At 42.3% G+C, this 71,216-nt stretch overlaps 6 protein-coding genes across 6 annotated transcripts; 4 read left to right on the top strand and 2 right to left on the bottom strand.

Moving 5' to 3' along the window:
- Positions 1–23,772: 23,772 nt before the first annotated feature.
- Positions 23,773–25,621, top strand: LOC122021800 (premnaspirodiene oxygenase-like). The gene is made up of 2 exons (XM_042579956.1): positions 23,773–24,702; positions 24,805–25,621. The coding sequence occupies exons 1-2, from the start codon at positions 23,818–23,820 to the stop codon at positions 25,426–25,428; spliced, it is 1,509 nt and encodes a 502-aa protein (XP_042435890.1). The 5' UTR covers positions 23,773–23,817; the 3' UTR covers positions 25,429–25,621.
- Positions 25,622–31,667: 6,046 nt separating this feature from the next.
- Positions 31,668–37,174, top strand: LOC122019665 (protein DWARF 53-like). Its single transcript, XM_042577120.1, has 3 exons — positions 31,668–33,107; positions 34,469–34,715; positions 34,939–37,174. Exons 1-3 carry the CDS (start codon positions 31,798–31,800, stop codon positions 36,934–36,936), a joined length of 3,555 nt encoding a protein of 1,184 aa, XP_042433054.1. The 5' UTR covers positions 31,668–31,797; the 3' UTR covers positions 36,937–37,174.
- A 21-nt stretch (positions 37,175–37,195) lies between these two features.
- Positions 37,196–39,254, top strand: LOC122019667 (transcription factor bHLH51-like). Its single transcript, XM_042577122.1, has 4 exons — positions 37,196–37,355; positions 37,476–37,556; positions 37,903–38,380; positions 38,689–39,254. The coding sequence occupies exons 3-4, from the start codon at positions 38,147–38,149 to the stop codon at positions 39,133–39,135; spliced, it is 681 nt and encodes a 226-aa protein (XP_042433056.1). The 5' UTR covers positions 37,196–37,355; positions 37,476–37,556; positions 37,903–38,146; the 3' UTR covers positions 39,136–39,254.
- Positions 39,236–40,043, bottom strand: LOC122019668 (UPF0098 protein CPn_0877/CP_0992/CPj0877/CpB0906-like). The gene is made up of 2 exons (XM_042577124.1): positions 39,529–40,043; positions 39,236–39,453 (listed from the first exon to the last, which is right to left on the bottom strand). The coding sequence occupies exons 1-2, from the start codon at positions 39,955–39,957 to the stop codon at positions 39,379–39,381; spliced, it is 504 nt and encodes a 167-aa protein (XP_042433058.1). The 5' UTR covers positions 39,958–40,043; the 3' UTR covers positions 39,236–39,378.
- A 329-nt stretch (positions 40,044–40,372) lies between these two features.
- LOC122019666 (ferritin-3, chloroplastic-like) lies at positions 40,373–42,192 on the bottom strand. Its single transcript, XM_042577121.1, has 8 exons — positions 41,848–42,192; positions 41,443–41,526; positions 41,287–41,347; positions 41,104–41,191; positions 40,957–41,018; positions 40,821–40,886; positions 40,673–40,736; positions 40,373–40,576 (listed from the first exon to the last, which is right to left on the bottom strand). Exons 1-8 carry the CDS (start codon positions 42,153–42,155, stop codon positions 40,527–40,529), a joined length of 783 nt encoding a protein of 260 aa, XP_042433055.1. The 5' UTR covers positions 42,156–42,192; the 3' UTR covers positions 40,373–40,526.
- Positions 42,193–45,227: 3,035 nt separating this feature from the next.
- LOC122020472 (PRA1 family protein B3-like) lies at positions 45,228–46,233 on the top strand. Its single transcript, XM_042578417.1, has one exon. The coding sequence runs from the start codon at positions 45,352–45,354 to the stop codon at positions 45,985–45,987; it is 636 nt and encodes a 211-aa protein (XP_042434351.1). The 5' UTR covers positions 45,228–45,351; the 3' UTR covers positions 45,988–46,233.
- Positions 46,234–71,216: the final 24,983 nt, after the last annotated feature.

Raw genomic sequence — 71,216 nt, forward strand, 5'->3', positions numbered from 1 at the left:
TTCACTTGACCCGGATGTAGAAGCTTCTCCTTCTTCTTGATCCGGCGTCACCAAGAATTGCTCCCCCTCAATCCTAGAGGTGGAGGCTTCATCATTTTGAATGTGAAACAAGGAGTATGCTCCCTCCTTGTTCCCTTCGGTGCATTCCCTTGAGGATGAAGCTTCTTGGATTTCCTCTTCTTCGGAGGTTGAGTATCTCTCAACCTCGGGGTCCTCCTCTTGGTCTTGCTCCAAAGAGTCACCCTCTTTGGATTCTTCATGATCTTGTACAGTGGAGGGGATCTCTTCATGAAGCTTGGCCAATTTGCTCCAAAGCTCCTTGGCATCTTCGAACTCTCCAACTCGAGCCAAGATGTGGCTAGGCAATAAGTTGACCAGAAGCTTGGTCACTTTGTCATTTGCCTCGCCCCTTTGAATTTGCTCTGAGCTCCATCTGCTTTTCTTTAGAAGCTTGCCCTTGGAGTTTGTTGGAGCCTTGAAGCCTTCCATTAGAGCAAACCATTGCTCTATCTCCATCATAAGAAAATTTTCGATTCTTGATTTCCAAGAATCGAAACTCGTAGAAGTGTATGGTGGAGCCACCCTTGTGTCAAATCCAAGCCCATCTTGGAATTGCATCTTGAAGTTGAGCTTGATAAAGTCTTGAACTTGAAGAATTTGCTTCAACTTCTTCACCCTCTAGCTTTTCTTGTTATGCTTGACCCTTCCGGCGATGATTCCGGTGAAGAGCGGCCTCGCTCTAATACCACTTGTTAGGACCAAAAGTAGCTAGAGGGGGGGGGTGAATAGCTCGTCGCGTGCTCGTTGCTCGGTGTTGCTTGTTTCTTCAAGAATGCACAGCGGAAAATACATAAACAAACACAAACACGCTAACACTAGGAGTTTACTTGGTATCCACCTCCAACGGAGATGACTAATCCAAGGATCCACACCACGCACGCACCCTCCACTATGAAAACACTCCTTTTCGGTAACTACCGAGGGCGGAGAAGCCCTACAAGACTCTCAGTACAAGAAGAAGAAAGGGTAGTAAAGAATAAGCAAAAGCTTACAAGAAATGTAGTAAAAACCCTAGCTTCTTCTTCTCGTTGCAACTCGCCTCTTGACTTGGATGAACCTCCAAGAACCTTCAAGAACTGGCGGTGAGGAGCTTAGAGAGTCTTGAGGAGCCGTGTTGAATCTGGAATGAATCGGTGAAGATCTGCCGCAGCACGCCAGCGGCTATAAGCAGCGCCAGCGGTCGGATCCCGATCGATTCGAATGTTCCCAATCGATCGGGAGGCTTTAGATCGATCCACGGATCGATCCGGCCTGCGTGCGAAATGCGCTGGATCGATCCACGGATCGATCCGGCGCTTATCGCGCGAAATTCAGCGTCGATCAGAGATCCGATCGATCCACGGATCGATCCGTGGATCGATCATTGGAATGGTGCGGATCGATCCAGCGATCGATCCGAGTCGATTCCTCGATCCAGCTCAGGTTTTGTCCAAAACCAAGTCCCAAATATCCCAAACCAACATCCGGTCAACCTTGACCTGTTGGTATGTCATGCCTAGCATCTAGTCACTCCCTTGACCTGCTAGGACTCCCTTACCAAGTGTCCGGTCAATCCCTTTGATCCACTTGGACTTTTCTCTGTGCCAAGTATCCAGTCAATCCCTTTGACCTACTTGGACTTTTCTTTCATGCTAAGTATCCAGTCAATCCTTTGACCTACTTGGACTTCCCAGCACCAGATGTCCAATCATCCTTGATCCATCTGGATTTTCCCTTGCCTGGCTTCACTCACCAGGACTTTCACCTAGCTTCACTCACTAGGGTTTTCCATCTGCCTAGCTTCACTCACTAGGACTTTCTTTCTGCCTAGCTTCACTCACTAGGACTTTCACCTAGCTTCACTCACCAGGATTTTCCTTCTGCCTGGCTTCACTCACCAGGACTTTCTTCTGCCTGGCTTCACTCACCAGGACTTTCATTTTGCCTAACATCCCAGTTAGGACTTTCCAGTCAAGTATCCAGTCAACCTTGACCTACTTGACTCTTCTTCAATCAATATCTTATTGTCAGACATCTAAACCCAAACCAAGACTCAGCTTGGTTACCCAGGTCAACCTTGACCTGAGGGATATTGCACCAACAGGAGGAACAACAAAAGAAGAAGAAAGCTGTGATGAAGGGGGAGCATCGCAAGACGAGGTAAGTAAGGTACGTGCCCTAAACCTCAAACAGTCCTTTCGTTTTATTAAAGCTCTGTCTAAAGAATTAGATAAAGTAGAAAAGGAAAATGAATATTTTAAATCAGAAAATGAACTGTTAAAATTAGAAATTAAAAAATTAAAAATTGATGCATGTTTTAAAAATATTTTTCCACATTCAAAATTAAAGTTATATGGAAAATTAAATTGGTACATAAGGAAGCATCAGGGTCAACTTAAGAAAATACCAAGAAACTATGTACACCCTAAGTTTTTGACCAACCCTGTAGGTAGGAACCTTTATTGGGTTCCAAAATCTTTACTGGTTTAAATTTCTCTTTTAATTAAAAGCTTACAGTGAGAAAATTAAACATTGAGGTTCTTTATGAAAGCTTTGTCTAAGGAAGTGGTTGTTGTTCCAATAACCAAGAAGGCCTAGTGCCTCGTCACGACCTGGAAGCCGAAATATCGAAATAAAAATGTTTAATTAACTTTCTGATAAAAACATTAAAATTAGAATTAAATAATGCTTTGAAAAGTTTTTAAACATTTCCTTAGAACTTCTTTAAATTTTTTAATTCTCTAGAAAAAATGTTTCTTGAAATTTTTACTTAGAATTTTTTTTTAAATTCTCAAAATTCATTTTAACTAAGAAACTTTTTCAAAACTTAGAAAGTTTTATATTAAACCAACTCAGTTTTTATTAATTAATCTTTGCTTGCACCCCATTTTTGTTGTGATCAAAGGGGGAGAATAAGTATAAGTTCAATTAAGGAAGAGTAAAGGGGGAGTTAAGGGAATTTAGATTTACATATTTCATGTTGCAATTTCTTTTGATGTTGCAATTTCTTTTGATTGCAAATTTATGCTTGAATTGTTAGTTTAGTAATTTCTTTAAATTACTATCTGTTGGTTGTTTCCCTAACCTGAACTTGGGTTGATGCACATCAAAAAGGGAGAGATTGTTGAACCCCGTGGTAGTTTTGATGTGATCAACCAAGTTTAGGTTAGGTCTTGTTTGTCTGATCCCTGTGTCTAAGTGTACAGGAACTTAGGAGCGCAGGAAGTCGAGCGGAAGACGCAGCTGGCGAGAAGGAAGGCACGGGAAGGGAGCTGACGGGCTCGGTGCGTCTGAAGGACGGAAGAGTTGCGGAAGAGTACTCCGATGGAGCGAGAAGAACGTGCGTGACGTTCGAGGGACGAGAAGCCGAACGGAAGCCTGCTCGAGGAGAAGACCGGGAATTGGGTTCGGGTGAGCCCTATTCCAGTAGGCTGCAATCACCCATGGAGCCGAACCGAAGCAAGTCAACAGGAAGTTGACTTATCAACGGTTCGGTCGACCAAACTCCTTGATCGGTCGACCGAACCCCTCTTTATCAGAAACCAACCTCAGCAGACACGTCAGATGCCACGTCAGAGGCTGAACGTTGGTAGAGCTTATCGGTCGACTGAACATGCTGATCGGTCGACTGAACCCAAGTTTATCCAGAGACCAAGTCGAGCAGTTTGATCGGGCCAACTCAGCTGGAGACCGTTGGTCGATCGGTCGACCGAACAAAAGGATCGGTCGACTGAACCTAAGCTCGATCCACAGAGGTTGTACCTGGACGGAAGAATTGGCAGATACAACAGGTTCGGTCGACTGAACTGGGGATCGGTCGACCGATCCCTCTCGAGTCAAACCTGATCCCGAAGGATCAGGTGATCTGATAAGCTCGAGAACCCCTATATAAAGAAGGTCTCGGGCAGCTTTAGAAACGATGAAAAAGTGAACAAAATTCAACTCTTATACTCTCTAGTTAAGCAATAGTTCTGTGCTCTTCAAAGTGTAAAAGGCTTCTCCGCCTTTAGAGAAGGAGTTTCTTACTGCGCCTTTCATCGCCCTGGATTAACAACCTTCTTGGTTGTAACCAGGTTAAAATAGCTGAGTCTTCCTTTTCTGTTCATACTTTAGTTATATTTAATCTTGTAGTTATTGCATCTATTTGAGTTTAAATTGGTTGAGGAGGGTTTAGTTTTTACTTGCAGGCAATTCACCCATCTCTTGTCGGTCCCCGCTACACCAACAAGATTCACTTGAGATCCATTAGTCATGGGTCTCGAAAAGACTCTTTGAGATCCCCTAGAGCTTTTAATCTTAGTCACCTCCCTAAGTGACTCATCCACTATAGCTAGGTTATTTCGGTGGACCTCGGGTGATACTTGACCTACTAACCTTACCTTCTTAACCTTAGACACTTTGTCCTTAGTTAATTTTTGTTTATCCTTAAATGACTTTCCTTTGTTATTTTTTACCTCTCCTTATTATAATCATATGTCACTTTAGCATATTTCTTTTCATAGGTTTGGGATGGCACTCCCTTGTCCTTGGTCACTCCTCCCCTAGCAATGTCATGTGCCATCATAGCATTTGAACCTCCTTGTAGCCTTGGAAGAACCTAATTTAATATTTTTGAGTATTTGACCACCCAAACACATATCAAGTCTTCTAGGTCTAATAATGAACCTACTTAGGGTTTTTTCTAACTTCTTAAGCCTTGACTTCAAGGCTTGATTTTCCAACTCTAGGTTTCTCATCTTAGAGTCAACCTGTTCACCTTAGACATTGATAATCATGGTTTTGCTATATTATTTTGATTCATAAGGCATATCTTTAATGGTCTTTTCATAGCCTAATCTCACATTTTACATTGTATTTCATAATTGCATGTGAACTTGGACTTAATTATAAATTAGTCAATTATCATGGTATTTGATGCTCATCTTTGATTATTATTTTGTAGGTATCAAAAGGGTCATGGACCCGATCAAATCAGACTGCATTTGGTCTCAAATTAAGGGCTTAACGAGGCAATCAAACCTTGGAGCATTATGGACCGTCCATTGAAGATCAGAGAGATCTGAGCCATCCGTCAAGGATCTGGTTTATCCGACCTAATGAGGAGCAGATATGGACCATAGATGAAGATCAGTACTGTTGGATTGGATTTTAGACTGTTTTCCACCGTTGATCAAGCTCCGAGAAATCTCAGCCGTCCGATCAGAGAGGGGAGGATTTAAAACCCGCGTGAGAAGCTACAGTGCTCGGGCTCGGCTTCGCGATTTTGTGCTGCACTAGCTTCGTCTTCTTCTTCTCCGCGGCCGAGTTCCCATTCTCCAATCCAGATCCAGAAGTTAGTGTTCTTCATCGGCGGCGATCTATGAGTTGACGGCGATCATCGTCCGAGGGCACAGAAGCGACAGAGGGCGTTCCCCAGTCTGCGAAGTTGTGTTTCTGTCCATTTTCGCAATCCAGATGCAGGGGCGTTCTCCGATCCGCGATTTCCATCACACCAGAGCTAGAAGGGCGTTCTTTGAGGCTCCGATCACACTTCCGTTTCCCCATCCCATCAGCGACTCTGACATTGATCTGATCAATCAATTGGTGTCCATAAATTTCCAGATTCCAGCTCTATTTCTTCGTACGATGTGGATTCCACTCGGGTGTGAGTTGTATGGGTGTTCTCTGAAGCTTTGATCATCCGGTGGATTAGTTGATAGCTCAAGATTCAAGCCGATTATCAGAAGGGCGTTCTCTGCGGTGGTTCTGTAGTGATAGCAGGGTGAAGAACCTGCCGTAAGGATTTGGTTTGTGGAATGCTAGGGTTTAGTTTTATTTATCTTTGTCTTTGATTTGTTCTTGAATTTGCTCAGATCTGATAGTGTAGATTGCATTTTAATCTTTGTTTAGCAGTTCATACTTAAGTTTGTGTTGAGTTTACTTATGCAATTCAGTTTCTGAATTTCTCACTTGCTATTCTGAATTTGTTGAACTTCTGTAATCTGAATTTTGTTTAGCTTTTGAATTTTTACAATCTGATTTAGGTTTGAATGTTTATATTCTTGTTGCATTTAATTCTTTCCTATATCAAAACTCCTTTAGCTCAACATTAGATCATGCAACTGAGGTCGTGCTAGTGTAATGAATGCTCAACTTGAGATTAAATTGGTACTGTGAATGTGAGTGTTGAATGCTTGAATTCTTGTTACTGTAAATTTGAATGTAAAGTGTACTAATTCGCTCATTTGATTGAATGATACAAAGGAATCCGAGTTTAATTGTTTTTAACTTGATGAGGTGAAGTTTAACCAGATTTAGATGAGAATGAACCTTCCTAGATCTTGATTTTGATTGTTATAGTGCACTTATGGGAATAGATGTATTCAATTTGAAATTAGATTTTGATTGGGACCGATTCTAGAATTCACACAACTCACTAGTTATCCTTGGAAAAATACGACTTGGGACTCCTGACTATACGTGTTTCATTTAGTTTATGTGAGTTCCAATCTTTATTAATTTGGAGTACCTCGTGACATGCAAAAAGTTGACACCAGACATCCCTAGACCTACCCACCTTCCTAGGCATATATCTCCTCTTCTTTAGATTAATGTACAGGTTTTCACCCACATTCCTTCCCTCAGGCAAAGTGGTTTGGGTTTTGTTTGATCTAATCTTTGAAAATAATTTCTAAGATTATCACCTACATTAGCTTTATTCCTATCATTATATCTAAATCATAATTATATATGGGTAAATAATCTATATTATTTCTAGCATGCATATCCATAAAACTTGAATTAATATCCGAATTAAAGTTCAAGTTAGGGTTTACCTTCCTACCTACCATTGGAACTCCTCCTTGACATGAGTATCCACATGCCTTCATCCTCCTCTATTGCTTCAATTGCTCCATCTTTATGAGCTCTCCCTTACTTGGACACTTTGTATGGTAGTGTCTCCACTCACCATATGTGAAGCATCTAATGTGCCTCTTCTCCTTGGCATCATCCCTACAACCCACGTTAGTCTTCAAAAGAACTTTACCGGGTTTAGAGTTTACCTCCTTTACCTTCTTGGGTGATGGACGCCTACTCTTATAGTATCCTATCTCCCCGCACTCAAAACACTAGATGTGGGCTTTAATGCTCTTCTTGGAAGAGGTTAAGGGTTGAATGTGATCTTCCAAGATCTCCTTACTCTTAGATTACTCTTCTTCTTCACTTGAAGATGTGGATGGTTCCACTTCTTCCTCCTTTTCGGATGTTGAGTTCATCTCCACATCCGATTGGTCTTTCTTCTCCTCTTGGAATAATGAGCCCTTCTCCTTGGGCTCCTCCACTTTTCATTCTTGTGTAGGGTTTTCATGAAGAGCAATCACTTTGCTCTATAGCTCATGAGCACACTTGTACTCCCCTACACATGACACAATATTAGAAGGTAATAAATTCAACATAATTTTAGTTACCTTCTTATCCGTCTACGATTGCTCCCTTTGCTCTTTGGTCCAATACCGAGGTCAGAGACGCTTTCCCTTCTTGTCCATTGGAACTTTGAAGGAAACTTCCAACACGGTCTAATGGTCCCAATCCATTTAGAACCAAGTCTCCAACCACTTCCTCCAATACTCAAAATCATCTCGATCGTATGAAGGTGGGATTTGGATATCCCATCCTAGTGGTTCTTCCGACTATATCTTCCTCCTCTAGCGTTTGTTCCTTTAGGTGATTAGTCCTTCAAAAGTGCTCCTCGCTCTGATACCAATCGTTGGGACTTTGATGCCCTGCTAGAGGGGGTGAATAGTCGATCACTCACGTCTTTTGCTTCTTACATTTATTAGCATAGAGGAAATATAAAACATGTATGAAAGCTAAAGACTATAAAGAAATACAAACAAACTGCTAACAAATTCATTTAAAAAGTTCAGAGGTTAGAGCTCCTACTCTATGATGGTAAAAGGCGACTACGCTCACTCCCAACGACCCTGCTAACCCATCGTAGGGCCAATACGGAGGAGGTAAATCACGGGTGACTACTAGTCTTTGAAATACTGACTAGCGCATGAGAGTGACATTTACCTCGACTATACCGAGATTCAAACACGAGACCTCATGGTGGTAGTATCTCATGCGTTAGCCACTAGACCGTCCTAAGGGAACTAGGGCTCCTGCTCTATGACTGTCCCTAAGGTGGACAATCATGATCCATCGATGGATGACCCCCCAGAAAATCTTGGCTAGCTCAAGTAGTTCCTTGTGGGTGGAGAAATCTCACCACAACCTTGCACAAGCATGCTTAATCACAGAGAACTTAGAAGACTCTAATAGACTTTAACTAAATCTATTTTGTCAACCTGAGCCACTCACCTGAGCTCTCTTAAATAGAGCTCAGGAGGAACAGCTTGTTGTTCCTACCGCTACTAGTTGACTGGTCACACCACCAGTCGACTGGTCCTCTGTGGAATTCGACCGTTATAATCCAATGGCTCGATATCGTCGACTGATGTCAGGACCAGTCAACTGGTCCACTCTGATTGAGATAACAGAAGTATTTTGTTCTCTCCCAGTTCAACTACAGTCGATTGGTACATACACCAGCGGACTGATAAACCCTAAACCTAAGGTTTTGCCTCGAGTACAATATCTCAACACTCGTTCTTACCTGCACAACCTTAACATTGTCTTCTAGCCTCCTCCATCAACCTTGCGCCCCTCGGATGCCTTCCTATCCTTCACGCCTTGTCTTCTAGAGTTTCCATCGGCCTTATCCATGTTGTCGAGTCTTCTATTGCCAAGAGACTCCTCACCTCTGGGACTTCAACCTTGTCAAGTTACACTTGGACTTACATTGTCAAAATTACATACTTAAACTTGCACCTCCAAGACTCTACTTGGACTTTTACCATTACTAAGATTCCATTTGGACTTTCCTGTACCTACACACTCAAAGGCACATCAAATATAATAATAAACTTAACTTAAACCTTTACCTAAACATCAAAATCAAGGGTACCTAGATTGCTCTAACAGTTCCGACCAAATATCATGGTTAAGCTATCACTCAACAAAGTCACAGACCTACCCACACTCTAGAGACCATCGATGAACGAGATGAAAGACTGAGATGCACATAAAGAGAGGGTTAGACTAGTTGGGGATGGATCTCAGAGCCACTCCGACCCCCAAATTAGGATTTTCTTGAGGTGGAGTATTCAAGAACGAAGTTGGAGATGAAGAGTAGAACCTAACAGAGTTGAAGAGAAATCAGAATCCCCTTGTCGTTACATTCATCAGTATCTATATAGTTGTCAGGAGAGCCTCTTCGTGTAGAACAAAACATCATCTTAGTAGGAGTAGGCAAGGGGACCAAATTTAACAACCATCAGTTGCCTCCCATTTATCCAACACCATGTATAAGTAGGGGGCATATAGGAGACCAGATCTAATAACCTCGTAATCGTTCATCCATTCTTAGAATGCTATGTGTCCTATAATATTCGTAGTCCTTGTCAGCGAGCCCGTGTAGGGCATAGGCTTGTCTTGAGGGTAAAAATAGGTGATGTCGATGTGGAGTGACCTTGAGAATAGACAAATCAGGATATGAGACTAAGACTGAGAGGATGATATCGGAACCTGGGGCTAAGTCAGAGATGATGTTGAGATCCAATGCTGAAAAAGAATATTAACAACGAGGGCCAAGCTAGAGATGATGTTAACTATTGATAGTTGAGAGAGGGTGTTGGCGAATGAGACTGAGATAAAGATGATGTCAATGATTGAGAGATTGTGTTGAGACTTGGGGATATGCAGAGATGATGTCAGGATCTAATGCTGAGAGAAGGTGTCGGCGACTAAGACCGAGACAAAGATATGTCAGTGATTGATAGATGGTGATAAGACTTGGGGCTATGCCAACGTCGATGTCGGGATCCAATGCTGAGAGAGAGTGTTTGTTAGGATCGATGATCGCGGCTAGAGAGGGGGGTGTGAATAGCCGACCCCAAATTCGCGTTTCTTCCTACGATTAGGGTTAGCACAGTGGAAATAAAACAATAGAAATGAAACAAAGATAATCAAACCTTAGACGCAGCGATGTAACGAGGTTCGGAGATGATACTCCTACTCCTCGGCGTGTCCGTAAGGTGGACGAAGCCTATCAATCCGTCGGTGGATGAGACCCCGGATAATCGGCTAAGATGAACTCCTTCTGGGTGGAGAAACCTCGCCACAATCTCTTTGCAACAGCAATAAGGAGTACAACAATAGAGAAAGCAAATAAGAAGAATATGAATGTACAAACACTACCAAGTTTTCTTGCCTTCTCGTTATCGACTGAAGTCCGTTGATGAAGCGACAACTTCACGGATTCAAGCACAGCAGCTAGACAACCAGCCGACGGAAGCTCACACGAAGCTTCAGCAATGGGGAGCTCAACAAAGCTCAGATCGTAGGAGCAAGAACCAGGAGAAGAAGAAGAGTAGAGACCCTCGACCTCGGTATATATCCTGCGAAGAAGAAGACACATAAACTAGCCGTTGTGTCGCAACGGCTAGGACCTGGACCGATCAGGCACACTCCTGATCGGTCCAGACCTTCTCTGATCGGTCTTGGGGACCGATCAGGACCTATGCTGATCGGTCCCCAGACCGATCAGCACACTTCACAGAGAGTTTGCGCAACTCTCTGTGCGTGCCCTGATCGGTCCCGGGGACCGATCAGGCTTCATGCTGATCGGTCCCCAGACCGATCAGTAAGCTCACAGGGGCACTGATCGCTTTCTGATCGGTCTTCAGACCGATCAAGAAACCACAGTATCACTGGATCGGTCACCAGACCGATCCAGGTCTTGGTTTTTGCCCAAACCAAGTCCAAACCGATATCCGATCAACCTTGACCTATTGGTACATCATGCTTAGCATCCGGTCACTCTCTTGACCTGCTAAGACTCCCCACCAAGTGTCCGGTCAATCCCTTTGACCCACTTGGACTTTTCTCTTCGTGTCAAGTATCCGGTCACTCCCTTGACCTACTTGACCTTCTCAACACCAAATGTCAGATCACCCTTGATCCATCTGGATTTTTCCTTGCCCGGCTTCACTCACCAGGACTTTCACCTAACTTCACTCACTAGGATTTTCACCTGGCTTCACTCACCAGGATTTCCAATCTGCCCGGCTTCACTCACCAGGACTTTTCCGTCTGCCTGGCTTCACTCACCAGGACTTTCGCCTGGCTTCACTCACCAGGACTTTCCCACTGCCTGGCTTCACTCACCAGGACTTTCCCACTGCCTGGCTTCACTCACCAGGACTTATCCGTCTGCCTGGCTTCACTCACCAGGACTTTCCACATCCGGTCCAGAAAACGAGCTACCGAGCCCTCTCTGACCACAGTTCGGAGAACGAGCTACCGAGCCCTCTCCGACTTCCATCCGGTCCAGAGAACGAGCTCCCGGTCCCTCTCTGAGCTAGTCCGGAGAACGAGCTACCGAGCTCTCTCCGACTTCCACTTGCCAAGTTCCCATACTTGGACTTTTCCCGTGTCAGGTCAACTCACCTCGGGTCAACCAGGTCAACCTAGACCTAAGGTTGCACCAACAATCTCCCATCAAAATACAACTCTTTCGTTCTTGTCAAACATCAAAATACAACTCGAGTCAGGTCAACTCGAGTCGGGTCAACCAGGTCAACCTTGACCTAAGGTTGCACCAACAATCTCCCCCTTTTTGATGATTGACAATACCTTTAAGTTAGGCTAATCCAATAGCCTCAACTTTCCTCATGCCACTAGGTAATGAAACATAAGTTACAACCTTACATTCTCCTTCTAAGAAGGCAACCTCCTTCTTAAATAATGAAGGCCTAACTTAAACCCTTCATTCTCCCCCTATTGGCACACATCAACAAACTCTCCCCCTGAAGAGTAAGTTATCGTTGTTCACAACTTCACTCGTCGTGATCAACAAACTCTCCCACTAACTCCAATGTTCTTCCTTGAACATTCTCTAGACATTCTTCCCCTTTTTGACACACATCAAAAGGAGTGAATCAAGGTCAAGAGTTTCTTCCTAATGAAAGTCTCATACCTTTCATTGAAACCCTTAATTTCCCCCTTGATACTAATGTCAATAGTCAATTTAGTGATAATCCCATATCACTCACGACAACTCCCCCTAAAGGTCAAATCCCCTTGACCAATAGGTAAAACTCCCCCTAAAGGTCAACTCCCCCTTGACCATTGCACCAACAATGTCTTGGAGAGTTTCAACCCTTTAGAAATCCAAAACTCCAACTTCATTGCTGAAATTTCAGAAATTTCAGACAGCACAGTCGAAACTGGCACGCCCTGATCGGTCACCAGACCGATCAGGTCTTCCCTGGATCGGTCACGGTGACTGATCCAGGCACCCCTGGACCGATCAGAATCCCCTCTGATCGGTCCACAACTCTGATTTCTGATTTCTGATTTCTTCTCCCGAAATTCAGAAACCTCTAGAAAATCACAGAAAATTTCAAAAATTGTAAAATTTTGAGGATACATTCCTCAAAACATATACTATCATGGAAAAATAATTTTCTATAAAAATAAGTTCCATTTTCAACTCTTGATACAAAGTTCAAAAGTCTTTGAAATAGCTCAAAGTTAACTTATCTTTGTATCAACTTGTTCAATGATGAATGCTATCACTAGAAAAGCTTCATCAAGGTTTTTCAAATCAATTTTGAAATGATTTTAAACCCTTTAATTTGGGACCACAATCTTAGGGCGAAATGTACATGACTCGTACACAAGCTTTCCCTATGATCCCCCAATTTCGAATTAGGCTCATCTAGGTACAAGAACTATGCACCTTGATCCTAACTCATAATCATAATATCTCACACACATCTAAGGTGTATCAAACACATCCAAGTCAATTTTGATGTGAGATATGGGTTTAGGTTAGCTTAGGATAAGTTCTCATGCATTTTCTAAAACAACAACTTGATCTCCATATCAAATTGTGTTGTTTATCCTTAGATCAATTTCATTGATTATAAATGCAAGAAATGATGACATGACATAAAATGATATCATAAATGAAAACATGTGCCAATGTCATGATGTCATGGCATAAAGTATGAAACTTAAATAAAGCATGACATATAACTAACCTAAGCATTATCATGACATTTCAAATGACCATAAAATAAATATGATGTCATGACATGACATATGGCAAACAATATATGGCAAATAACATGTAAAGGTATAGAAAATACCTAATTCTAGCCTTAGTTGCCATTTTTGATAATTTTTTATCATTTTGCCATAAAATTCTATATTCCTAAGTGTAATAGACCTAAAGTCATATACTAAGGATTTTTAGATCACTATGTGCCAATTAGATTGACCCTAGAAAACTCTTCAATTGTGATTGGCACATCCTAAACACCTTAGGAATGATTTTCCATTTCATTTCCAAGGCTTGATTACACCTTGAAAATTCCTAAAGTGCCACCTTTTGCCATGATTAGGTTAACTACCTATTCAAGTAAGGTTGGCACACTCTAACTCATCTAGCGTGATGAAATCACGCTCCTAGGAACCCAATACCTATTAGAGCTCATTGGGTTAACTAAATATTCACTAGGGATGACTTTCCTAGCAATCCTCCTAATGACCCTCCTAGGCTTTAAAGCCTTGGTCATTTGGGACTCATCAAGATCCACTCTAGGGGTGACTCCCCTTGTGACCTTGGTGATGGTCTTCCTAGCCCTAGATTTTGTTCCATAATCGAATGGAACATTATGATAAGTGGGCTTGACCACTTGGGACTTAGGTTTGTGACCCAAACCTTTCTTGTCCTTGGACTTGGGTTTTTGTCCCCTAGACCTTAGAGTCAAATCCTCAAGAGCCTTTTCTAGAGAGTCAAGTCTTGACCTCAAGACTTGATTTTCTTTCTCTAATACCTCAAGCTTTAATTTATCATTTTTCTTTGAGGTATTCCTAGGCATATGTCTAGAAGTTTTGGGATTTCTACCTAGGTTCTCCTTAGCCTTAGATGAGTTAATTCTAGGGTTAGCATTTCTAGAATTGTCCTTATCTAGGTTAACATGTTTGGCTCCTAAGCTCATGTATTGATTTCTAAGGTTAACATGTTTATCATTATTGGCAATTGCAATAAGGCTACTAGCATGTGTCTTATTATAATTGCAAAAATGAGCCTTAGAGGGTACCTTAGGGTTTGCCTTAGCTCCCCCTATTGATGTGCTCGATCTCTTGTCCTTGTGAGATTGCCTCCCCCTCGGACATTGGCTCATATAGTGTCCCTTTCGCTTGCATTGGAAGCACACCACGTGCTCCTTGCCCTTGCGTATCGGGACTCCGGCTTCCTTGACCTTTGGCGCCGGTGGAGTCTTCCTAATCCTCCTTGGACACTTACTCTTGTAGTGCCTAAATTCCCTACACTCAAAGCACATTATGTGTAATTTGCTAGAAATTAAAATGCTTGAGTTACCTAGGTTTGAGGATGGATGAACGCTCTCTTCTTCATCCCTTCCGGAGGTAGAAGCTTCTTCTTCTTGCTCCGAACTTGAAGAAGAACTCTCCTCCACTTCATCCTTAGATGTTGAGTGGCCCTCAACTTCTAATTCGACACTTCCATGATGTGAGCTACTTGGCTCACTTGACTCCTCTTCATGGTTTGATTTGGAGCTCTCCTCATGGAACTTCGCCAAGTTGTTCCACAACTCCTTGGCATTGTTGTAACCACCTATCTTACACAAGATATCGTTAGGTAATGAGAATTCAAATATTTTCATTACCTCGTCGTTGATTAGGGATTGGTGGACTTGTTCCTTGGTCCACTCCATCTTCTCTAGGGTTTCTCCTTTCTTGTCCATCGGAGGCTTGAAACCTAATTGAACACAACTCCAATTTTCAAGGTTAGTCATAAGAAAGTACTTCATTCTTACCTTCCAAAACGCGAAGTCATCGCGATCGTAGAAGGGTGGAATCGTGACATCTTCTCCAAATAGATCCATCTCTAGCTTGTGCTCCCTCGGGTGTTAATCCGGCGAAGAGCGACCTCGCTCTGATACCACTTGTTAGGATCGATGATCGCGGCTAGAGAGGGGGGTGTGAATAGTCGTCCCCAAATTCGCGTTTCTTCCTACGATTAGGGTTAGCACAGTGGAAATAAAACAATAGAAATGAAACAAAGATAATCAAACCTTAGACGCAGCGATGTAACGAGGTTCGGAGATGATACTCCTACTCCTCGGCGTGTCCGTAAGGTGGACGAAGCCTATCAATCCGTCGGTGGATGAGACCCCGGATAACCGGCTAAGATGAACTCCTTCTGGGTGGAAAAACCTCGCCACAATCTCTTTGCAACAGCAATAAGGAGTACAACAATAGAGAAAGCAAATAAGAAGAATATGAATGTACAAACACTACCAAGTTTTCTTGCCTTCTCGTTATCGACTGAAGTCCGTTGATGAAGCGACAACTTCACGGATTCAAGCACAGCAGCTAGACAACCAGCCGACAGAAGCTCACACGAAGCTTCAGCAATGGGGAGCTCAACAAAGCTCAGATCGTAGGAGCAAGAACCAGGAGAAGAAGAAGAGTAGAGACCCTCGACCTCGGTATATATCCTGCGAAGAAGAAGACACATAAACTAGCCGTTGTGTCGCAACGGCTAGGACCTGGACCGATCAAGCACACTCCTGATCGGTCCAGACCTTCTCTGATCGGTCTTGGGGACCGATCAGGACCTATGCTGATCGGTCCCCAGACCGATCAGCACACTTCACAGAGTCTGTAACCGATCAGACTGATCGGTCCGGGCGCGTCCAGGCTTACCTGATCGGTCCCCGCACCGATCGATTACACACAGAGGGTGGAGCGATCGGTCCGTCGACCGATCAGAATCTGATACTGATCGGTCACCAGACCGATCCAGGTCTTGGTTTTTGCCCAAACCAAGTCCAAACCGATATCCGGTCAACCTTGACCTATTGGTACATCATGCTTAGCATCCGGTCACTCCCTTGACCTGCTAAGACTCCCCACCAAGTGTCCGGTCAATCCCTTTGACCCACTTGGACTTTTCTCTTCGTGTCAAGTATCCGGTCACTCCCTTGACCTACTTGACCTTCTCAACACCAGATGTCAGATCACCCTTGATCCATCTGGATTTTTCCTTGCCCGGCTTCACTCACCAGGACTTTCACCTAACTTCACTCACTAGGATTTTCACCTGGCTTCACTCACCAGGATTTCCAATCTGCCCGGCTTCACTCACCAGGACTTTTCCGTCTGCTTGGCTTCACTCACCAGGACTTTCGCCTGGCTTCACTCACCAGGACTTTCCCACTGCCTGGCTTCACTCACCAGGACTTTCCCACTGCCTGGCTTCACTCACCAGGACTTATCCGTCTGCCTGGCTTCACTCACCAGGACTTTCCACATCCGGTCCAGAGAACGAGCTACCGAGCCCTCTCTGACCACAGTTCGGAGAACGAGCTACCGAGCCCTCTCCGACTTCCATCCGGTCCAGAGAACGAGCTCCCGATCCCTCTCTGAGCTAGTCCGGAGAACGAGCTACCGAGCCCTCTCCGACTTCCACTTGCCAAGTTCCCATACTTGGACTTTTCCCGTGTCAGGTCAACTCACCTCGGGTCAACCAGGTCAACCTAGACCTAAGGTTGCACCAACAATCTCCCATCAAAATACAACTCTTTCGTTCTTGTCAAACATCAAAATACAACTCGAGTCAGGTCAACTCGAGTTGGGTCAACAAGGTCAACCTTGACCTAAGGTTGCACCAACAGTGTTGACAACTGAGGTTGAGATAGAGATGATGTATGTGATTAAGAGATGTTGCTAGAACCTATGGGTATACTAGAGATGATGTCAGTGTCTGGATTGATCTGGTTAGACTTGAATCTCACCTGAACTATATTTGATCATCTGTTTGGATGGGGTGAGTGAAGGTTCATTAACGGAAGAGAAAGGGAGGGGAAGGGAGGGAAAGAAAGGGGAAGTAAAGTATTTATATTATCCTTGTTTGGGAGGGAGGGAAGGTTCATTAACGTAACATGTATTACCGTGCTTGGAAGGAAAGTGAGGGTAATGAAGGTTAAATATATAAAGTTACAAAATTACTCTCACTTTTGTTAAAAACTTACGCATTCAAAAATATAGTGCATCTTGCATACATTTATTAGTTAAGACTTACACATTTAAACATTTATAGTTCATTTTCTAAAGCCGGTGTCGGCGTCAACATCGAAGTCGGCATCGGCGTCAACATTGAAGTCGGCGTCAGCATTGGCGGAGTGCGAGTGTCGGGCGGTGTGACTCGTGTGGTGCAAGTGTTTTTCGTCGTGACACAAAAAATATCTAGAACAATGATTTTTAGAATTAGGGGGTGTTTGGTTTAAGTGTAGGAATGGGAATGGAAATGAGTTCAATATTAGACTGAAATGGGAATGAGTTTAGTCATTTTAATACTATTGTTTGGTGTATAAATTTTGATTTGGTATGATTACCAATACTGCTGTTTGGGTTGTCAAAGGTTTGAGAATACAAATATAATAAATATAATATTCACCCTTAAAATAAATCATAATATTCCTAGTAAGGTGATCATTAATGGTACAATGATAATTTATTTTTTTTGAAAAAAAATTAAATGTCATTGATTTAGTTGTAAAAATTATTAGAATGGAAAAGGATAATACAGTAATGTTAAATTTAAAATAAAATTTAAAAAATAAATAAATATCCATTATATAAATGAGATAATTTACAAGCAAAGAGTTCATGAGCACTTAATATTGGCTCAGTTTTTTTATATCTACCGAAGGCTTTGTTAGTGAGCAGTCAAGGACATCACCTATTTAGGATAAACAATATGCAACATGGAATGATAATTACAAAACACAAAAGCATACAAGGGAGCATGTTTCGGCATGAGATCTAGCTTTGCATTGACTTCTCTATGGTCGAAAGGAAACAAAGAAAACATAGAAACAGAATACTACATCAATTTAATCTAGGTGAGTGCTTCAAAATCATCATTGTTTTTTTTTTCATTTTCCTTATATTCTGCTAGCCTCTACTACATATGAATCCTAGCTAGTTCATTCTTCTCTTGATTTTTTCTTTTTATGCTAAGCAAAACAATTCAGAGAAGTAGTCTCAGAGTTTTGCTCTTAATGGCCTCTCCCCATATAGTGCAGTATCTTTAGCTATGATTGTCTTGAGGTGAAGTCATTGACTGTGTCAGCGATAGATCCATTCTATTTTTTGTCACTGCCAATGGCAATCTCAATCGGCTATACAAGGCATACAAAAAGGTAATTGTGATGTGAAGTGAACCCATCGAGCAGGGAACAATGCAGGGCGATCAAGAGCTTAAGCAGTCGGTATCTTCATTTACTACTTACTATCCATTCCGAGTTGTCTTTCTATTCCATGCCGCACTGGCAAGTAAATGAAGGGAAAAAATAATGTGAGAAATAAGTAATGAAATGAAATTATATTAACAACTAAATAAAAGAATGAGTAGAGCAATTATGTTTACAAATGTTATCACAGAATTTATGGAAGAATTCTATTATAGCTCACATATAAACTTTCCAATCTTGCTACTATAACTCACCCATATCAAGAAATAGAATAACTTTAACTGAACTATCAAGAAAAAGAATCGTCTTACAGTAGCATCCACTTGTTTAATCCCACACAATTTGATATTCATATATTTAGCAGGGAACAAAAATGATCAATGTCTCCAAAACAACAAAAAAAAAACATGTTTCCACAAAATCCAACAATGTTATCACAAAACTCAGCAATGTTATCACAAAAACTTAGCAATATTATCACAAAACTCAGCAATATTATCACAAAATTTAGCATAACAGTCATGGAACACAAGTAGTCTCCACAAAATTCAGCACCATTATCTACATATTTGAGGAGGGAATGAGCAGGCTAACCACATAGTTCCTTCGTAACTCTGAAGGAAGATTGAATAACACATCAATTTTGTCCTTATCTGCAGTGAATATATTAGCTACTTTGAATACATCACCACTAGGAAGACTAAGGTTCATTAGCTCAGCAATCACATCTTTCATTCTTTCTGAAGCCATTTTTTCTCGCAAATTTTCTTCTGCCATGACATTTGCAATGATTACAAAATTTGCATTAAAATCATCCACAAAAGTGTGAAATCCATTGTTCATGTCTTGTAGTTATGTCCCAATATCCAAGTGTGTTGTTAGTTTTTTTCTTTGCAACTTTATCTCGAGTTGTTAATGGTTGTTTTCGTTTTGTCGCTGACTTTGTCACATCAGTGTTTTGTGAAGTAGTGGGGGTTGATTCTGATTCAAAATACAGATTATTGTCTTCTTCATACTCATTTGAAGAAGGATAGAATGCACCCAGATTTTCACATCCACTTTCATCATTTTGATCAACTTCCAAATTGTAAATAGCATCTACATAGCCTTGAACAATAGCACCAATAGCTCTATCCCTTCCATAAACTAATTCAAGTTGATTCAAATATGGAAATTTGAAATCCCACATTCCTTTTGCCTCTTTGTGAGTCTACAAAATATAAAATATATATGATTGAAAAAAGTTTAAGGAAATATGAAATGAAAGATTTGAGAGAGTAAAAAATTTTGGACACTAATATATAAAATTACCTGACAGTAGCTATCAAACCATTGCTTTTCACATGTTATTTTTTTCTCCACATCATTCCATTGACATCCACTTTGCCTACACATGTCATTAATAATATGAAATCTTGTCTTTAACCACTTGATTTTGGATTCAAGATGAGGTGTAACTTGTTTTATAAAAGTAGGGATCTTGCTTAGCATTCTCTTATGCACCTCAGTCATGTAATTGCTTTTAAACCTACCATCCGTCTTCCATGAAGGATCATAAGTCATATCTTGAAGAGTTGCAATTAATACTTGGACCTCATTTTCTATCCAAAAATATTTATTTCTCCCACATCCTCGAACCATTTGATCTTGCTCCATCCTAACATATAATAATGTCACACCAAATTTGCAAGTCAAACCATTAAAAGTCATGAGTAAAAAAGACAATGGTTATAAGAAATTAAAACATGTGATACAAAATTTATCAGGAAACCAAATGTATTCGATCATAAATAATATATAAACTAAAATAAAATAATTACTGGATTAAATGAATAACATTTACATTCACAAAACAAACACCTCCTTAAACATGACAAACATGTTGAAACATCCATTAAAATGTAATAACAAAATCATTAACATATCCCCTTGCCCATAAATGGTCAAGGATACGATCTTTCACTCCAATGATTAAACATTTTAAGTGCCAATGTATTTCTAAAGTTGGTCCATTCTTCAGTTGGGGTGATACTTGTCACATATTCATCATCTTCGAAGTGTTCATCTTCCATGTCATCTTCTTCAAGTGGTTCTATCTCTTGTGGATCAAAACTTATGTACTTTCGAATCAGATTGTGTAAAAGGCAACATGCTGAAATAATGCACACTTGAGTTTCAATTGGAAAAAATGAGGGGGAAGCTAATATTTTTCATCGCCCTTTTAGTAACTCAAAGCATCTCTCAATCACATTTCTGGCCTTTGAATGTTTCATATTAAAATACTCTTCGATTGTTTGTGGTCGGTGACCGTAAAACTCATTTAGATGGTATTATTACCCTCGAAAAGGAGCTAAAAATTCCTCCGCACTACAATATCCAGAATCCACCAAATAATAACAACCTTAAAGAACACAAAAAAATATTTTGCATTAATTATGAGTTTGAATGAAGTTTTATATTGAAAAGCTAACTAGCTAGTACAAGACCAATTGTGTCTTGAGGAACTTTAAGACCGTTAGACCTAATCATAGCATCTCTAGGCACACGACTATCATGTGCAGAACCCTCCCATCTAGGTAAAACATATATAAATTGCATGTTTGGACAGCAAACACCCAATACATTTGAAGTTATATTTGCTTTTCTAGTGCAATATCAAGGTTTTTTTATCAGAAGGAGGTATGACTTTGATTAATGTACCATCCAAAGCACCTAAACAGTCCTGTCATTTAAATATTTTGAAAAAATAATAAATAAGATGGTTTTTTTTATTTCCAATAAGTTATAATTTTAATAAATACAAATGTAAAGTACCTTGAAACACCACTAACAATCGTCTTGACAATCTTTAGTAATAGGAATTGGTTTTTTAAGTAAAATGGAATGCAATTTCAAGATTGCTAGAAGGCAACTATTAAAATGATAATTGATAGTTTCTCCACTTCGTAAAAATAATAGACTCATTGTCCTTTTTTTTTTTGTGAGCTAAAACATACACAAAAATAGCAACTACTTCTTGTAGAGACATATTTTTGGTGTCTTTTAAATCTCCAATATCTTCTACCATATCACATAATATTCCAAAAGTTTGTCTATTCATTCGAAGCTCACTAATACAAGTAATATCAGAGTCTTGAGTGAATCTAAACACTCAATTCATTCTCTCAAGTGTTTTCTCTTTTTTGGTTTTAAGTGGAGGCCTCATAATATACAAATGTAGCAACAACAATCGGTACCACATAACATATACAATACTGAACATGTTCACCATTGATGCTATAATCCGAATATTTCGAATGATTTTACATCTTCTACTAGTAGTAGGAATACAGAGCATTATCTTCTACATAGCAATAGATAAAAATTAATAGTTACATACAAAATAAGAAAACTCACTTAATTCTATTTTCACTCATCTTGAGTAACGAATCATAGGTAATGAATCAAGAATTCAAAAAAAAAAATCCAAGAAGGACAATTTCTAAGAAGATTTAAGCCCTAAGAAAAGCATAAGCTTAAGTACACTTGATCTAGATCAATTTTGTGAAGACTATTTCAAATCAACAAAGGATCTAGAATCAGGAAGGAACATAGAAGACAGGATTTCTATAGTTTAAGAGTAACTAATACAAAAAGGCCTATATAGAAATATCATTGGAAATGCAGAACAAAATTGTAATTTGCCTAATGTGAAACCATCTTCTTTTCAGTATTTCTACCACAATGACTTAAGGATTCAAATGCTAGTATGATTGCCTTAATTAATTCATCTTGGTACAAAAATTCAGAAGTAACTTAGGATAAGAAATATAAACTACATGTAAGGAATGATTAGATTTGAGTTCTGTTGATAAATATGTATAAAGAATCAATAATTGAAAAAAAATAGGTAAACAAACAGCAAGCGATTCATCATAAGGTTTAGGGTTAAGGATTACCTGCTTGATGTGGAGTGCGGCGGCAAGGGAGGAAGATGAAGTTGGAGTCGAAGAGGAGGCGGCGACGGGCACACTCGAAGAGCCTATGATGAGTTACGCCGGAGAGGACGTTGTTGTCGCACGAAGTGTGGGGCGCGATTGTTGCGGGGTTCCGTTGTCGCATGAGGTCGAGGATGGTGTTGTCGCACGAAGTCAAGTTAAGGCAAACAAAATGAAAGAAAAAAAAACAAAAAATATTTTATTGGGAACAAAAGTCATCCAAACGGGAATGAATTCTAAACACACCTAGTTAATTGGGTTTTGTTCATTCTTAATTATTTAGGAATGATTCCCAAATTTTTATTCTCATGCCCATTAACCAAACACTATATATTTCTATTATTCCATCCTCTCATTCCTAAACCCTTAAACTAAACGCCCCCTTAATATAATAAAACAGAGATAAAATTGAAATACAAATTTTTTTAATTCCCTTTACCCTTCCTTACATCTGAAATTGATATGTAAAAAATTCTTTTGTTTCATGTAAAAAATTCTTTTGTTTCATGAACAAATTTAAAAGTTATCTTTCCTTATCTTTCCTTTTCTAACTCACTTCCTAACTCTCAACCTGAATTTTAAATTTTACTTCTCCTTCTTTACCTTTCCCTCCCCTTCCCTTATCTCCTCCCAAATAATGCATAACTCATCCTAAACTCACCTCGAACTAATAACTCACTATCGAACTATGAGACATGTAGAGACCGAAAGAAACTACCATATCAATCCCTTTAATATCTCATACCGCGATCCTTCTCTAAATTTTAGCGGACTTAAAAACCTTGAGTTTGAGTTGAATCATCTTGGCCGCACAAAGTCAAAGATCACAACTCGTATTGGATCAACATCGATGGATTGGACAAAGACGCAAGATGACCTTGGAGAAAGAATATGTCAGTCACCGTGAGAAAGAAATATTGTTACACGAAGGGGATTAGGGATTTTGGGGATTTTACGTTAATTTAGTCGGACATTCCACGGTGTCTCTGTTCATGCTCGTCTGCTCTTAGAATATTTCATGCTGCAACGCCATGCTTCCTACGCTGCCGCTTCGCCCTGTTCCCTGGATCCACCACCTTTCTGCGGGCTTCTTCCATAGTTACTCTCTCATTCTGTGGGCAAATCCCACTTGGCGTCCAATACCTTGACTTGGGAAACTTCAGATTTAACGTTGACAAGAGAACGTTCCTTCCAGGCCAGTGCGTGCCGATCAATCTGAAGCACAGGAGACAAATTACAGATATCCAAAAAAAAAAAAAAGAACAGAAATCACAAGCTGTTGATCGTCTATTGTTGACTTCTTTGAGGTTTCTGATGCACTGTAGTACACTTGACGTTCCTATAAATACTTCCATGAGGCTACTCGAGTTGGAATCACACAGCAATATTTGAATTAGAATCAGAATATCCAGTAAAACATCATGGAGCTCTGGTTGCCTTCTCTTCCCCTGTCACTCTCCTTCCTCCTCCTCCTGCTGCTGGTCCTGAGGAGATACTTGAGGAGCAAATCTAGCAGGAACACGGGGCCGGAGTTCCCCGGCCCATGGCATCTGCCCTTGATCGGCAGCCTGCACCATCTCGTCGGCGCGCTGCCTCACCACGCGCTCCGTGACCTCGCCCGCAGGCACGGGCCGGTGATGCGCCTCCGCGTGGGGCAGGTGGACCAGATCGTGCTCACCTCCCGCGATGGCGCGCAGCAGATCCTCAAGGTGCAGGACGCCAACTTCGCCTTCCGCCCCGAGCTCACTGCCGCCAAGATCATCGCCTACGGCTGCCGCGACGTCGCCTTCTCCAACGGCGAGTACTGGCGCCAGCTCCGCAAGCTCTGCGTCATGGAGCTGCTCGGCGCCAAGCGCGTCAAGTCCTTCGCGTCACTGAGGGCGGAGCAAGTGTCCCTCCTCATGAGGGACGTCGGCTACGCCGCCACCGCCGGCAAGGAGATCAACCTCGGGGCGAGGCTCAACGAGCTGACCAACTCCATCGTCGTCCAGGCCTCCTTCGGCCGGAGATGCCCGCAGCAGAAGAAATTCATGGACACCATCAAAGAGGTGATCAAAATGTCCAGCGGATTCAGCGTCGGAGATCTCTTCCCCTCTCTGAAAATCATGGACGTCCTCACCGGGTTCAGCACCAAGCTGATCCACTACCACAAAAAGCTGGACGCGATCCTCGAAGAAACAATCCAGGAGCATTTGCTGAGCCGGAGAGACGACGAGGAGGACCTTATTGACGTCTTGCTCAGGCTCAAAGATCAAGGCGACCTGGAAGTGCCCATCTCGTACGAAAGCATCAAGGCTCTCGTCATCGTGAGTACTCTCTGTCAAACAAATTATATATTTATAAACATTAATTCACGGGAGCCAGACGATCCATCTCTTAATTACTTCGTCGTTGATGGTTGCGATCAGGATCTCTTTGCCGGAGGGACTGAAACCACAGCCAACACCATCGAATGGGCCATGTCAGAGCTCATCTTGCATCCTCAAGCAATGAACAGAGCGCAGGCGGAGGTTCGGGAGGCCATGAAGGGGAAAGGCTACGTGGAAGAGAGTGATGTTCCACAGTTCGCCTACATTCATTCCGTCGTCAAAGAAACTCTCCGATTGCACCCTCCCTTCCCTCTTTTATTTCCAAGAGTTGGCCAAGAGACCACTCAGGTTCTCGGCTACACAATTCCAGCCGGAACAAGAGTCCTCATCAACGTCTGGGCACTCGCAAGGGATCCAAAATATTGGCACGACGGCGAGAGCTTCAAGCCGGAGAGGTTTCAGGAGGGCGACGACAAGGAGTTCAAAGGCAATGACTTCGAATTCCTCCCTTTCGGCGCGGGAAGAAGGATGTGCGCCGGCATGTCCTTTGGCTTGTCCACTTTAGAGTTGGCCTTGTCTCAGCTCCTGTTTCACTTTGATTGGGCACTGCCTAAGGGGATGGCACCGGGAGATCTGGATATGGCTGAATCATTTGGATCCAGTGCCTCCAGAAAGATTAATTTGCACTTGGTTCCTTCTCCTCGTTTTCCTTTACGTACGTAGCTAAGATCAGTTGATGTTCCTTCTCCTTTACGTACTTTAAGATTGCTCCTGTGGTAGGTCTTTGTTATCCTTCATGTGCTTTAAGATAGATTGGTCATGTGTGTGGAGAAATAATAAAGTTACTAGAGAATTGCTATTGTAACACAAATGCATTTTATGGATCGGATATACATTTTATTGCTCACTCAGAGTTGGTTTTCACGATTAATTTTGAACCCAACTCAAATCAGGCTAGCACAAGCACGGCCCAATTTGAGCCGGACCATAGATGCCTGCCTCGTTCGAACATGCATATTGATTTATTGTTAGAATGAGTCCTCCAAGCCTACTCAAAGATGGGCCTTATCTTTGTCAAGACATCTACAGCAGTTACCTGTTTAAAGTCTGATTTTAAGCCAGTTCACTAACTAAGCTTTGCATGTTCTTCAACATCTCTTTCTCAAACTTAAAGCTAAACAAGAAATAACAACAATTAATGGAAGATATATATAATTTTTTTTCATTATTAATTAAAAGGCGTTTTCGATGATCTGCTGCTGATAACCATGATCAAAATTCTGTCTGTCCTTTTCTCTGCCTGTGAAAATTCCACTGAGACCACCAGTCAAGCAACAGGGTGAGTGCCAAAACTAAGACAGTGCCATCTTGTCATGCCAAAAGAAGAGGCAAAAACTCCAGACGGCGGCTAATGCTCCAGCTGACTCGAATGCCACTCACCCTGATAGATAACACAGTCAATTTCTGCAGTGTCCTGAACTCAGTGCCTGAAAGCAGATGGCACGCCTAAATTCGACAAATGCCCATAATCACACCCTGCCAATTCTTTTCCCTGTCACAATCACTTCCTCCTTCGAACGCAAAAACCAACCAATTCTTGGAATGAACAGTCTGACCATGTGAAGTGAACTGCCAATAATTGAACCCCCTTCATTTCTTCTACACAAATGTACCTTTCACAGATGCTGTAGAGTTCGATGTGATCTTTTTGGAGGGAATAAAGAAATAATATTTCATTTTATTTTGTTTCTAAATCTCCATGGCTCTTAGCTAGTTGCTGTGAAAGAAAGGCATCTCCAACTAGAACACACTAACTCACTTTAATGATTCCGGACTGGGAAAAATCTTTTGTGAGATTCATTGACACTGCTCCTGCATTGTTTTTTGTCTGCTCAGGCTCCAAATCTTTTGTCTGCATCGTTGCAAACTACAAGGGAATCCCAAGAACTTCAAGAGCTCATGATTTTTTTTTCATGTTTAAAAAAGAATTGAAATCCAACAGTGACGAGGATTGTGATGCAACTTTGATTAGCTCTTCCTTCCACTAGAGAGATTTCTGGCCAACTTTTGGGCAGGGCTGGACTTTTAGGCTTTGGCTGTGAGCTCAAGTTGGCAAAGACAAAGTTGCAGAGGTAAAGCAGAATGGAAGCTCAGCTAGGAACAATCTCACACAATTAGGCTGCACCTGTCAAAGTCATAGTCAATGATCATACATGAATCCTCTCATTGCCACCCGAAGCTGGTCGTGGCATTTTAGGTCAGTGGAAAAGGCAGTGGGGGCACTCTGAGGCAGGGCAAAAGGTTAGGTTTTGCCCCAAGTGTTTAAAGGGCTGACAGTGAGACTTCCTGACCTGCTGCAAATGGAAGCTCATGTAAAGGGCTACTGCACATGCATGGATGGAGAGCTAGGGAGGAACTTTATGTGTGAGGCCACAAAGCAAGGAGGGACCATTCGTGAATTGTGACTTCTTAGTAGATTCATTCAAGCACTTGTCCTTATGACATCGAGCTCAAGGACTCGATCGATTAGAAGGTAGTGCTAGAACAAGGAAGTTATAGACATCAACAATTCCTTTTTGGAGAGGTCCATATTCACAACAACTTGCACACTTAGCTTTGAGCCAATTAGGTTCGATCGAGAATCGGATGCCGATCCAATAGAGTTACACTCATGTCGGTTCAATCGAAAAGGCTAGGAACAATGACTCTGGTCGATCCGGTTCCAAAGCATTGACATCCATATCTTTTTGATACATTGAATCTATTCATCTTCATCCTTCTCCCCCCAATTGAGATATGTTTTTTTGTGCTTTATTCAACTTGTTCACCCTCAAAGCTCACAGTGTTGATGAAGGGAATCTAGGCATCAACACGTACATTAAAGTATGGAATCCAATGCAGCATCTTTTTTTATTTATTTATTTATGGCTCTGAAAAATTCATATTATATTTGTTCCTTAGATCGCTCAACTTTGCTTTAAAACAAATTCATATTATATTTGTTCCTTAAATCATATTTTAATTGTTAAAAATATAGCTTAGGAAACAAATCTTTTAAAGCCAAAAAGAGTCCAATTCTCCATATAATATAAAATAGTTTTTTTTTAAAACAATGTAAACTTTTAACAAATGTAGTCCTAAAAGATTTTTAATAATATTTTTTATAAAAAAATATAATCTTTCATTCATCTTTCTTTTGCTTTTTTAACACAATAAGAGAATTCTTTATTTAGTGAAAAGTTAAGAGCATTCATAGTGATTTTAAAAGAAAATTTGTCATAAAAAATATTTGATTCTATCCGAAAATTAAAGAAAATAATAAACTGAGAACTATAGAGTTGATTAACGTACAATCTTATAATATAAAAGATATTAGTGTCGAGTCGAAAAAGGGTCCCGACAAATCCTCCAATGCTCAAGTCAGTTTCTGATATAGTGAAGAATAGTAAGAATATTGTAGCAAAGAGCATGTCGAATAATAAAGTTACGTATACATCCGCTTGTAAATGAAAACTTCCTTTTATAGTGTCATTATAGTGTTTACGCACGTATTTCAAAGTGTACGCATGTTTTCCAAAACATCTTAAAAAAAGACAAATTAAAAAATGTCTCTGACACTTTCCTTTAAGTAAACACACAAATCCCTGATGTGACAGATGGGAAACTTCTAAAGGATAGTCTGACTATTGGACATACTCAATTGTCAGTGACACAAGTCTCAAAAAGGGTATGATGAGATACGCTGGTGGGTCCCACTGTAGGCTCTCGGACTAGCTGTCCCCATTCCGTCGTGTCGTTCAGAGATGCTGGCTTGTCCCCTTCTTTACTTCATGACTATAAGTGATTACTTTTGTCCAACTAGTCATGCCTCTTGATCGGCATGGATTAACTTGTCGGACAATTGCTGTTCGACATCCTTGCCCGCCCGATCAAGGGCCCTCGATCGTCTAGTTTGATTGGTCAATCAGAGCCCTTGAATATTTTTGACCTTGACCTCTACACTTTTTCCCCCTTTTGACACTTCTTTGATGGAATCCTACTTCATCACCAAATCAATATTCTTTTTTTTTTCCTTAATTACCAAAATAAATAAAAAGTTTCAAAACAATTTGTAAAGGGAATAGTTGACTTCATCTCAAGTTGCAATCGAACATCATGGTCCCCACATGGAACTGTGGTCATCCCATCTGAATACTTTAGCTTAATTAGATTCAATAATTTAGCCACTAATTATAATGCATTTGAATGATTAGCACACTAATAGATGAGTTAAAGCCATTTGTTATTCCTTGGTGAATAATGAATTTAAGAAGTTTGTTCTCTAGTTTATTTAGAAAGACTTGTGAAGTTTCTTTTTTTTTAAAAAAAAAAATAATACATTTTCATTGCAAATTGCACTAGACTGAATAATTAGAAAGACAAACATTTTCAAAAGTACAAATAATTGCCGTGGTTTTTGTCTTTTTGTTTCCCATTGTCTTTTTCCATTAAATAATAAATTGTTTTATTTATTGCATGCCAAGTAACTTTTTGAATAATTTTAAAAGTGCCATATTTTTCATTATATTTTTTAAAATGTTCTTTGACATTTAATTATATTGATGACAAAATGTTTCTTTAAATGAGCAGTTTATATAGTGTAAAATAAATACTTTAGTAATAAATAATTGACATTTTAAAATTAAGCTAACTAGAGAGTAGAAATTCAAAAATAAAAATATATAATTTATTTTTACAAACCACTAGGATTATTTTTAAATTATAAAAAAAGGAAGGAGATAAAGGTGACATAAAAAAAAAGTGGAAAGGTGTTTATCTTACTATTTTTCATTTTTTCCATAATCTCTTTCTTTACTAACTAACTAATTAATTTTGGTGAAGTTTGAAAGTACATTAATATTCTTTTTATTACATATAAAAAATAATTCTAAAATTTATTAATAATTTTCACAAATACATCAATCAGTGACTTAATTGCGGTATATTATTGAAATTTTTTTTAATAATCGATTAAAAATTTAGAGTTATCTTTAGTCCTACATCTTAGAATTGACAACTATGTGTGCAGAAAAACTTTTATAAATACTTTAGATCATCGATGTTAAAAAATATACTTTCTCAGCTTTTTGGCTAAGATTAAATTAGCCGCATCCTTATCAAATTTATGAGCAACCTTTTGGCTAAGATTAGATATAGTATACCTTTTGGCTAAGATTAAATATAGTATTTATTCTTAAGTTTAATATTTGATATAAAGTATTATATTAGATGCATCCTTATCAAATTTATGGACGATCTTTTGGCTAAGATTAAATGTAATATTTATTCTTAAGTTTAATATTTGATATAAAATAGTTCAAAAATAATATATTTCACGACTACATAATCCATTTTTATTTATTAAAAATAAAAATAAATTTTTAATAGGACTTTGGATAAAAAATGTTTATGTATTATTTTACACACACAATCAAGATGAGATGGAGTATAGCTTAATATTAACTATTTTTTATAAAATAATTTTTCTTCCCTCAGAGATGTCTCACCTGGTATAAGGTGCCTACCTCACGCAATCGTGGGCACAATCGCTAGTGTCAATAATGAAAGAAGGAGAATGTCGAACATTTCCAAGTCTATCGAGTTTATTTTTGACTTCTATTCGATTCTAATGCAATATTCCAAGAAGGGTAAGCCAAGTGGACGGTCAAGAATCCCCTAAATTTCCATTTCAAAGAAAGTTGTTTTGTCTTTTCTTTTTCATTTATTTATTGTATATTTATTTCGATCCTAAAGAGTTTGAGGTGATGTATACGGTAGGCAAAAGGATTAGGGTTCTTATTCTCTGTCTCATCGTGCATCAATCAATAGTCTCTTATCAAAATTTTTATCTATATCTTTCTCTCCTTTTTAACTTTTAAAAGTGAATTAGTGATTTGATTTGATTCGATTCAATAGAAAAATTAAGCAATTGTTTATCATTTTTCTTTCGTCAAATAAACATTGTAATGTGAATAGTAAATGTACTATTTTCAAGAGATAATTTTTTTTTGTATGATTAAGAATTGTTTTGTTTTTATAAAAATAAACTCTTTAGTAAATGCACTAACAAGCCATCATTTTATAATTAATTGTTTGAGGGTTAGTAATGGTGATGACAAAGTCAACATAGAAGTCAACTACTTTATGCAATCACATTATGATTCTACATTTTTTTATAATTTTTTTTTTGTCTTCATTCAATCGACCAAGCAATTAATGTTCTATAGTTTCTTATTTAGTAATTTTAAAATTTTATTTTATGATTGTGTTTAATTGCTATTAACATCATTACTATTTAATTAATTAACCAATTAATCAACATCAAACTAATATTATTGTCTCTTATTTCAATATAATTTAGTCCTCATTCAACAAATACCACACATTTGACATATGGATGAATTAGGATTCATTGAGTATGCGTTTGATTGCCCGATCGATTGACAATTTCTATTTTGTTTCGAGTGTCTAGATCTTGGATTCAAGTAATTCTAAAAGTGGACTAACTTCCTTCCATTTGTTCACCGAGTAAATTTGAAAGCACAAGAGAATTCTTATCTAACGATTTCAAATTTCGAATGTCTGTGAGTGTCTTGCCTCATCGAATTTTAGGTTTGCAACTTGATGGCAAATTTAATGATGCAAAGAACACACCGAACGGTGTTGCTAGGCCTTTCTCAGCTAAATATTTTTGTCGCATATAAAAAATTTCATGCGCCTCTTTATTCATGCTGTCCAAAACTACCAAATTCGACCGGAATGTCTTCAATTATTTCGGTCGAACCGGACCGGTTTTTTTTTATTCTCGATTTGTCCGGCTTCGGCGTTTCGCAGCCGGCGGGTCCCAGCTATCCAATGGAGAGTCGCCCAATGGGAGGCGGCCAGCTGACGCTGCGTTCTCTCATTTATAACAAGCGGAGCGAGGCGGAGTCGTTGGCGGTGGAGGTGGCGGCGGCGTGGTTTTGTATTATTTACGGCGAGCCCCTCGGAGATTAGAATATTAGCGAAGGGGAGAAATTTAATATTGGGAGTAAAGTGAAGTTTTATTGGTATATGGTCCGTGGCCGCGGCCGCAAGGGGATGCCGACGCCGGTTAGCAGCGCCCGCGCGTGCCTGGCGGCGGAGGCGGGGGTCGCCCTCGACGAGGGGGTGGCCGTCGCCAGACGCCGCGCGCACGCGCAGACGACGTCCCTCCATGTCGTGTACGCGCTCCTCCTCCAGCCCGCCGGCGGAGGCGGATCCGGATCCGGCGCGCAGTCTGCTTCTTCTTCGATCCTGCGCGATGCGCTCTTGCGCGTGCGGAGCGTTGCGTACTCGGCCAGGATGCAGCTCAGGGCGCTCGAGCGATGCTTCGGGATGGCGCTCGACCGGCTGCCTTCGTCGTCTGGGGGTCAAAGGGAGGGGGGCGGGGATGAGCCGCCGGTGTCGAACTCGCTTATGGCGGCTATAAAGAGGTCTCAGGCGAACCAGAGGCGGAATCCTGAGAGTTTCCATCTGTACCAGCAGCAGCAGCAGCAGAACGCCGCCACCGGCGTCGTGTCAACCTTCTCCGGGGTGAAGGTGGAGATGCAGCAGATGGTTCTTGCGATCTTGGATGATCCTATTGTTAGTCGGGTGTTCGGTGACGCGGGATTCCGGAGCGTGGACGTTAAGTTTGCCATCCTCCGCCCCCCTCCGACCATCCTCCGATTTCCTCGCGCCGCCAAGTGTGCGCCGTTGTTCTTGTGCAATTTCTCGGCCGGGGATGGATTTGAGGCGCCGGTCACTGCAAGGAGGATCGCTTTTCCCTTTGCCCCTGAGGTCGGTCAGCTTTGTTCCGACGGCGGCGACGAGAACTGTCGCAGGATTGGAGATATTCTATCTCGGAAAGGAGGCGCAACGAACCCGATGCTCATAGGTGTTGGGGCCGCTGAGGCAGCCAAAGACTTCGCCCAGGCCGTTGAGCGGAAAAATTGGGCGATCTTGCCTCTGGAAATTCGTGGAATCGAACTCGTTAGCATTGAGAAGTTGGTGGCTGAGTTCAGCACTGGACGCTGTGAGTTGTCTGCCGTCGATGCTAGACTGATGGAGTTGGAAAAGGAAGCGGCGATGCCCGGAGTGGTGGTGAATATAGGAGATTTGAAGGAGATGGTGGAATGTAAAGCTGAATGTGACGAGCACGAAAGGTGTTTGATCTCTGATCTCACAAGGTTGCTCGAGGTTTACCAAGGTAGGCTGTGGGTGATGGCTTGGTCTGCGACATATGAAACGTACATGAAGTTCCTGTCTAGGCATCCATTGTTGGATAAAGATTGGAACTTGCAGCTTTTGCCAATCACTTCAGTGAGAAGTGGGATGGGTTCATCACTTCCTAGACCTCCCAGGTACGTGAATTAGAACTTATCATTTTGATCTATGCCTGTGAAACTGTTATTTTCGTTAAAATTCTTATATGATGGCGATGAAGTCATTCTGCTAGCTGAGCCTTCTTCTACTTAGCTGACCTTTCATTATGCTCTGTGCTTTCAGTGAACATCAGAGTTTCTCATACTCAATATGTGAAAATTAAGCCTTGGACGACATTTGAAGTCTACCTTTCTAGTGTTTTATAGTTTTTTTTTTACTTAGCATGCCTGTTGGCTATCAACTTCTTGTAACTGGCACAAATTTTACCATCCACTAAAATTTAACTTGTCGAGTAAATTGTCATTCAGAAGGTTTTGTATTCATTTACTGTCCAAAATATGATAAACTAGTTTCTGTTTTTTTTTAAAAAAAAAAAAATTGACACAAAGGACTAGATCCTAGGAAATAATGGATTCTTTTATAAATAAAAAGAAGGTATTTCAAGTAGACTCAAATAGATCTTTGATTTGCGACAAAAACTTCAGCTTGTCCTGAAATTTCTACTTAATTGCTCGATGGCATAATTGGTGTGAAAATTTTCCCATGTGAGTGTAGTAGTATAACCTTTTTGTCCTTTTAATTTCAAGATATTTATTGACTTTCAAAATGAAATACTATATGAAAACTTTGATATTAAGTTCTCTGTCTCATCCAGTTATCTTTTCCACAGAAAAGAGCTTATTCTAACTGCTACTCTTTTACAAAGGCCTCCTTTTACGCATGCCCTTAGGTTTTACCTGACTTTCATTTTGCTTTATTAGATTGTCTCAAATATCCTGAGGGGAATAAAGAAACAATCACTTATTTGGGATTTGTCACCAATATGGTGTGATCAAAGGTATATGATATCATATTGTCACTTATATTTGCAGAGAAGTAAAGGCCCTTGTCTATTATCTCAATTTCTGAAGAAATATTAGGTTTCCATTTGTTTTGAGTACTAGGGCCACGTTTCCCTGGTATCTGTAGTCTCCTAGTCTGATGGATCTATCTGTTAGTAGTCATCTTAATTCTTTTCCACAATTGAGAAAAACTTTTTTGGAATAGATCCTTGGCTATAGATAGCTTGTCTACATTTGCAGCTAATGAAACAGCACTTGCCCTAGAGTTAATTTATCTTTTGCTATACAATGTCTCAACGACAAACTTCTAGTTTAGGAATGCGCTGAAGCACTATGAGTTGGATCTTAAATTGGGGTCTGATACTTGTTTTAGTTGTCTTATGGTGATGTTTAACGATTTTCTTTGTTGGAAACTTTGTTGAGGTGAATTTTCACTATGTTATAGCTTATGAAAAGTTTTGTTCTTAGAATCTCAATCATGCTGCATTATGTTACAGCATGATGGAATCATTTGTTCCGTTTGGAGGTTTTTTCCCTACGGCATGTGAGTCTAAAGACATTGGCAGCAGTGTTTCTCCACCAGCATCCCGCTGTGAACTTTGTAATGATAAGTATGAAGAAGAACTTTCCATTCTTCTCAAGGGACAATCATCTTCAGTTTGTGAAAAGAAAAAAGATACCTTGCCGTTTTGGCTTCAGAAAGCCAACACAACTGGCTTGAACAATGAATATAATGCAGCGCAGGTACGTTGTCTAGTAATATTCATGTCTATTCGCTGTACTAAGCAATTAAGAAAATCTCTTAGTTTACCTCAATAACTGATTCAGTAATCTCATTGAATCACCATGTGTCATGACATGGCTTTGTCACTTTATCCTCAAAACAAAGCCAAACATAATTTTTTTGGTAATATTCTTATGTTTATTTGTTTTTTGGATTCATATCATGTGATTATCTCAACTGCAGGCTAAAGACGATAATGGTTTATTGAATGCTAAAAGTATGGAATTGAAAAACAAGTGGAATGAAGTGTGCCGGCAACTCCACAATTGCCATACAAGAAAAACTGTCAATTACCCTGAAATTCCTTGTACCACTTATACTTCTAGTATTTCTTACAAAAATAGAGCCTCCAGTAAGGTTACTGAAAAACCTGAAGACTCTCAAACACTTGGCAATTCACTATCTATCTCAGTAGGCACTCAGACAGTCACCATGGCCAGCCAGAGTATCTCATTGCCTTTAGTCGTGGAATCAAGAAAAAATGACCTATTGCCAAAACACCAGGTCAGACTTTCAAAAAGTGAACAGCTTCAGAGAGTGGATCTCCCCTATCACCAAGGTGATGAACATGCCTCCCCTTCCTCTATAACATCAGTTGCAACAAATTTGGTTTTGGGTAACCTTCCTGAGCCTCTTTCAAAGGAGGAAAAACCTGCTAAGGAAGTTCAAAAAAGTAATGTGGATAAAATTTCAAGTTGCTTACCCTCAGTTGATACTGCCAAAAGAAATGTATCAGATGTTCGTGTTGCAGAATTTTCCTGCTCTAGCATTAAAGATTATCAGGCAAAAAGTGGGTACCCAGTCAATCCAATCCACTCATTTTCACAAGTCTCAAATGGCCGTGCTTCTTCTTATGACAAATCCCCTTTGTTAGTCTCATCCAGTATAATGCAAAATATTGACCTGAGTAGCTACAAATCATTTTGTAAAAGTCTCATTGATAAAGTTGGCCGACAAGAAGAAGCAGTTATTGCTATTAGCCAAGCCATATTTCGTTGTAAACTTGATGAAAGGCGTCGTGGTAGACTGCGAAGGGACATTTGGCTTAATTTTCATGGTCCAGATAAGATGGGTAAGAAGAGAGTAGCAGTAGCACTATCAGAATTAATACATGGAAGCAAAGATAACCTTATTTGCATTGATCTAAGTTATGAGGACGGTGTTGCTCGACCCAGTAGCATATGTGCTCAACAAGAGGTAACTGAAAAAAATGTTCAGTTCAGAGGAAAATTGAATGTTGATCTTATTGCTGAAGGGCTAAGCAAGAGATCATATTCTGTTGTTTTCCTTGAAAATGTAGATAAAGCAGACTTTCTTGTTCAGCAAAGCTTATCTCAGGCCATCCATACTGGAAAATTTCCTGATTCTCATGGAAGGGAATTTAGCATAAACAATGCCATATTTATCCTGACTTGGGGCAGAACCATAGACAAAAACTTAGCTCAGGGAGGAGATTACAGTAGTTTCTACGAGGAGACTATTCTGGCAGCTCAGTGTTGGCAGATGAAGATTTGCTTAGAAGCTTGTCGGGAGACTAATAGCAGTAGTCCAAAATCTAGTGCAGTCTCATTTATTTCTATCCAAAAACACAGTACAAGTCAAGTATATTTACAATCATCTTCTTCAAGTAAGCGCAAAGTGGATTTGTCTGATGACTGTGATAGGAGCTACAGAAAGTCCATGTCCAGCAAAAGGACACACACAATGCCCAAGGGCTTCCTAGATTTGAATATGCCTATTGAAGAGGTTGAGACAGAAGATGATCATAATGATTCTTCTAGTCTTAAAGAAAATTATACATCTGACAACTCAGAGCCATGGATCAAAGAATTCTGCGACCAGGTTGATGCGACAGTGAACTTTACGGTTTTTGATTTTAATGCCCTTGCCAACAATATCTTGGAGGCTATCAACAGAACCTTTCGAAGCACTCTTGGTTCAGAATATTTGCTGGAGATTGATCGAAAGGTCATGGAGCTGCTACTTGCAGTCGCTTGGTCATCAGAAGATCGAGGGCCATTAGATAATTGGTTTGAGCAGGTTCTCGGCAGGAGCTTCAGGAAGATGAAGCACAAGAACAGTCAATCAAGTAATAACATTCTTAAACTAGTTTGTGAGGATGCACTTGTTGAGGAGCATGCACCAGGAGTTCTTCTTCCCTCAAGAATCAACATCAATTGACAATTTATTTTCCTTGAAACATAGCATGTAGCATTCCTTTATGGAATAAGCAATGACCCTGTTGGTTATTGATCTTATTGTTTTCATGCAGCATAATCAGATTATCATCTATCTTGTAAATTGAAAGCAGCCGAAATTTGAGGGAAGTGGTTGTAGTTACCCAGATAAACATAGTGCTACTTTACGTTGCTGATTCTAATGAGAGAAAAAAAAAGGAGCTATTATTGTTGCTTGACTATGATTGATTCAAATTTTGTTCATATTTCTAAGTTACGACTATAGTTGTTGCTAGACTTAGTTGTTCACATTTTGTGGTGCTGTTTTAGGTCATGATCTGGCATTGTGTAGTATTAAAGGTTGTTATTATTGCTGAAAATTATGAAGAAGAAGCTGTCACATGCCTAATTCTTCTTTTTAAGGTAAGTTCTGTTGAACTCTCACTCAAACACATTTCCTTGTGTAATCAATCTTAAAGGCTATTAATCCTAATAATATATTGTTAGATTTCAACAATTTTTTACTAATCCTGTCCTTAGCAGGTACAGAATGAGCAGCAAAGACATTGTTTGAGATGAAGGACAACAGCATCGAGTCTCAGAGTGAAGCTTCATAAATCCCATGTCAGTCTTTTCCAACTCCCTCATTTGGTACACTCTGTCAGGAATTTAAAAGCACAATTTATCAAAATATATATATATATATATATATACTCATAAATTTTGCATTTTTATGACTAAAGTGTGTACTTTAGTATACCTCTAGAGCTTCTTTAAAAAGCTGTCAAATAAACAGGAACACTATGAGCACTGTTGAAAGAAAAACAAATATGAATGTGGTTTGATTATTGATTTGATCTGATATATATATATACATATAAGAGAATTAAAGTCTTCAGTTTAACAAATTGTTGATTCTATATATATATATATATAAGAGAATTAAAGTCTTCAGTTTAACAAATTGCAGATTTTAGAATCAAATGGACCAATGATGATAGAAATCATTTTTCTGGAATCACTGCCGTATACTGCCAAAGCAACAAGTCCTTTTGGCAGCGGGCAGTTGGAGCATTTGCATCCATCGTTATGTTACAGAGGACCCATCAGTTTCAGCAGTACATCAAAAATTCCACTCCCCTCTGCTGCACCTTTTGGACTGGGAATGGTGTTACTAGAGCCAGCATTGACTTGAGAGATAACAACAGATTGGCATGGAGGAACAAGGCTGCAGCTTCTCCTCTTCTTCCAGTGGCCCTGTGCTCCTCCGAGGGCCGCCACCGCTCCCTCCACATCCCCTGCCGCCACTGCTGCTGCCTCAGCCACCACCGACGACGGCCGAGAAGTCTGTGGCCTTGAGGATCCACAAGGAGGCCGAGAAGAAGCGCAGGGAGAGGATCAATGCTCATTTTTCCACTCTCAGACGCTTGGTTCCCAACTCTGCCAAGGTGAGGCCTTTCTTTCCCTCTCTTTTTGTGTTTCCTATTCAACTCTTGAGAAAGCAAAATTTCCACTTTGTCCCTTGCATTTTTTTTCGAAATCTTTTGTAGTCTACTCGTTGGAGAAAATAGTTGGGACTAAATGTAAATCCATAAGTGACTTTTTAAGTTCTTCATCAAAAAATAGAAATTGCACATCTACTGTTATTAAATAGGTGCATAGATATTGAAGAACTGATGCTAGATCTAAATTTCATTCTATTGGTCCATTCATGAGATTTGCATAGCTGAAACATGTGAACTTTGTGTGGTTTTAGATGGACAAGGCATGCCTTCTCGGTAGAGTCATAGATCAAGTGAAGGAGCTGAATAGGAAGGTAACAGACATCAGCCAAGTCTCCAGAGTCCCAAAGGAAGTGAACGAAGTCAGCGTGGTGGAATGCAGCATCAGCCACAACGACGACGACGATCTCTACATGAAGGCTTCCGTTTGCTGTGAAGACAGACCGGACCTGTTTGCCCAACTCACCGAAGCGTTTCAGAAGCTGAGGCTGAGAACGATCAAGGCCGAAGTTGTGTCGTTAGGGGGCCGAACCCACGGTGCGTTCTTGCTGTGCCTGGAGGAGAGGAAGGAGAATGCTTGCGTGAGCTCCTTCATGGAGTCTCTGAGACGAGCACTGGACGCGATCGCTTCCGAGAATAAGGACGAGCCGAGTGAATTCTCGAGCAAGAGGAGAAGGATGATGCAAATTCCTCGAGTCTAGTGATTTGTCGTTGTTTGGTGTGGATGAATCATGGACATTGTTGTAGACCTCTATTATCGATCAAACACTTTTAACAATCAATTGGTTTAGTAATGCACAGTGGAACAAGAATTAGTTGATGCAAGCTTTCATTGATTTCAATTAAAGATGGTTGGTGAGCGATCAAGAACATTGAGTTCTTATTTTTGTCCAGAACACAAGAACACGAAGTTAAACAAAAAGGCGAGTACAGCGACAGGGGAATTAAAAGATGGCTATCAGTTCTGCTTCTCCAACCACATGCCCTTCCATGGAATCCCGAAGCTTTTCCTTCGTCACCTGTCGTCAAAGGTTTAATTTTTTTTTTTCACGTTTTTATGGGCAATTTTAGTATTAATTAGTGTTTTTTTTTACCTTGTTGCCGAGATGCAGGGGTTGATCGAGGGCGTAGAGCTTGAAGGAGATGCGGTGGCCGGAGGTGGGTGGCTTGGGGCCGCGCCACCCGGGGACCTTCCAGTCGTTGTGCCCCTCCTTGATGCCGGCGTGCTCGCCGCCGGCGGCCTCCTCTTTGCCGGAGAAGCCCTCGGGGAGGCCGCGCACCGTCGTGGGGATGTTGACGACGACCCAGTGCGTCCACGGGACGACGGGGCTGTCGGCGTCCGCCGGCGCGTCGACGTCCTCCACCACGAGGGCCAGCGAGCGCGCCGCCTCCGGGACGCCGTACCACTCCAGAGGCGGCGACACGTCCTTGACGGCCCCCTGGCCGTCGCCGGTGTACTTGCGCGGCAGACGGCCCTCGTGGCCGATCGCCGACGACGCCAGCCTCAGCGTCTCCTGCGCCATCACGACGACGGGCAACCACCGATCAAGTAAACGGGCTCCGATTAGCCTTCTGTCGCGCTTACTTCGATCGATTGAACGAAGTGGATGGAGATGGTGATGCAGGCGATGCGATTATTAAAGAAGGGAAGAGGCGACAGGTGCATGGCCACGTAGTATGTGGCAGGTGGCAGCTTAGGCAGGATACGTGTGCTAGGGTCGCCGCAAAATATGACACGTGCCGGTTTTAGTGAATGGTTTGGATAAGATACTCTATTTTTTTTTAAAAAAATAAAAATATTGACCTGACATGCGTGCTGGGCTCAGCACGGTCCTGGACTGAGCCGTGCTTGACCCGGCCCGCGAGTTGAGCTGCATTCACCTGACCTGACTCGCGGACAAGGTTCGACCTGACTTGGCATGACTCAAATTTTGAGGCTGAGTTAATTGGACGAAGCTTAGACTCAGAGTCCTCACTACCAGAGCTAATACATGATCCAGTACATAATATCTACTTGCATTTCTTATTCACATCACACAAATTTCATCTCATTCATAGATGAGTCGCCATAAGAAGAACAAAGGCTCGGAGCTCATGCAGCACCTCCTTCATGCAGCAGCATCTGATCAAAATGCCAAACTCCTGCAAGATATATAACAAACAGTAGTAACATGAGCTGCAGATGCATCCATGAATATAAACCACTGTAGAAAGCAGCGTGATCTTGTCGAGTCTCACCATGCCCTTTCCCGACTCTTCTCAGTTGAGCAACATACTCAGCTACCTTTTTGATCGCTTCCACCTTAAAAAATTAAGAAGAAAGAACAACAAAGAGCTTGTCAGATACGTGGTGTTTTCATGCTTACATAAGCTCGATCACAATCACCTGCTCTTCGAGGAACTCGCTCTCGACGAAGTCCACCGTCTGGGGATCGTTGCATTTTTCAGCTACCTGTCTATCCAAATTTTAGAATGGAGAACCAGTTCGAAATCAGATAAGTCAAGAAGACGAGAACACTTGCACTGTGCAGACTTAGCAGCTTCTCATTTGTCAGCTTCTCAAAAGCTAGAGCTAATTCCATTGCTGAAAGATACAAAGACAACGAGAGAAATGAGTATTGAATTTTGAGGACTACACACACTCAATCAGTGAAGAGTTTTCAACTTACCGTAGAGTGCATCGCCTTTCTCTGGATGATCAAACTCGGTCAAAGGTGTGATGATTGGGAGAAGCTTTACTTTTCCTCCCCTTTTATTCTGATGTCGCAAATGCTTTTACTTGTGATTGTTTACGAAAAGAAAAGAAAAAGATATAAAACAAGAGAGGAGGTTGTGAAGATTAGTGTGCCTACCTGATACTTCATTAGCTTCTCAGCATGATCCCTTTCCTCTTCGCTGGATTCCTTAAAAAACCTGGATAATTAATTGATAGCACAAGTAACTCACTGATATAAATCCTAAATAATGGAATGGATGAATTAACATATTGAGATTTCTCAGAGACTCACTTGGCTATGCCTTTTAGTGCCACATTGTCCCTATCAAAGTAGGCAAACAGGGAATGGTACACATAGGAAACATTGTATTCCACACTGAAACAAAGAGAATGGTCATAAAAGGGAATTTACATCTATAGAACATCGCAATAAGTTATGAAAGGATTTTGAAACTGCAATATTGTGATGTGCCGATAAGGAATCACAGTAAAATTGCAAATATGGTGAAAAAAAATCCACCTATTTTGGAAGATCCGCCTATTTTGTTTCTAAAACAACGGCATCACAGTAAACAGAAGATATCGATTAGAAATCGAATTAACATCAGTTTTCTCACAAGTAGAGGGATAAGATCAGGAGGAATAAAGTTAAATCAGTAATAACCGAAAAAGATGGAGAAGTTGGGGAAGAGGGTACTTGATCTGAAAGTTGATGGAGGCCTCGCAGTCGTCGGCGTATTTCTGGCGAGCGAGGGAGTGTCCATTGGCGATCGGCACCAGAGAGTCCATTTTTACCGTGATCTCCTCGAACGGCTGGAAAATGACACCGGCGATGGCTTGCCCTTCGCCAGCCACGGCCACAACCGACCGACCAAGAGCCTTCTTCCTCAGAAGCCTCAAACGGGACCGAATAAGCGGTCGGCAGCCAGATCCGGTGGCGGGAAGCGACGGCGGGGAGGGAAGAAGAGCCAGAGGAGGAGCAGCAGCGGCGTGGAGGAGCAACATGGTGCAGGTTTTGAGTGGGGCGAGAAATCGGGAATGGAGGGTTGATATAGAGGGAGAAGAGGAAATGGACGGCGGAGATTACTTGGGAGGCGCGTGGCTGTCACACGGCTCGATCTATTTCGGAATTGGTAGGTGCGATATTTTCTTATACCGTATTATTTTTTCTCCTTTTTAATTAAAATAACCTAAAAAATAATCTATTTAAAAAGTTTGTTTTATAATATATAATAAAAATTATTCAAATTTAATAAATACTAGTATGATCGTGCACACGCGTTGCGTGTGTAATATAATTGATCCGGCGGTAAGAATAGGGGACCCCGTTCCAAGAAGTCAACGTCACGTGGAGGTCAAAGGGTTAACAGGACTATCGGAGAAGGGTGGACCGACCGGCCGACTGGAAAAGGTTAGACCGACCGGCTACCGGTGTCTAACTGAAGTCAAAGGCACCCCCGCGGGAGTTAGGGTTCTGACGCTCATATTGAACAGGATCGTACGGCCGAGCGGGTAGCCCGCTCGGCCGAAGGCATAAAGTAGCAATACTGCTAAGTCTCCACAGAGCACACTATTGGGAATCTCCCAAGTAGACCAGCACATGTGACCGGCCGGACGAGAGGGGACTGCCGACCGGCCGGATGCTCGGCATAGAGTAAGAAGAGAAAAGGACAAAGAAACATCTGTTGACAGCGGATATGTCCAACGAGCAAGCCATACGCAGGATCTTATGACAGAGGGTTCCGCTGTCCCATCAGAGACGTGCTCGGACTGTAGCAGTATGGTGTCAGGTAAGTTTTTCTGACAAGCCCATACTGAGGTATGGGCTGAGGACACGTATTCACCTCGGTATGTGTGCGTGAGCCCCTTCCCAGTTCTATATAAGGAGCCTCACACTTCGCCGGAGGTACGCATTCTACGATATTCGAAGTCACTTCTTTGTCCACTTGCCTGACTTGAGCGTCGGAGGGTCGTCACCGGGAACCCCTTCCCGACCCGACTTCTTTGCAGGTTCGCCGGAGCTCCATACGACCAGTCGGAGATCTACGTCGGCAACTAGGAGAGCACCACGTGCCCAGCGTCCGTTGATTCAGCGATTCGGACAGGATCAATAATAATATATAAATTATTTGGGTCTTTGAAAATCCGAATTATTTGGGTAGATTCGTCAGACTTATACAATAGTGACGCTAGAGAATCCCAATAACAAACTAATGTTACAGACTTCCCTATGTAAAAAAACTAATTTAATGTAATATTATACTTATCTTAGTAAAAAAACTAAGAAAAATATATTTTTTAACATCGTTGGCCTAAAATATTTATAGAAACTTCTTTGATCCTAATGTTGTCAATTCTAAGATGTGGGACTAAAGAGAACTATATTTTTTTTTATATAAAACAACTAGAGAAAATTAATAATGAGAAAAATTCATAATAATACGCCGCAGCTGAGTCTCGAACTCTCGATCAATGATTGTTTCGCTCGTGGAATTACTAATAAACCTTGGAATTATTTTTAAAGTGAATAGAAAAAAGGACAATAACGTAAATTCATTTTAGGCTTCACCAAAATTAGTTAATAAAGGGAATTTTTTTTTAATAAAATAGTAAGATATATATAATACTATTATATTTAAAAGAAATACTCCATTAAAATTATTTTAGATTGATTAAAATTGTTACATTATTATTGCTTTAGCCATAGCTACTAATATAACATAATATTGCTAAAATAAAAATAGTTTTAAAAATGTAGCATTCTTTTAAAGGTGTTCTGTTTTTTTGTTTTTGTTTTTTGAAAAACAATCCTTTTCTTTAATAAAGGTTACTAATTATATTAATTTGTCTTTTTGTTAATTTTTGTTTGCATGTGGGGACGTAATATAATTGAATGCCGTAAAAGTGTGTCACGTGGCAAGTGACTTTGTTTAAATTAAAAGTTAAAATGCTTTCGGCCCACACAACTAAATAATAATATTAAAAGTATTTTTAGATGACTTTGATTATTAATAACTAGATGATAATGTTTAGTGAGCATACGAGGACGGCACAGGCAAATGTTACTTGATTGTTACTCTGAGTTCATTCCAATATTTCTTAGAGTTCGTGTCAGTAGGAGATGAATTTATAATTCACCGTTAAATAATTAAAAAGTAAAAAAAAATAATTATTTAAAAATGATATGGCGAATAGCCGGGGACCCTCGAAATCAGGGTGAAAGTTAAGAAAATATATATGGCAGTAGGAGTCAATACTTAGGGTTAGTATAATGACATGTTCTTCGAGATCGATAAAATCTCAAGTTATATTGATGTCATTCAGAGTTGAGTCGAATAATCTAGTCGATTGGACCTTCGATTTAATCGGATATACTAGGCACATGACTCAATCGAACCGAATTTTTTGACCAAATGGAAAAACTAAGCGAAAGTTAAGTTCTGGAGAGGTTCATCATTCTTTACCCGATCCAATCCAATCACGAGCGAAAGTTGATCAGATGATAAAGGGGACTCGATCGGCCTACAAGTAAAATATATTAAGAATCCTTCAATTTAATGATTTAATATTTCTTTTTAATATTTTTTATAATAATTGTTAGAAAATCAATCTTTATAATGAAAGTTTCTAGCATGTAAAGTACACAAACGATAGATATATTTTTTTAAAAAATGTCAAAATAGTATATTATTTTTTAAAAATATATTAATATTCATGCATAAAGAAAAATTGACACGAGGATTGTTCTTAAAAGCACATGTATATAAAATTACTTACTCAGAATTCACTATTCATTTATACGGTTTATTATATTCTTTTTTTTCCTTTTGCTCACCTATTTAAGACCGAATCTAATTTATACACCTTCTCACTCAAATCATAGTCATTCAAACCAATCAATAATTAATTGAGCTGACTCGATGCTCGATAATCAACTGAACCAGAATTATTAAACGGACAAAAAAAATTTAAAAACGTTCTTTTAACAGAATTATTAAAAAAAAACTTTTTAAAATTAATATTAAAAAGACCCTCCATTCTTTATTTACTCTCCTAAGTAATCTTCTAAATCTGGCCGGGGCAGCGAGTCAAACTGTTGATAAAGTCATAAAACTAGGGAGGGGAAATGGAATTTTCGACCCAAATTTTGTAACGCCCTTCAAAATTTACTAATCTCATCTCATCCCTTCCTTTCCCTTCGATGCCGTCCTCCGCCTCATCTCCTCCTCTTTCCGTCCCCCTCTCCACCCCGGTTTCTGCCGGATCCGCCCCCGTCGCCATCCCTGCCTTGCGCCTCTTCCTATCGCGCCTCAACGATTCCATCAACCGCTCTCTCTCCGATCGCCGCCCCTGGTCTGAGCTCGCCGACCGCTCCGCATTCTCCCGCCCGGAGTCCTTCTCCGATGCCACCACCCGCCTCCGGAAGAACCTGGCGTACTTCCGCGTTAACTACGCCGCGGTCGTGGCCTCCGTCCTCGCCGTCTCTCTCGTCACCAATCCCTTCTCCTTCCTCGTCCTCCTCGCGCTCCTCGTCGCCTGGTGCCTCCTCTACCTCTTCCGCCCCTCCGATCCGCCCCTCGTGCTCTTCGGCCGCACCTTCACCGACCGCGAGACCCTCGGCGGCCTCGTCCTCCTCTCCGCCCTCGTCGTCTTCCTCACCTCTGTCGGATCAATCATCGTCTCCGCCCTCGTTGCTGGCGCAGGCATCGTCGCCGCTCACGGAGCCTTCCGCGTCCCGGAGGATCTGTTCCTCGACGAGCAGGATCTAGGCAACGCCGCCGGATTGTTATCCTTCCTCGGCGGAGCCGCCTCGGCAGCTGTTCCCGTACGCATCTGATCCTCAGATCTGATGGTTGCTGGTTTCTCCTCCCTATCGTTTCTTCACCACTGCATTAGATCTCACATTACACGGTAAAAAAAGATCTTTTTTTTAGAGTGAAATTTTCATTTTGAATCCTTACGATAAGCTAATATTTGATTATTTAACAACTAATTTGATTCTTTTTATATAATGTACACTAGTTCTGTTCTAACTCCACTTTCTCTTGTTCTGTTCTAAACATAATTTGGTTTTTTTATTACCAATTATACATTTGTCTGCAAACATGCAGATTAAGTGAAGTTGCTCAATGCAATATGTATAGTGAAATAAAGCTAGTAATTTTCGATATGTATCAGATTAAAATGGTCAAGGAAAATATTAGCAAAATCACTCTCAATTGTTCATGTCTCATATGCAAAGTTGGGGCAGTTTCTACTGAAAAATAAAGCCCCAAACTGTAGAAACATATCCACAAAGAAGAGTGCTTAATTGCACTTCAGAGTTCAGATAATAGGAACGTAATTTGAAAGGATACTGTGTTTGAATTTATTTACCCTCACTTATTCATCCCATTTAACATATTCTGCTAATTCTGCCCACTCTGTTGCACATTTATCTGCATGGCTGACCTGAATAGCATGACAACATAAGTTCAATAGTACCTCCAAAGATCATAAGTTAATCCCTTTTAAGATACTGAGATATTATATCGCTTGAACAAAACATTTGACAGCATGTACCTGCCTTAACTATGTAATATATATTCCTACATATAACATGAAGTAAACAGCCAAAAAATCTCATAGAAAACATAAGAGATTGTATGCAAGTTATCACAAGTGGTCTCAGAAGAGGATAAAGATAGAAAGGAGCAGGAGAAGCATCCTCTTGTCTTTTTAAAACTACCATAAAAAGTTCATCAGTCTGCTGATGGCTGATGATTGCTAGATTGGGAGATGTCATCAAGTGTCTCTTCAAACAGATTATTCAGCAGGCTTTGTAACTGTCACAACACCTTTATACGCTCATACTCTTCAATAGCACTAACTTTGGTACTTTCGGTTCTTATCGTTTTATGAGCGAGGTTTCTGAGAATCCTATAAATGACTTGAGCTCGTTGATACTGTTAGAACCAAAAGTAGCTAGAGGGGGGGGGGGGTGAATAGCTCGTCGCGTTCGCTCGGTGCTCGGCGTTGCTTGTTCCTTCAAAGATGTGCAGCGGAAAATACAGAAACAAACACACAACGCTAACACGGTTGGTTTTACTTGGTATCCACCTCACAAGAGGTGACTAATCCAAGGATCCACACCAACACACACACCTTCCACTAAATAAAACTCTCCTTTATGGTAACTACCAAGGGCGGAGAAGCCCTACAAGACTCAATACAAGAAGAGAGGGAAAGGATACAAGAAATACAAGCTTACAAGCTTACAATGAGTATAAACCCTAACCCTAGCTTCTCTTCTTGCCTTTGATCCGCCTCTTGACTTGGAAAGCTTCCAAGATCCTTCAAGAACTGGCGATCTGATCTTTGAGAGCGCTGTGGAGGCGAGTAATCTGGAGTGAATCGGAGAAGCGATGCCGAAGGAAATGAACGCCTGCGGCTATAAACGACGCCAACGGTCGGATCCCGATCGATTCGAATGTTCCCAATCGATCGGGGAGGCTTTGGATCGATCCACGGATCGATCCAGAGCGCCTCTATGCTCTGGAAACGCGCCTGGATCGATCCATGGATCGATCCAGCGCTTATCGCGCGAAGCAGCCGCGTCCCAATCAATCCACTGATCGATTGGGACCTCGGATCGATCCACGGATCGATCCGAGCATTTCGGTCGATCTGTGCGGATCGATCCGCGATCGATCCGAGCTGGATCGATCCATCGATCGATCCGGCCTGGATCGATCCATCGATCGATCCAAAGACTTGATTTTGTCCAAAACCAAGTCCCAAACCTCCCAAACCAACATCCGGTCAACTTGACCTGTTGGTATGCCATGCCTAGCATCTAGTCACTCCTCGACCTGCTAGGACTCCCTTACCAAGTGTCCGGTCAATCCCTTTGACCCACTCGGACTTTTCTCCTCGTGCCAAGTTCAATCCCTTTGACCTACTGGACTTTTCTTTCATGCCAAGTATCCATCCTTTGACCTACTTGGACTTCCGAACCGGATGTCCGATCATCCTGATCCATCTGGATTTTCCTCGCCTGGCTTCACTCACCAGCTTCACTCACCAGGATTTTCACCTAGCTTCACTCACTAGGGTTTTCCATCCGCCTAGCTTCACCACTAGGACTTTCACGGCTTCACTCACGATTTCCATCCGCCTAGCTTCACTCACTAGGACTTTCACCGGCTTCACTCACCGGATTTCCATCCGCCTAGCTTCACTCACTAGGACTTTCACCGGCTTCACTCACGATTTCCATCCGGGACTTTCACCTTCCTTCACTCACTAGGACTTTCCTCTGCCTGGCTTCACTCACGGGACTTTCCTTCCGGCTTCACTCACGGGACTTTTCTTCCGCCTCGGCTTCACTCACGGACTTTCATCTGCCTAGCAAGTATCCAACAACCTCGACCTACTCACTAGGTCTTTCAGTTTGCCTAACCTCCCGGTTAGGACTTCTCAAGTCAACCTCGACCTACTTGACTCTTCTTGACCAATATCTTATTGTCAAACATCTAAACCCAAACCAAGACTCAGCTTGGTTACCCAGGTCAACCTTGACCTGAGGGATATTGCACCAACAATCTCCCCCTTTTTGATGTTTGACAATACCACAATAACACTTACAATCCCATATGTAAGTTAGGCTAATCCCATAGCCTCCTTCTTCATGCCACTAGGTAATGAAAGCATAAATTAAGCTCTTCATTCTCCCCCTAAGAGGGCAAACTCCCTCTAGGTAATGAAAGCCTAACTTACTCCCTTTCATGAGTCCTTTCATTCTCCCCCTATGACCTTCCCATAGGTAATGAAAGCCTACTTCATTCTCCCCCTAAGAGGGCAAACTCCCTCTAGGTAATGAAAGCCTAACTTACTCTCTTTCATGAGTCCTTTCATTCTCCCCCTATGACCTTCCCATAGGTAATGAAAGCCTAAACTTAACCATACATTCTCCCCCTATTGGCACACATCAACCCATCGTTGGACACACATCAACCTATGCTCCAATTCTGGGCACACTTCAACAAATCCATTTGTTGAAGACTCTCCCCCTGAAGAGTTGCTCATCGTGATCACAACTTCACTCATTGTGATCACCCGATAATGAGATCCCATACCCGTCATTATCACCTTAACTTCTCCCTCAATGTTGACAAATACCCAACCTTGAGCATTTTCAACCACTTGAGTGTCCACTTGAAATAATGAGGATATCCACTCCCCATTTCTCCCCATTTCAAGTTTAAATGCTCAACCTTGAGCAAGTCCACAACAGAAGGTTAACCACCTTCCAAGGTTCATGAAAAATAATTTTCATGTCTTTAAAGAGTCCCTCCCCTAAAGACATGGTTCTGTCATTGCACCAACAATGACTTGGAATCCCTAAAACATTTGGAAACCCAAATTTAGAAGTTTTGAGGTTCAAATATTCAAAATTTGAAACAACCTCAACCTAAACTTCTACTTAGTCTTCGTTAACAATCCATCCTTGTTTTCAACATGAAAACACCCTTTGTATGTATACAAATGTATTTAAGGGGTTTGGAATGGTTTCCTAGACTCAAAGAGGTTCAAAGATGTGAAATCAAGCCTTCCCAAAATCAGCAACTTGGATCGATTGGAGTTGGTTCAATCGATTGAACCTTTGAATCGATCCAGATCGATTCAGACTACTGATCGATCGGTGATCGATCCAATGAGCTTTCGCTCGCGGGAATTGCCGTTGAATCGATCCATGGATCGATTCGGTAACTCAATCGATCCATGGATCGATCGGAGCTCGATAGTTGCTGAAATTCCATTTCGGTCAACTTGAAACCCTAGAAAATTCTACAAAATCCAAAATTATGAAATTTCGTGTAGACATTATTTAGGGCATACTTAATCATGGAAAAATAGCTTTCTATGAAAATACATCATATTTTCAAAGATTGACACAAACTTGAAAACTTGCAAAAACTTTAGTGTTTTTCTTCAAGTTTGTGTCTAACTATTCAATGGTGATTACTATCAAAAGATAGCCTTCACCAAGGTTTTCCAAAAACATTTTTAAAACATTTTCAAAACCAATATCCCATCATGTTCCTTGGGCATAATGCATATGACTTGTACATTAGCTTTCCCAATGATGGGAAAACACATAACTATGTGTTTTGATGAATTTAAAACTCAAAAAAATGCACTAAATCAACATCTTGAGTTTTGTTCATCATCCTAACATCTCACTTGTATATAATATGGACAAAACACATACAAGTCACCTTAGAGGTCTTTGTGAGATGTAAAATTTGGTTTTGCCCTATTCTAGGGATCATGCATATCTATCTAGGCATTTTAGAGATATTAGACATCCACCCAGGATGTCACTTGTTAATAAGTGTCGTTAAATGCCATTCGTCCTTAATTACAAGGAATTAAACTAAATGCATGATTATGTTATGGCATACATCAACAGAAAATAATTTTCAAAAGAAAATATCCTATTACTACATGATTGATCCTGTCCGAACCAAGAGTCAGTGGACGCTGGGCACGTTGCGCTCTCTGCTGGATCCTCGAGTGCTCCGGCGAACCTGCAACAAAACCGAGCCGGGAGGGGTGTCCCGGCGACGGTCCTCCGACGCTCAAGTCAGGCGAGGAATGACAAAAAGGTGGCCTCAAGATGAAGACGTGCATACCTCCGGTGAAGAAATTGAGGCCTTATATAGACCCCTCGAAGAAGCCTGGCGCGCCAATCAAAGCAATCTGACCATGCCCAGGCATGGGTCTGTCAGAAGGGCCATGCCCAGATATGGATCCGTCAGAAAAGGCGTCCCTGAGGCCATACTGCTACTGTATCAACCTCTCCATGATGTGACGGCAAGATCCTCCATCGTGCGATCTTGTGTACGGCCTAATCATCAGACATGCTTCTACCGATATCCCATATCCCGAGCCGAGCGCATAGGCCGCTCGGCCACCTTTTTGTCCCCTCGCCCTTATTTTGTCCGGGCGGGTTGCCCGCTCGGCTCTTTGGCCCCTGCCGTTCGGTCTCCCGGTCGGCCCTTCGATCCTCCTGCCTTGGCGTCGGACACCCAACCCCATGGATGGGTTATCTCTAACTCCGCTCGGACCAACCCGGCTGATCGGCTCGGCCATTGACCGCTTAGTCAGCCCTTCATCGGTTCTCAAGCTAAGACCCTTCAGAAAGTGGGTCCCCCATTCTTACTGCCGGATCACTTGCCTTCCCTTCAAGTCTAGTCGAAGGAGGCAGTGAGTCCGACTGACTGGACTATATGTGTCCGAGCGGGCGGTCGCCGCTTCCATAATCTTCCTTTTAGCCGTTCGGCCCTTATGCCGGATTCAGCCGCTCGGCTCTTCGTTTCGGATGCCTTGTTGTTCAACGTGGACGTTTGCTTGCTTAAATCTTCTCGAAAATCGCGCAAATCCTTCCCATTAAGTCGCAGCATGCGCGGTATGACGCGCATTAATTGCGCCTAGTGGCAAGGCGCCACATGGCTCTTCTCACGTGGCGGCGATGCTTAGTACGATGGGACGCGATTGCTTTGAAATAGACGGTCGGATGAGGGCCTCGTCTTTCGTGACCTGCATCCGACGGCGGAGGCCAACCAACCTCGGCAGTATAAAGCCTCCGTCTTCTCCCTTTGCCGCATGCTTGCTCGTGCTTCCTCCGTCTGCCTCCCCTGCCGCTGTAGCCTCCGACGATCCAGTCCCAGTTTCCGGCTGCTACCTTTTTTTGTTTTCCTACTCATTGTCCATAATATTCTTCTGTTTGCTTAACGTTGATACTTAGAGTCAGTCCCGCTCTTAAGGGTTCTCCTTCACGCGTCTGATCGGCTTGGCACATTGCATAGGGTCCGAGCGAGGTAGCCTACTCACTTTGCACGTATCCTGCCTGCGTGAAGTCCACAAAGCCGAGTATCGAAGGACCAACTCCCAATCGGGCCTGAATTTTGTAATATTTGTAGTTTCCACGGTCTTACTTTGATATTCGTTCTTCCGCTCGGGATGTTTATAGCCGATCGGCGCGGCTCTCGATTTTTAACGACGGTGCTCGTCGGCACGGATGTTTATAGCCGATCGGCGCGGCTCTCGATTTTTAACGACGGTGCTCGTCGGCGCGGATGTTTATAGCCGATCGGCGCGACTCTCGATTTTTAACGACGGTGCTCGTCGGTCTTCCGCTCGGAGGGTTTATAGACGCCGGCTCGTCTCTACGGTTTAACGTCTGGGCTAGACGGCGCGGATATTTATAGCCGATCGGCGCGGCTCTCGATCTTTAACGGCGGTGCTCGTCGGCGCGGATGTTTATAGCCGATCGGCGCGGCTCTCGATTTTTAACGACGGTGCTCGTCGGCGCGGATGTTTATAGCCGATCGGCGCGGCTCTCGATTTTTAACGACGGTGCTCGTCGGCGCGGATGTTTATAGCCGGTCGGCGCGGCTCTCGATTTTTAATGACGGTGCTCGTCGGCGCGGATGTTTATAGCCGATCGGCGCGGCTCGATTTTAACAGCGGTGCTCGTCGGCGCGGATGTTTATAGCCCGATCGGCGCGGCTCTCGATTTTAACGACGGTGCTCGTCGACGGATGTTTATAGCCGATCGGCGCGACTCGATTTTAACGACGGTGCTCGTCGCGGATGTTTATAGCCGATCGGTAGGCTCTCGATTTTAACGACGGTGCTCGTCGGCGCGGATGTTTATAGCCCGATCGGCGCGGCTCTCAATTTTTAAAGACGGTGCTCGTCGGCACGGATGTTTATAGCCGATCGGCGGCTCTCGATTTTAACGACGGTGCTCGTCGGCGCGGATGTTTATAGCCGATCGGCGCGGTTCCGATTTTTAACGGCGGTGCTCGTCCGGCACGGATGTTTATAGCCGATCGCCGTCTCGATTTTTAACGACTGTGCTCGTCGGCGCGGTGTTTATAGCCGGTCGGCGCGACTCTCGATTTTTAACGACGGTGCTCGTCGGTCTTCCGGTCTGGCGCGGCTCTCGATCTTTAACGACGGTGCTCGTCGGCGCGGATGTTTATAGCCGATCGGCGCCGCTCTCGATCTTTAACGACGGTGCTCGTCGGCGCGGATGTTTATAGCCGATCGGCGCGGCTCTCGATTTTTAACGACGGTGCTCGTCGGTCTTCCGCTCGGAGGGTTTATAGACGCCGGCTCGTCTCTACGGTTTAACGTCTGGGCTAGACGGCCTTCGAGGTTGACTCCTTACCAGGTCAAGCGACCTTGGCCTTCATATCCCGCGCTTGAACAATATTTATGCCCGGCCGAACAGCACGGGTCATTCGCTTGCGAACCTGATCGGCAGGGAGGCTTTCACTATTCGGGTGCTTGGCTCGGATAATCCCTATGCCCCTTTTACCCAAGAACGTACTCCTGGCCGAATGGCTCAGGGTCTGCTCCGAGCATTTTGGCTCGGATAATTTATATCCGTCCGAATGGTACGGGGCTTCCGTTTTTAGTGCGTTTGGCGCCAATTTGATCCGTATACCTCCGGTCGAGCGGTTCGGGGCCTTCGTTGTCGAGCACTTGGCTCGGAAAACCATATACCTGGCCGACCGGCTCCGGCCTTCGCTCCAGGCAATAACCTCCCTCTATCATCCTGAGCAGCGCAGGACTTTGGTTTCCTTCCTACCACACTAGTATGCAGCCCGGCCGAACTGCTCGGGGTCTTCGATTTCGAATGCTGCTTTTATTCTATACGCAGCCCGGCCGAACGGCCTGGGGTCTTCGGGTTCGAGCTCCCGGCTCGGATACAAACCTCCCGGCCGATCGGCTCGGGGGCCTCTGGTTTACGATGATAATGCCTTATATTCGCTCTTTTGACTTTTCATCTCTGCATTTCAAGTATTTAGTCGAAAAATGAAATACACAGGGTGATTTACAGTGATACACCTTTCACCCCGCCCGGTAAGGCTGGAGGTGGTTCGCACTCCACGGCCTATCTAGCTGCCGTCCGTCCTCATCCTCCAGATAATACGAGCGGAGCCTTTCGATGATTTTGAAAGGGCCCGCCCATGGAGCTTCAAGCTTGCAACGGCTTGACTTTCTTCCAGACAAGATCGCCGACTTGGAACGATCCGGAATTACTCGCCGGTTGTAGTTTTGTTTCATCCACGACGGTATGCCATCAGCCGAACAGACGCCTTGCCCTCTCCTCTTCTACCAAGTCCGACTCCATGTCTTCTTTCGGCGTTGTCATCATCATAGCTCTGGATCCTGGCTGACTCAACGCCGACTTCGACCGGTATGACGACCTCACCGCCATATACCAAATGGAACGGTGTGACTCCCGTCCCTTCTTTTGGCGTCGTTCGGATAGCCCACAAGACGCTCGACACTTCGCCAACTCCTCCCAAATGGTCGAGCCGAGCGTAGAATACGAAGAATTTCCCGGTTGGCGACTTCACGACCGTTGCTCGAGGATAGGCCACGGACGTGAAATGTTGCCCAATGCCGTAGCTTTTGCACCAATCCTCTAACATCTTCCTGTGAACTGCCGCCCGTTGTTATCGGACACTAGTCGGCGAGGATGCCGAACCGACAAATGATGTGTTGCGGATGAATTTTTAACCATCTTGGCTAGCGGCCCGGCCTCCACCCACTTGGAGAAATAGTCTACCGCCACTAGTAAAATTTCCTCTGCCCGGTCATCGTAAATGGACCCACAATATCCATTCCCATTGATCGAGCGGACATGAGATGGTTGATGCCTTCATCTCCTCCGCCGGTGGGAGAGTTGTGATACTTCGCATGAAAGGCATGTAGATATCGTCCGAGCGGCATCTGTTTGTAAAGTTGGCCAAAAGTATCCGGCCAAGAGGATCTTCTTGGCCAATGAGCGTCCGCCGGATGACCCCGCATGATCCTTGATGTACTTCCGGAGGATGTAAGTCCTTACACATTTCAGCAAAAGGCGCGAGAAAGCTTTCTTGTAAAGGCGATCTCCGATGAGTGTGAACCGACCGGCTCTTCTTCCGAGGAGCCGGGCTGCATATTCATCGGATGGTGTGGTGCCAACGGAGGAATTCTATAATAGGTGTCCTCCAGTCACTTGGAAATGCGAGGCCTTGCATCCGGTCGACATGCGCCACCGAGTGTTTTTTCAATTGGTTCTTTGAGACGGCCACATTGAGCTCGCTAGTTTGGCTAACTCCATGGCACTGGTTCTCCGTCGGGAGGAGTCCGCTCGGGAGCTTTCCCTTCCCGTCATCCCTTGGCATTTCATCCGAGGAAGATCCTCTATCTCTTCGGGCTGGTATGACTTCAGGGCGCGACAAGGCCGATGGAGGTGCGGTGGTTGGAGGTGCTTCCGCTCGGCCACACGACGCAGATGTTGCTTGTTGCTCCGCTCGCTCGGCGGATGCTTTTGTTTTGCTCCATGAGTTTGGCATCTCGACCAGAGCCTCGAGTTCTTCTGTTGAAAGCGCCACCGTGTGTTGTCGCCCAGCCGTCCATTGTCTCCGATCGGATGCATGAGTGTCCCACAGACGGCGCCAATTTGATCTCGTCCGGAAGCTGGACGCTGGGCACGTGGCGCCTCTGCTGGATCCTCGAGTGCTCGGGCACTGCCACAAAACCGAGCCGGGAGGGTGTCCGGCGACGGTCCTCCGACGCCAAGTCAGCGAGGAATGACAAAAAGGTGGCCTCAAGATGAAGACGTGCATACCTCGTGAAGAAATTGAGGTCTTATATAGACCCCTCGAAGAAGCTGGCGCGCCAATCAAAGCAATCACTGATTTGACCATGCCGGGCATGGAGTCTGTCAAGGGCCATGCCGGATATGGATCCGTCGGAAAAGGCGTCCACGAGGCCATACTGCCATCAGATCAACCTTTCCATGATGTGACGGCAAGATCCTCCATCGTGCGATCTTGTGTACGGTCTAATCATCAGACATGCTTCTACCGATATCCCATATCCCGAGCTGAGCGCATAGGCCGCTCGGCCACCTTTTTGTCCCCTCGCCCTTATTTTGTCCGGGCGGGTTGCCCGCTCGGCTCTTTGGCCCCTGCCGTTCGGGCTCCCGGTCGGCCCTTCGATCCTCCTGCCTTGGCGTCGGACACCCAACCCCATGGATGGGTTATCTCTAACTCCGCTCGGACCAACCCGGCTGATCGGCTCGGCCATTAACCGCTTAGTCAGCCCTTCATCGGTTCTCAAGCTAAGACCCTTCAGGAAGTGGGTCCCCCATTCTTACTGCCGGATCAATGATGTATGAATGTCATGACATGGTATTTTTGGATTTTCCATAATAAAACATGAATGCAAAAACTAGACATGATGTCATGACATATGATGGGCAAACAATCATGGCAAGATTTAGCATAAATAAAATATACCTAGATTAACTATCTAAGTATCCTTAAAGTCTTAGCTAAACTTACACCTTAAACCTAGATTGCCCTAAAATGCTACAAGAGAATGCCAAAGCCTAAATTTGGCATTTCTAATTTCCTTGATTTAATGTATGCCAATTGAAAATAAACATGTCCTCAAATGTTGGCATATTCCATTTTTCCACAAGAGTAGCACTTTTAAATTAAGGCTTAGTTTGCCTTTAATTTCCTAAGAACATACCAAAATCCCAACTTGGTAGTTCTTGTGTTTTCTCAAATTTGTGCCACTTTAAAATAAAATCAATACTTCTCCAATTTGGCACTTTTTACTCTTTCAAGGAGTAAATAATAATTCCATTTCATTTTCAAAGGTTAACAAAAACCTTGAAAATGCTCCTTGAGTGTCAATTTCCTCAAAGTTGGGTTAACTACCCTTCTTCTGAGTTGACACTCTCTAACCCATCTATGGGGTAGAGAAGATGCTCCTAGGAACCCAACACCTATTGGTGCTCCTTGGGTGCTCTAGGTACTCACTAGGGATAACTTCCCTAGATACCTTCCTAGTGACCTTGTTGGGCTTCTTAGAAGCCTTGGTCACATTTTCTAGGTCAATTCTAGGGATAGCCTCTCTTGTAACCTTGTTCGTGACTTTCTTAGACTTCTTAGAAGTCTTAGTCACTTTGGTTGCAAAGATACTTCTAGGGATATCTTCCCTTGTATCCTTGACTTGTCCTCTAGACTTAGGGTTCGTTCCATAACTATATGGAACCCTATGATAACTAGGCACATCCTTCTTAGCTTTTGGTTTGTATCCCAAACCTTTATGGCCATTGGATGACTTTGATTTTCCTAAACCTAAGTTATGCTCACTTTGCCCTAATAGGATATTTTCTATCATTTTTAGGGTCTTTTCCATTTTGTCAAGTCTTGACATCAAGACTTGATTTTCTCTCACTAAGTCCTTAGTATTTGATCCATGAGCATTTTTGTTTCTAGGCTTGTATCTTAAATCCTTAGAGTTATCGTCTAGGTTTTTACCTACATTCCTAGCCTTAGGGATAGTAGTTTTGGCATGTAGGGCCACATACTTTTCCTTAAAGCCCTCATGCTTCCTATTCTTATGGTAAATCGCATTAAAATGATAAAAATTTGACCTAGCATGCTTTTTACCATTTTGCAAGGGAATAGTCTCAATGAAAGTTACCTTCCTTTTTACCTTGGAGGCTCCCCCTTGACTAGTGCCTCCTTGAGCCTTGACCATCTTCTTCCCCTTGGGGCATTGACTTCGGTAATGCCCTTTTTGTTGACACAAGAAGCACACAATGTGCTCCTTGCTCTTCTTTGTCCCGGGGGTGGTCTCCTTGGGCTTCTCCTTGCCCTTTTGTGCCACTTGGCCCTTCTTCTTGGCCAAGTTGAGACACTTGCTCTTATAGTGCCCATGTTCCCTACACTCAAAACATATTATATGATTTTTATTATTAATTGAAATATTTATACCTTTGCTTGTAGGGGTGGCATCTTTTTCTTTGGATCCGGAGGTAGAAGCTTCCTCTTGATCGGACCTTGATTCCCCTCCATTTGATTTTTCTTGACTTGTGGAGGTAGAATCTTCTTCCTCCTCTTCGTCTCTTGACCCGGATGTAGAGGCTTCTCCTTCTTCTTGATCCGGCGTCACCAAGGATCGCTCCCCCTCAATCCTAGAGGTGGAGGCTTCATCATCTTGAATATGAAACAAGGAGTATGCTCCCTCCTTGTTCCCTTCGATGCATTCCCTTGAGGATGAAGCTTCTTCTTGAACTTCTTCTTCGGAGGTTGAGCATCTCTCAACCTCGGAGTCCTCCTCTTGGTCTTGATCCAACGAGTCGCCCTCTTTGGATTCTCCTTGATCTGGTACAGTGGAGGGGATCTCATGAATTCTTGACAATTTGCTCCAAAGCTCCTTGGCATCTTCAAACTCTCCAATTTGTTCCAAGATGTTTCTTGGCAATAAATTGACCAAAAGCTTGGTCACTTTGTCATTGGCCTCACATCTTTGGATTTGGTCTTTGCTCCACTTGCTCCTTTTGAGTACTTTGCCCTTGGAATTTGTGGGAGCTTCAAAACCTTCCATGAGAGCAAACCATTGCTCTATCTCCATCATAAGAAAATTTTCGATTCTTGATTTCCAAGAATCAAGCTTGTAGATGAATATGGTGGACCCACCTGTGTCAAATCCAAGTCCATCTTGGAATTGCATCTTGAAGTTGAGCTTGATAGAATCTTGAACTTGAAGAATTTGCTCAACTTCTTCACCCTCTAGCTTTTCTTGATATGCTTGACCCTTCCGGCGATGATTCCGGTGAGAGCCATGCTCGATACCACCTGTTAGGACCAAAAGTAGCTAGAGGGGGTGAATAGCCTCTGGTCGCGTTCGCTCGTTGCTTGTTCCTTCAAAGATGTGCAATAAAAACAAACAAACACACAACGCTAACACGGTTGGTTTTATGGTATCCACCTCACAAGAGGTGACTAATCCAAGGATCCACACCAACACACACACCCTCCACTAAATAAAACTCTCCTTTATGGTAACTACCAAGGGCGGAGAAGCCCTACAAGACTCAATACAAGAAGAGAGGAAAGGATACAAGAAATACAAGCTTACAAGCTTACAATGAGTATAAACCCTAACCCTAGCTTCTCTTCTTGCCTTTGATCCGCCTCTTGACTTGAAAGCTTCCAAGATCCTTCAAGAACTCGCGATCCGATCTTCGAGAGCTGGAGGAGTCTGGCGAGTAACTGGAGTGAATCGGAGAAGCGATCGCAAGGAAATGAACGCTGCTATAAACGACGCCAACGGCCGGATCCCGATCGATTCGAATGTTCCCAATCGATCGGGAGGCTTTGGATCGATCCACGGATCGATCCGGAGCGCCTGCGCGAGAAGCGCTGGATCGATCCATGGATCGATCCACGTATCGAAGCGCGGTCCAATCGATCCATCGATCGATTGGGACCTCTGATCGATCCACGGATCGATCCGTGGCTCGTCAGAGCTCGGATCGATCCATCGATCGATCCGAGCCTGGATCGATCCATCGATCGATCCAAAGCCTTGATTTTGTCCAAAACCAAGTCCCGAACCTCCCAAACCAACATCCGGTCAACTTTGACTGTTGGTATGTCATGCCTAGCATCTAGTCACTCCTTGACCTGCTAGGACTCCCTTACCAAGTGTCGCCAACCTTTGACCCACTTGGACTTTTCTCGTGCCAAGTATCCAGTCAATCCTTCGACCTACTTGGACTTTTCTTTCACGCCAAGTATCCAGCAATCTTCAATCCTTTGACCTACTTAGACCGGATGTCCGATCATCCTTGATCCATCTGGATTTTTCCTTGCCTGGCTTCACTCACCAGGACTTTCACCTGGCTTCACTCACCAGGATTTTCACCTAGCTTCACTCACTAGGGTTTTCCATCTGCCTAGCTTCACTCACTAGGACTTTCACCTGACTTCACTCACCAGGATTTCCATCTGCCTAGCTTCACTCACTAGGACTTTCACTTGGCTTCACTCACCAGGATTTCCATCTGCCTAGCTTCACTCACTAGGACTTCCTTCTACCTGGCTTCACTCACCAGGACTTTTCTTCTGCCTGGCTTCACTCACCAGGACTTTCATACTGCCTAGCAAGTATCCAGTCAACCTTGACCTACTCACTAGGTCTTTCAGTTTGCCTAACCTCCCAGTTAGGACTTCCCAGTCAAGTATCCAGTCAACCTTGACCTACTTGACTCTTCTTCAATCAATATCTTATTGTCAAACATCTAAACCCAAACCAAGACTCAGCTTGGTTACCCAGGTCAACATTGACCTGAGGGATATTGCACCAACAGATACTCCCCCTTGCTGGATGAGCAGCCCGCGTAAGGCTCAGCGATGCGGTCGGCAAGGGTGACCACATCCTTGAACTGCCTACGGACGCTGATTTGCCTGTGGCCGCCGTCGCCGACCAGAGTGGTGATGAGGAAGATGACTGATATGGCAAATAAGGCAGACCTCCGAAATTGAGTCAAAGTCAAGAAAAAGAAAAATGGGTGACGTGGTGGTCGAAGTTAAGGAGAGACTAATGTTGGGATACTCGGGAGCCAGAGCGGGTGAATAGCTTGTCTCGCTTTGTTGATGATGATTTACAACGGAAAATACGAAACGGAGCTCCACCAATGTTTACACAAGCGATTTACTTATTATCCACTAATCCAAGGATCCTGCCCTCTGTCACACATGCACTATCAAATACACTCCTTTCAGAAACACTCCGAAGGTGGAGAAGTCTCGTACAAGACTCCCAATATAACAAGAAGAAAAAAGAAGATAATACAAATGAAATCTTATAAGATTTACACTAATGAAACCCTAACTTGCTTCTTCTTTCTTGTCCACCTCTTGATCAACTTAGAAATGCAACAACACTACCCTCTAAGTCTTCAAGAACTCTGGTAGTGAGTGTTGGAGAGAAATCTGTGAGAATCGGTGAGAAGAAGAAGTCTCCGTTTGAATCTTTGAGCGCTTTTTATCTTGAAGTCTACAACAGTCATATTCCAATCGATCATGTAGCGTTAAAAAAAAAAACCGATTTACTTAAGCCAATTAAGATTTAACCAATTAAGATTTAGATTAGGATTTAAATACTAAAGGGTTTAAGTAATTAAAGTATTAATAGGTTTAAGTAATTAATGTATTAATAAGTTAATGAACCTGTCCCGATTTGCTAGCAACCTGATCCCACTTATCCTTTTAAATACATATTTTATTTCTCCTCCCCTCATCTTTGAAGCCGCCGGCCTCCCTTACACTCCCATCCAAACTCTATCAACTTTGGAGAAGATAGAGGAAGAACCTTGCCAGAACGCTTAAGGTCGTCTTTTCCTATATCTCTCTAGTCATCTCCCATATGCAAAAATACAAAGGCAAGTTTTCTTTTGTTGATTTTGAATTTACTGTATACTATAGGTTTTAGTATGATATTTTGATATATATATATCTGCATATTTTAACATATTTTTCGAGTCATAGTAAAAATATTTTTGTGATTGTTATGGGTTACGTGGTTAGGGGTAAAGTAGGATGTCTGCAAGCATCTCTCCTTCATGTTTTATAAGATTGTTTTACTCCAAGTAACACACCGGCGAAAACTGACTTCTATGCAAAGAATGAGCAGTACAATTCATTTCGTATCCCAAAGAATGATGGCTATTCATTTTAATTATCATCCTAATTTCTATGCAACTAAAAGACAAACTTTTTCTTAAATTTGTTTTCTTATTTTTTTTTATGAACAGTATGTAAACTGAACTTCATTCCTTTTCTTTTCTTTTTCAAAAGAAATTATACATGACATGCTTATTTTTTTTGGAGTAACATCAATATTGAATTGGTATTCACCTTTGATCTATTTAGTAGTCATGAAATTACTTGCAATATAGATAATTATGCATGACATGCTTATTTTTTTTGGAGTAACATCAATATTGAATTGGTATTCACCTTTGATCTATTTAGTAGTCATGAAATTACTTGCAATATAGATAATACTTTTATTCTTATACTACATAATGAGACCATAAACATGAACTGCGTTATCTCATTGGATGCATCTAACTTTAGTTTCAAGATTAACTTAAGCCTTATGTCCAGAAATAAAGCTTTTATTAAAACAAAAGGTTTGAGAATTTGATTTAAAAAAGAATATGATGAACCTTACCAAAGCATAGGAATTTAGGAATCCGATTTAAGAAAGGTTTGGTGAATCTTATCAAACTAGAGGGGTTTAGGAATTTGACTTAAGAAAGATCTGGTGAACCTTATCAAAAGATAGAGGCGTTTGAGAATCTGGCTTAAAAATGGTCTGATAAACCTTACCAACCTAGTACTAAGGAAAAGTTTGATCAAACAATCAGATGTTAAGGTATAAAAGAGCTACACATGATGATATGAATTCTTGTAATGTATGGATCTTACAAGTAAAATAAAAGATAATAAAAATTAAAAATTGAATGTTAATTTAGGATAGTTTGGAGGTTCATGAAACTGAAGTCAGAGGTTATTCTCTGTTGACATTTAATATGGTAATTTATCAAAAGTTAAAAATTGAATGTTAATTTAGGATGATTTGAAGGTTCATGAAATTGAAGTCAGAGGTTATTCTCTGTTGGCATTTAACATGGTAATTTATATCAAGGTTGAATTTGCTATGTCTTTAGACTCACTAGATCCATATGGTGTAGGTAATGAGAAGACGAAGGGGCTTGACGGATGAGCCTTTTGTGTTGGGAGATTGTTGGTACAATATTCCCCAGGTCAAGTTTGACCTAATTCGACTGAGCTTGAATTGGGTCAAGCTCGAGTCTTAAGGTTTATGTTTTGATGGTTTGACAATACATGTTGACAATACATGTTTGACAATACATGTAGACAACACATGAAGATTGCATGTGCAATTGTTCATGTGTGAAGATTGTGAAGGAGAGTCAAGTAGGTCAAGGTTGACTGGATACTTGACTGGAAAATCCTAGTGAGTGAAGTTAGGTGAAAGTCCTGGTGAGTGAAGCTAGGCAGAAGAAAATCCTAGTGAGTGAAGCTAGGTGAAAGTCCTGGTGAGTGAAGCCAGGCAGAAGGAAAATCCTGGTGAGTGAAGGCAGGTGAAAGACCTAGTGAGTGAAGCTAGGCAGATGGAAAGTCCTGGTGAGTGAAGCTAGACAAATGGAAAGCCCTGGTGAGTGAAGCTAGGCAAATGGGAAGTCCTGGTGAGTGAAGCCAGACACGAGAAATCTAGATGGATCAAGGCTGATCAGACATCTGGTGTTGAGAAGTCCAAGTAGGTCAAAGGGATTGACCGGATACTTGGCACGAGGAAATCTAGATGGGTCAAGGTTGACCAAACATCTGGTAGAAGTTTCAAGTGGGTCAAAGGGATTGACCGGACACTTGGTGAGGGAGTCCTAACAGGTCAAGGGAGACCAGATGCTAGGCATGATGTACCAACAGGTCAAGGTTGACTGGATATTGGTTTGAGGGGCTTGGGATTTGGTTTTGGGCAAAAACCAGCAGCTGGATCGATCAGCCGATCGATTGGCTGAAGCCCAATCGATCGATCGATCAATTAGGGAGTCCCCGCGAAAAGCCTTCATCCCAAATCGATCAGTGGATCGATTGGGAGGCAGTCGCGAGCGCACAGAAGCTTGCTGGATCGATCGGGTGATCGATCCAGAGGTCCCAATCGATCAGTGGATCGATTGGGAAGCTGTGATTTGTCGCGATAAGCCCTGGATCGATTGACTGATCGATCCAGGCAAATTCTCAGAGCACAGAGGCGCTCTGGGTTGATCGATCCAAAGCCTCCCCGATCGATTGGATTGTTGTAAGCTTTGCTTATACTTTTGTTCCCTTTCCTTTCTTTCTGTATTGAGAGTCTTGTAGGGCTTCTCCGCCCTTGGTAGTTACTGAAAAGGAGTGTTTTATCAGTGGAGGTGTGTGTGTGCGTGAATCCTTGGACTAGTCACCTCTTGTGAGGTAGATACCAAGTAAAATCCATTTGTTAGCGTTGTTGTAGTTGTTTCTTGTATTTCCGCTGCACATCTTCAAAGAAACAAGCAACGCCGAGCACGAAACACACGACAAGCTATTCACCCCCCTCTAGCTACATTTCGGTCCCAACAAGTGGTATCAGAGCAAGGTCGCTCTTCACCGGAATCATCGCCGGAAGGGGCAAAGCTAGAGGGTGAAGAAGTTGGAGCACATTCATCAAAGTTAAAGAGTTCAAGAAGCTCAACTTCAAGATGCAATTCCAAGATAGACTTGGATTTGACACAAGGGTGGCTCCACCATACGCTTCAACAAGCTTCGATCTTTGGAAATCAAGGATCGAGAATTTCTTAATGGTGGAGATAGAGCAATGGTTTGCTCTCATGGAAGGTGTCGAAGCTCCAAAGAACTCTAAGGGAAAAGTCTTCAAGAAAAGCAAATGGAGCAAAGAGCAGATTCAAAGGAGCGAGACAAATGATAAAGTAACCAAGCTTTTGGTCAACTTATTACCTAGCCACATTTTGGCTCAAATTGGAGAATTCAATGATGCCAAGGAGCTTTGGAGCAAGTTGGCAACAATTCTTGAGATCCCCTCCACTGCACCAATCCAAGAAGAATCCAAAGAGGGTGACTTATTGGAGCAAAATCAAAAGGAAGAGGAAGAGGACTCCGAGGTTGAGAGATGCTCAACTTCCGAAGAAGAAGAAGTCCAAGAAGTCTCATCCTCAAAGGAGTACAACCAAAAGAACAAGGAAGGAGCATATTCCTTGTTTAATGTACAAGAGGATGAAGAAGAAGAAGAAGCCTCCACCTCTAGGATTGAGGGGGAGTGACCTTCGGTGGCACCGGATCAAGAAGAAGGAGAAGCTTCTACATCCGGGTCAAATGAAGAAGAAGATGAAGTAGCTTCCACCTCCACAAGTCAAGCAAAGTCTAATGGAGGAACATCAATTTCGGATCAAGAGGAAGCCTCTACTTCCAAGTCTAATGGAGGAGCAAGTGACATCCCTACACATGAAGGTATAAGTGTCTTAATTAAAAATAAAAATCATATCATATGTTTTGAGTGTAGGGAATATGAGCACTACAAGAGCAAGTGCCCTAAGTTGGTCAAGAAGAAGGGTCAAGTGACACTAAAGGGCAAGGAGAAGCTCAAGGAGACCGCTCCCGGAATCAAGAAGAGAGCACATTGTGTGTTTTTCTTGCAATCAAAAGGGATACTATCGAAGTCAATGTCCCAAGGGGAAGAAGGCGGTCAAGACTCAAGGAGGAAGCACAAGTCAAGGGGGAGCTTCCAAGGTAAAAAGGAAGGTATCATTCATTGAGTCTATCTCCCTAAATAATTGTAAAAAGCATGATAGTTCTAACTTATATCATTTTAATGCTATTTACCATAAGAATAGGAAGCATGGAGACATTAATGAAAATCATCTGGCTCTACATGCTAAAACCACTACATCTAGGGCTAGGAATGTAGATAAAAATCTAGGCAAGAACACTAAGGTCAATAATTATAAGCCTAAAAATAAAAATGCTCAAGGATTAAATAGAAAACCTAAATCTAGGAATTTATTAGAAAAAAATCAAGTCTTGAGGTCAAGACTTGATAAAATGGAAAAGACCCTAAAAACGATAGAAAATATCCTAAAAGGGCAAAATGAGCACAGCCTAGGTCTAGGAGTACAAAAGTCATCCAATGGCCATAGATGTTTGAAATATAAATCTAAGGCTAAGAAGGATATAATCTCTTACCGTAGGGTTCCATATAGTTATGGAACCAACTCTACGTCAAATGGTCAAGTCAAAAATACTAGGAAGGTTATTCCTAAGAGTATTTTTGCAACTAAAGTGACTAAGACTTCTAAGAAGTCTAACAAAGTCACTAAAAAGGTCACAAGGGGAGAAATCCCTAGAGTTGACATGGAAAATGTGACCAAGGCTTCTAAGAAGCCTAACAAGGTCACTAGGAAGGTATCTAGGGAAGTTATCCCTAGTGAGTACCTAGAGCATCCAAGGAGCACAAATAGGTTTTGGGTTCCTAGGAGTATTTTCTCTACGCCATAAATGAGTTAGAGAGTGCCAACTCTAAGAAGAAGGGTAGTTAACCCAACTTTGAAGAAATTGACACTCAAGGAGTATTTTCAAGGTTATTATTAACCTTTGAAAATGAAAAAGATAAAGGGTTTACTCTTGGAAAGAGTAAAATGTATCATATTTTGAGAAATTTGATGAAATTTTAAATGACACAATTTGAGAAAATCATAAGAACTACCAAGTTGGGATTTTGGTATGTTCTTAGGAAGTTAAAGGCAAATTTAAGCTTTAACTCAATTGATTATTCCTTAAAAGAGTAAATTGTGCCAAAATTTGAGAGAAATGCTTAATTTAAATTGACACAAATTAGGAAAAGCAAAAGAAATGTCAAATTTGGGTTTTGACATTTTCTTGGGAAATAGTGTGCAATCTAGGGTTTAAATTTTTAAGTTAGCTAAGACTTAAGGATACTTAGGTAGACAACCTAGGTATGTTATTTATGCGAATTTGTTATGCTTTGTTTTCCCATGATATGCCATGACATTATATTTAGTTATTTGTATTTTGCATTCATGACTTACTATGAAAAATACAAAAATACCATGTCATGTCATACATACATCATGTAGTTATAGGAATCTTTCTTTTGAAAGCTATTTCATTTTGATGTATGACATAACATATCATGCATTAATTTTATTTCCTTGAAATTTAAGGACAAATGACATTTATCAATAGATGGTTTCAACAAGTGACATCCTAGATGGATGTTCAATACCCACAAAATGTCTAGATAGATATGCATGATCCCTAGATTAGGGCAAAACCAAATTCGACATCTCACAAAGACCTATAAGGTGACTTGTATGTGTTTTAGTGCACATTAAATACAAGTGAGATGTTAGGATTGTCACGCCTCGGAGGAGTCTCTGTCCGAAGAAATTTCGGCAGCATCTTCCCTGTACGACGGACAATCTGAAACTTTTCTACATCCTCATATACCTCAGCCACATGCGGCTGGAATAAAAACAATAATAAAATACAACCACACAAACATCCACGCAGTTTATATAATAAGTAAACAAACAGAGCAGTAATAAGATGACTCAAAAACAACCCTACTGCACTACACCCATAAAGCTCAAATCCGATTTTTCCTACTCCACTACACTCATAAAACACAAATCCGACAAACTCACCTCTTCTGCCATCCAGGCAGGTATGTAGTAAAACATATCGAATAAAAATCCATCGAAAACACAATCCATACATTATCCAAGTATCAAAATAAACCAATTCTAAACATAGTCAAATAAGAAGAAAAACTAAAAACAAAAAGTCAACAAATCCTCGTGGTCTGCAGGGCGCCAGCAACTGGAACTCTCTCCTGACAGCATCAACCTGAAAATATCAACAATGGAGGCGGGGTGAGTCCAACACTCAGCAGGTACAACTGATATACAAAGTAGGGAAATAACCTCTAGCACTAATCATGCGTACAGTCTCCTGATATAAGAAAGATAAAAATGCAACTGAAGTAAACAGGAGAGAAACTGTACTAACCAGTACCTGGGTATAAGGACAAACAGTCCGAGTGGTATAGAAATCCTGTATGCATGTCAAACATAGACATCCAAACAATATGCAGCATATAAATGCAGCAAACACAAACACAAGCAATAAATGCATCATGCATATGATGTCAATGATGCGTCCTGGTCACCCTTGACGCCAGTCAATCATCTTACACACAATAGTGAGGTCGAGTGGGTAGAGCTGTGACAACCGTGCACTCTGTCGTCACTGCTCCTGATGAGTGACCAAGTGGACGGGATGCTGTCGGAGTACACCTATCCTCCTACCCCAAATCATAAATGGGGGAGCGCAATGCTCTCATCTCCCGGTACACGATGACGGGCGGCTAACACGTTGCATCACGCTACCCATGAGCGGACCAACGGAGCCAAACAAAGTCCCTGCTGCAACACACACTGCCTGAATCGACCACTAACCCATGAGTGGTGGTGTGTGCAGATCCATGTAACTGTCGATGTGCTCAACAATAATGGAGCGGACTATCGCACAACATGCAATCATGCAAATGGTGCATGACACTAACCACAAAATATCCTGAGCTAAATCATGTATATATAGAAAGTGCACCATAAGTCAATGAATCAAAACAACGGTACACAGATCAGATAAGGTATACAACCTAGGTCCTGAACATGGTGAAGCATGGTATATCACTACCCCTACAAGCATGTATAAACAGGTAAAGTATACATGAGATGCAAACCAAGCAATCAATCAAGCATGTAACAAGTGTTGGGTAGTGATTAACCAAAACAGAATGAGGAACATAATTAATGCAATTTGTTAAATTCACTACTATGTATATCAAACGACATAAAGTCAGAAGTACCCGCCTCCAATAGGAATGTCCAAATCCGACATCGAGATGCTCGTCTCGCGTCAAAGTCCTGTATCCAATAGATATATGATTATTTAGCTAAATTCCTATAAATAGCCAAATAAATTCTTTAACCCTAAATTAGGGCAAATCCCAAATCAACACCTAAACCTAATTCAAACACATAAACAATTATGTATATTCCAATTCCTACCTACATCAACATGTATCATAATTATGTTCTTTACCTTAATTCACAGCCACTTGTTTGTACTGAAATCCAAGAGTTGCTGGAATTCTTCACTGTTCGGATTAGATGAAATCAAGATCGACAACAAATCAAGCAACAAATTCTAATCAACAACCGAAGTTTACCTCCAAGATCCGACTAGGGCACAGCTCTGTGTCGTCTTCGGCACTGTCGAGCAGAGCACAAACAGGACTCGACACTGTTGCTCCTGTCCGAAACTAACTTGTGCAGAGGTAGCAGTGGACCAAGGCTAGGGCACGGGAGCAAGCAATCTCCAGCGATGGTCGGCTCTGTTTACTCTTGTCCGAACCCAAACTTGAGCTAAGACACACCGGCGAGATGGTCGGCGTCGGCGCTGTGCCGAGACGCGGCGGAGGGGAAGAAGGGCACAGAGGAGTCGGGCTCGCAGTGTGCAGCGGGGAGGAGCGGCGGTGGCGCTAGGGCACAGGCGACGCAGCTCCGGTCCAGAGAGGGTAGCGGCGTCGGCAGGGCTCGGCTAGGGCACGCGGTGGCCGACGATAAGAGGTGAGGAGATGGGTCGGCGGCGGTGCTAGGGCACAACGATGGCGACCAACGCTGGGAAACCGGTGCCGACAGTGGCGTCGATACTTGCTAGGGCACGACGTCGAGGCAGGCTAGGGCAGAAAATCGGGAGAAGAGAGGAATCTAACGGGCAACTTCTGACCTCTTGGGTGACGTCTATGTTGTCACCAGTTGGGAGCAGCCAAAGTCAGTTTAGGAGATCCGCAGTTTTCTGGGATTGGCCAGATATTACCGACGTTTTGTCGAGGGTTTCTCGCGTATTGCTATGCCGCTGACACGCCTTACCAGGAAAGACGTGAAGTTCATATGGTTCGAGGATTGCGAGACCAGCTTCCAGGAGCTGAAGCGGAGATTAGTGTCGGCTCCAGTTTTGGTTTTACCTTCTGGAGAGGACGGATTTGTACTCTACACCGACGCTTCTCTACAGGGTTTGGATGCAGCACGGCAGAGTAGTCTCTTATGCTTCTCGTCAGCTGAAGGAGCATGAGAAGAACTACCCAGTTCATGACTTGGAGTTAGCTGCCATCATCTTTGCTCTGAAGCTTTGGCAGCATCATTTATACAGTATTACATTTGAGATTCTCACTGATCATAAGAGTCTCAAATATATTTTCACTCAAAAGGAGCTTAATCTCCGATAGAGGAGATGGATGGAGTTCCTGAAGAATTATGATTGTACCATTAGCTATCACCCGGAAAAAGCTAATGTGGTTGCCGATGCACTTAGCCAGAAGTCCAGAGGGACTTTAGCCTGCCATCGAGTTGTGGTCACAGACTTGATTCAGGGTTTCTCCGAGTTAGACCTTGAGGAGCAGCGACAGACCGAGCAGGGTATTCTTGTTACCATAGTTGCTCAGTCGTCGATCAGGATGAGAATCCATGAGGCCCAGTTGTTGGGACCTCATAGAGTTCAGCAGGATGCAGAGTTGGTCCGTACTATCAGACGGAGGATGTCAGAGGCGCAGGACCGCCAGAAAAGTTATGCTGATCGGAGACGCAGACCACTAGAGTTCTCTGTTGGCGACCATGTATTTCTGCGAGTTTCGCCCACGAAAGGGGTGAAGAGATTTGGCCTCAGAGGTAAGCTAGTTTCGCGGTATATTGACCCTTTCGAGATCTTGAAGAGGATCGGAGCGGTAGCTTACCGGTTAGCACTACCACCATCCCTGGCAGGCGTTCACGATGTATTCCACGTATCTATGCTGCGGAGATATATGCCCGACCCGACGCATGTGCTGGCAGATATTCCAGTTCCAGTTCCAGTTCAGCCTGACATTACATATGAGGAGGTTCCGGTACGAATTCTAGACCAGAAAGAGCGTCAGTTGCGAAATAAGACTATTCGGCTGGTTAAAGTCGGATGGCAGCATCATTCGGACGAGGAGGCTACTTGGGAGCTCGAGGATACGATCCGAGCTCGATATCCCCATCTTTTCACTTGAGGTATGTGATTTAGTTTACCGTTCAGCATTTATACTCTTTACCTGTTATTAGTACTAGCTGATGGTAGATAACGAAATTTGGGGACCAAATTTTTTATTAGTGGGGGAGAATGTAAAATACCGAAAATAGGCGAATATTAATAAGGGAATTTTTCAGAATTTTTAAAAAATTTTCGGGAATTTTTCGGAGCTCGTATGGACGAGTTTATGGGGATAAATATTGGGCCCCGGGAAAGCCTGTTTAGGCTACCCATTTAAGTGAGGAATTGTTTATTTTATAAATTCCTTTTTCCTTTTTCTTATTTCTTTTCCTTTATTCTCTTCCTCACCAAAACCCCGTGCCCTCACCCGCGCCTATTTTCTTCTCTCGCGCCCAACGCTGGCTCTAACTGCCCGCGGCAGTTCCTTTCCTCTCCCCATCGCGCCGATTTCTTCTTCCTCCCCCCGAGCTGAACTCCTCTCCTCTTC

The sequence above is a fragment of the Zingiber officinale genome, chromosome 9A, assembly GCF_018446385.1.
Source record: "Zingiber officinale cultivar Zhangliang chromosome 9A, Zo_v1.1, whole genome shotgun sequence".
NCBI lineage: Eukaryota > Viridiplantae > Streptophyta > Magnoliopsida > Zingiberales > Zingiberaceae > Zingiber > Zingiber officinale.

Coding starts and splice junctions, on each gene's coding strand:
- LOC122019668 (XM_042577124.1), bottom strand. CDS start 39,957: ATGGCGCAGGAGACGCTGAGGCTGGCGTCGTCGGCGATCGGCCACGAG. Junction 39,454..39,528: donor CCCTGCATCTCGGCAACAAG/GTAAAAAAAAAC, acceptor CTTTGACGACAG/GTGACGAAGGAAAAGCTTCG.
- LOC122021800 (XM_042579956.1), top strand. CDS start 23,818: ATGGAGCTCTGGTTGCCTTCTCTTCCCCTGTCACTCTCCTTCCTCCTC. Junction 24,703..24,804: donor GCATCAAGGCTCTCGTCATC/GTGAGTACTCTC, acceptor GGTTGCGATCAG/GATCTCTTTGCCGGAGGGAC.
- LOC122019666 (XM_042577121.1), bottom strand. CDS start 42,155: ATGTTGCTCCTCCACGCCGCTGCTGCTCCTCCTCTGGCTCTTCTTCCC. Junction 41,192..41,286: donor AGAAGCTAATGAAGTATCAG/GTAGGCACACTA, acceptor TTGCGACATCAG/AATAAAAGGGGAGGAAAAGT. Junction 40,887..40,956: donor AGCTGCTAAGTCTGCACAGT/GCAAGTGTTCTC, acceptor TTGGATAGACAG/GTAGCTGAAAAATGCAACGA.
- LOC122020472 (XM_042578417.1), top strand. CDS start 45,352: ATGCCGTCCTCCGCCTCATCTCCTCCTCTTTCCGTCCCCCTCTCCACC.
- LOC122019665 (XM_042577120.1), top strand. CDS start 31,798: ATGGTCCGTGGCCGCGGCCGCAAGGGGATGCCGACGCCGGTTAGCAGC. Junction 33,108..34,468: donor TCACTTCCTAGACCTCCCAG/GTACGTGAATTA, acceptor ATTATGTTACAG/CATGATGGAATCATTTGTTC. Junction 34,716..34,938: donor ATGAATATAATGCAGCGCAG/GTACGTTGTCTA, acceptor TCTCAACTGCAG/GCTAAAGACGATAATGGTTT.
- LOC122019667 (XM_042577122.1), top strand. CDS start 38,147: ATGGAGGAACAAGGCTGCAGCTTCTCCTCTTCTTCCAGTGGCCCTGTG. Junction 38,381..38,688: donor TGGTTCCCAACTCTGCCAAG/GTGAGGCCTTTC, acceptor GTGTGGTTTTAG/ATGGACAAGGCATGCCTTCT.